The sequence below is a fragment of the Sceloporus occidentalis genome, unplaced genomic scaffold (genome assembly GCF_023333645.1).
Source record: "Sceloporus occidentalis isolate IW3139 unplaced genomic scaffold, rSceOcc1.0.p SCAF_3, whole genome shotgun sequence".
Classification (NCBI taxonomy): Eukaryota; Metazoa; Chordata; class Lepidosauria; order Squamata; family Phrynosomatidae; genus Sceloporus; species Sceloporus occidentalis.
In genome coordinates, this window is record NW_028316983.1 from 46,092,985 (window position 1) to 46,157,780 (window position 64,796).

Consider the following 64,796-nt stretch of genomic DNA (forward strand, 5'->3'; position numbering starts at 1 on the left):
CTGCAAGGAATCCAGGCCCTCATAGATGTTTAAAGCAAACATTGTTGTGACATCATCATTATAATTTCATTTCATTTCAAATATGTGAAAAATCTAGCACATTAATATCTTTAAATAAAAAGATATGATTATTAAGAAGATATTGATTATTAAAATATTAAGAAGTTAACCAATAATGAAAAACAAATATTATTTGAATTTTATACAAGGAGAACAACATGAAAATTTTCTTTCTATTCTTTTCTGCCTCACTATTTATGAAAATATTTTACCTTCCATCTTGCAAGCATTCAAGATTACATATGAAAATCTACCTTACATCTACAATATTTTGTGCACATTTCCTCTAAGCAGAAAACCGTACTGAGTCTTCATTTTGGGGAAAACATGGGAGATAACCCAAGTAAGTAAATGAATATCTAGGATGCACTGAGCACTCAACATGTGCTTTTCCTAACACAGCTTGAATCATCATAACATGATCTGAAACAAGGCCTGGAAACTGGGAAAATGTAAAACACTCTGTCCATGGTACCATCACAGTTTTCAATAGCAGTGGTTTCCTCAGTAAGAAGTGAGATCTTTTGAATCAGCTCTGCTATAGTATAGATATGGATAAATATTTGTCATTTGCTTTAGTTTTTGAAATGAATTATATTTATGGATTTTATGTGGTATGTGACACCATACCACTTTGAACACACCTGATTTATTCAATTTTGGGAGCTAAGCAAGGCCAGGTTTGGTTAGCCTCTGGATGGGGGACTGTCAGTGAATACTTGGGACACACAGGTAAGGTTAGGAAAGAATCTTACCTAAAATCCTGGATAGCAGTATTGACAATTATAGTCTGACTGTACATGGGCCAATGCTCTGGCTCAGTATAAGGCAGGTTCCTAGTTTAGACCTATTGCATTTCATACATCCCCACTATTTGCCAAGGACATTCCTTGTTATTGTTGTCCGTTTGTCTTGAAAAATAATATTCATACAGTTTTCAGCAAGAGATAGGACTTTTTCAGTTATTTTTGTTAATGAGCATAGAAAGTTTGTGACAAATGTGTCTCTGTAGTCTGCTATGAAAATGTTGGAGACAATGTATTTTTGTGGTGGGAGCCTTCTGGATTCTCATGGTAGTAAAAAACAAAAAGTCCAAGGCCTTTCCCATTCCCTTTTGGCGCTTGATCACAAATAGTAGCTAAGAAAAGCAACACACAGCACTAAAGGAGTGACTCCGGCAGTGATATGAGGGCTCCAAGACAGAGCTGCCTGTAAAACAATCAAACCAGTTGTGATGCATGTCCTAGTAGGCGAGATTCAGAGTAACCCTGGGAGATGAGTACTGGAACTATACTTCTGTATGAAACAGAAGAAAGCTAGATCCAAACTGACTTAAAGATTTAATTTTTATTTAATACATTTCAGTAATAGAGAATTCATTTTTTTAAAAAAAAATAAAAGTTAAAATAGTTGATTCCAACTCACATTGCTCTGGCCTCTGATGGAGAAGAAACACACCTCTATCAGTGACTGATGAGATCCCTTCCCTGTCATGCTACACAATTATAGCACTGCAATTCCACTTTAACTGCCATTGCTGCATCCTAAAGAATCCTGGGACTAGAATCAATGGGGCTGCATCCTATGGAGCTCTGAGAGTATAGTAGAATCATAGAATCCTAGAGCTGAAAGAGACCTCAAGGGCCACAATGTCCAGCACCTTGCCATCCAGAATACACAATCAAAGTACTTCTGACGGATGGCCACCCAGCTTCCATTTAAAAACCTCCAAGGAAATGTATTCCATTGTCCATCAGCTCTTACTGTGAGGCAGTTCTTCCTAATATTTAGGTGGAGTCTCTTTTTCTAGTAGTCTAGTGAGACATGAGCTCTCTGAATGAAAACGGGAGGGCAAACGTTATTCCCATCTTCAAAAAGGGGAAAAAAGAGGATCCCAACAATTATTGTCCAGTTAGTCTGACATCTATACCAGGAAAGATTCTAGAGCAGATAAAATTGGTAAAATAAAATTACCAGCTTGGTAGATGAAGGGAATGCTGTGGATATAGTATATCTTGATTTCAGTAAGGCCTTTGACAAGGTTCCCCATGATATTCTTGCAAACAAGCTTGTAAAATGTGGGCTAAACAAGGCAACTGTTACATGGATTTGTAATTGGTTGACTGGCCGAAGCCAAAGGGTGTTCAACAATGGCTCCTTTTCATCCTGGAGAGAAGTGACCAGTGGGGTCCCACAGGGCTCTGTCCTGGGCCCAGTGCTATTCAACATCTTTATTAATGACTTGGAGGACAAAATTGGGGGCATACTTATCAAATTTGCAGATGACACCAAATTAGGAGGAGTAGCTAATACTCCAGAGGACAGGATCAAAATTCAAGATGACCTGAATAGACTAGAAAGCTGGGCCAAAGCTAACAAAATGAAATTCAACATGGAGAAATGTAAGGTATTGCACTTAGGGCGGAAAAACGAAAAGCACAGATCTAGGATGGAGGACACCTGGCTGAATGAAACTACATGTGAAAGGGATCTAGGAGTCCAAGTAGACCATAAGTTGAATATGAGTCAACAGTGCGATGTGGCAGCTAACAAGGCCAATATGATTTTAGGCTGCATCAATAGAAGTATAGTGTCTAGATCAAGGGAAGTAATAGTGCCATTGTATTCTGCTTTGGTCAGACCCCACCTGGAATATTGTGTCCAGTTCTGGGTACCACAATTTAAAAAGGATGTTGAGAAACTGGAGCGTGTCCAAAGGAGGGCGACTAAAATGGTGAAAGGTCTGGAAACCTTGCCCTACGAGGAACGACTCAGGGAGCTGGGGATGTTTAGCCTGGAGAAAAGAAGGTTAAGAGGTGATATGATAGCCCTGTTTAAATATTTGAAGGGATGTCATATTGAGGAGGGAGCAAGCTTGTTTTCTGCTACTCCAGAGACTAGGACCTGGAGCAATGGATGCAACCTCCAGGAAAAGAGATTCCACCTCAACATTAGGAGGAACTTCCTGACAGTGAGGGCTGTTCGACAGTGGAACACACTCCCTTGGAGTGTAGTGGAGTCTCCTTCCTTAGAGGTCTTCAAACAGAGGCTGGGCGGCCATCTGTCGGGGATACTTTGATTGTGATTTCCTGCATGGCAGGGGGTTGGACTGGATGGCCCTTGTGGTCTCTTCCAACTCTACGATTCTGTGATTCTATGATTCTATGAATACGCCTATCTACAAATTCCAGGATTCCAGAGGATGTTACCATAACAGTTAAAGTGGAGCCATAGTGCAATAATTGTGAAAAGGACCCAGATTCCATCTGTCATTGTTCTGAATTATGCCCTTTGGCTATCAGGCAGGGTTACTTTAAATGAAATAATAAATAAATAGTGTATTTATAAAAGTCTGCTATTTAGTTATTCCCATGCTTTTGAATTCATTGGCCAGAACTTCAGAGAATGCTGGTTTACCACTTGGTGAGCAATGGAGCACAACCATTTATGCAGTTCCTCTTAACGCCTTTGTGATTAAAGATGTATCATAAAGACATATGCTTTTCCCTGTTTGCTGTAGTGGTTTGGGCTGCCAAGAAAATCCTAAAATACGGTTGTTTTAGGAGTTTCTCATATGTGGGGCAAATCAGGGATTTAAATGGGCACTATCCAGATATATCCACATGATCGCAGTAAAGATTTTCACACAAGATCAAAGATGACTTATCCCGGGAATATCCAGGGAATAACCAGCAACATGAATGATTTGTTGCTGGTTATTCCCTGGTTATTCCTGGGATAAGTCATCTTTAATCGCAATGCTTGTGAAAATCTTCACTGCGATTGTGCAAATATCACTGGATAATGCCCGTTTAAACCCCTGATTTCCCTCAGTTTTCCCAGTGTGATAAACTCCTAAGTTGGAGATGGCTTGAAGACCACCCGGACCAGTTCTCCAAGTGCAATTCAATGATGCCACAGTCATATTTGTGCAGGATGGAGATGGACCTGTGAGCATTTACAACATTCTGAGCTTTTACAGCCCTAAATCATTCTCCCGCAACCCACTGTCCTCCAGAGGCATACACCCTACCATCCATGGGCAGCATGAGGCGAATGGGTATTGCATTCCAGCTCTTGAAAAATGCCTGTCTGAGGAAGGCTGGGTGTCCTCTGCAATGTTGATTTTTGCTCCAGGTCTACGTTTTTTGCTCCTCAATTTGTCCTGCAAGGAAGTTGCAATTGCTACATCTGGCTTGCTCCTCCCAGACTCCCTTGGCTTGGAACACACAGGCGTCTTGCTTCTGCAGTTTTGTGGGTGCTGCGCAGGGGAGGCTCCCGCCTTGGACAGCACCCTCCCAACTGCACAAGACTGGCACCAGAGCTGGCTTAACCAGAGGAGGTCCTCCTCCTGACTCATGCCTTGGGAACCAGCCATTGCCCTAAATCTCAGACAGGAGCAATGAGGGAGTGTGTGTGTGTGAGTGTGCGCATGCACACTTGTAGACAATTTTCAGAGGTTGCCAGCTGTTGGAGCTAGGGGCATCAGTGGAGGCCCCATTTATCTCTTTCAGCAGGGTGGGTGGTCCTAAAGCAGGGTGACCAGGGGTCCTCCTTTTCCAGGACAGATCCTCCATTTCAACCTTATAGCAAAAAGGAATTCCCCCAAGGTCCTCCATGTTGAGCATGACGAAGAAGCACACATTTAACTTTCTCTATGAGATTTTGCCACATGGGCGTTTCTAGGTTTTTAGTTGTTCATGGCCAGGGTGACCAGGTATGTCCTATTTTCCTAGGACCTGTCCCCCATTTCCACCTTCTGTTCAGGAGGAATTCACCGAATGCTGAGCATGACAAAGAAGCATACATTTGTCTTCATACAAGAGTTTCTAAGCTGTTATTTGGTCATGGTCAGGGTGACCAGATACGTCCTCCTTCTCCAAGGCCTGTCCTCCATTTCTTCCTTCTGTCCAGGAAAGATTCCAGAATGTTCTGCGTTTGAATTAGCCTTTATTGTATTATATATTTATAAATATATTTGTATTTTTCTCTATTTCATTTTTTCCTTCAATGTCCTCCATGTTGCAGGGCTCTTGTCCTCCTTTGGAAGCAAGGCATCTGGTCAAAAAGTAGGGATGGGGGAGTCTTTTCTTCCTCCTCCTCCTTGGTGTCCCTCCTTGCTTCTTAGGCTGGATCCACACTGCAGCATTAATCCGGTTTGAGACCGCTTTGGCTGCCAGGGTTCCATGCGATGGCATTCTGGGAATGGTCGTTTGTTGTGGCACCAGAAAGTCATTGCATGGAACCCTGGCAGCCAGAGCGGTTTCAAACCGGATTAGTGCTGCAGTGTGGCTCCAGCCTAGACTTCCCCTCCTCTCCCTCTCCTCCTGCTTTCTGCCAGTGCAGAGGAGGCGAGGCAGGAAAAACAGGTTTGGGAGCAGGGAGTTGCCCCCGCCAAACCCTGGGCGCCTTGGCTGCTGAGGCTCTGGATTCAAATCCCACCCCCAGCCGGGGCAAGGCAAAGAACAGCGGCCTTTGTGCGGAGGAGGCTGCACCTTTTGCCAAGGGAGGGAGGCCGTTCTGCTCCTGGAGGCCAGCGGAGCTCCCAGCCTGTCAAGGGGAGCAAGGGGCAGGGCAGGCGGAAGGAGGCGGCAGACGAGCGGCCCAGGGCCAGAGCAGGGCCACCTGCAGACCGACAGACAGGAGCCTTTGCCACTCATCCCCCCTCGGTCTTCTCCCCATCTCTCCGTCTCCCACAGATCTCCCCCATCTACCTGTGCCAGGGATCTCCCCTCTCCGCCACGGATCTCTTCTTCTGTCTCTTTGCCACGGATTTCCTCCTCTCCGACTCTGCCACAGATCTCCTCATCTCTCTGTTTTCCACAGATCTTCCCCATCTGCCCTTGCCACGGATCTCCCCCCTCCACCTTGACCAGTGACCACGGATCTCTCCCATCCACCTTTGCCACTCTCTCTGACTTTGCCACGGATCTCACCCTCTCTGACTTTGCCACGGGTCTCTCCCATCTTTGCCACGGATCGTTCACTCTCCACCTTTGCCACTAGCCTCTCCCTCTCTCTCCCTTTGCCCCGGATTTCTCTCTCTTCCCCACGGATCTCCCGCTCTCTCCCTTCATGCCCTCCCAAGTTTGCCCAGGGCCTTGAAGAAGGAGGAGGAGGAGGAGAAGGAGAGGGGAGCTTCAGTGCCAAGCCCCGCTGCCGCTTCCAAAGCCAGGCATAGAGAGAGCGAGAAGTCGCCAGCATCATGGCTCTCGGGAGGAAGAGCTGGTCGGCGCTTTCCAGGTGGGTCCTGTCTCCTGGAGGCCAGTCCTCACAACCCCTCCTCCCTAAGGATAGAGATGTCCCCTTCCCCTGCATCCACACTGGAGAAATAATTCTTTGTCTGACTCTCTGCTATGGAATTCTGGGAGTTGGAGTTTGTTGTGGGCACTTATGGGGAACTTATTAAAAAGTTCAGGTAGGCGAGGGATTTTCTTCTCCTGGCTTGTCAGGAACAGACGTCAAAAAGTATGGAGAGCGCTCTTGTCGCACCTTTGAGGCTAACTGAAAGAAAGAGGTTGGCAGCCAGAGCTTTGGTAGACTCCACTCGACTTCCTCAGATGCATCTGTAGACTTGAGTCTAGGAAAGCTCAGACTGCCAACTCTTTCACTTAGTCTCACAGGTGCTACAAGATCTCTCTGCATACGGATTCTACAGTAACACAGCTATATTTTTGAAGACTTCAAGAAAGTTACTTTTTGGGTTATAACTCCCAGAATCCCCCAGCCAGCATGCTGGGTGGGAGATTCAAGCAAGGGCAGTCCTATAAAATAAGTAAAAAGAGCCAGCGTGGTAGAGTGGTTCAAGCTTTGGACTATGACTCTAGTTCGAAACCATGCTTGGACATGGAAATCCACCCGGAGACTGTGGACAAGTCACACACTCTCAGCCTCGGAGGGTGACAGTGGCAAACCCCCTTTGAAGAAACTTGGCAAGCAAACCCCAGTACATATATACCCACTCTCTTCCAGGTCAGCATTCTCTGAAGATGCCAGCCACAGATGCCGGCGAATCGCCAGGAATAAACTCTTCTAGAACATGGCTACATAGCCCAAAACCCCCCAGGATAGGTTTGCCTTAGAGTCGCCCTAAGACTAAAGGACTTGAAAGCACACAACAAACTTTTCTAAGCCATGAGTAGGGAGTGTGTGATTCTTGGGAAGAGGCCTGCTGAAAAGGGCTACTTTCTTCAACTCTTTTAGAATGATGTCATTCTTCAAATGGATCCAGGTTTCAATGACAATTAAGTGACAGTGCAGTGTACCCCCATTGACTCCAGTGGAGCTGACTCTCAGGATAGCAGCCTGAAGCTCATGGGGTGGATGGTTCAAGATTTCTTTTTTTTAATGGGGCTGCCCTAGTCTGAAGTGATGTGATGATATAAGAAAGTTCTGTGTGCAGTTTTATATCTCTGTCATGGCCCACTTAACCCATAATTCAAAATGTTATTGCAGTTGTTAACTGCCTTCATATAAACCCCAACCCATGGCAGCCCTGTCAATGAGACATCTCCCTGTCCTCTATTTCTCTGCTTAGGTCCTGTAAATTCAGGCTGGTGACTTCTCTGATATCTGGTGTGCAGTCTTCCTCTCTTTCTACTGTCTTCTACCTTTCCTAGCATTAGTGTCTTTTGTAATGTATCATGCCTTCTCATGATGTGGCCAAAATATAACAGCCTCATTTTGATCATCTTGGCTTCCAAGGAGATTTCCAGCTTGATCTGTTCAATGACCTTTCCCCCCTGTCTTTCTGGCTGTCCATGGTATCCTAAGTACTCTTCTCCAGCACCACATCTCAGATTAGCTGATATTCTTCTTATCTGATCTCTTCAGTGTCCAATTCTTGCATCTGTACATGGTAATAGGGAATACAATGACTTGTATGATTTTGACTTTAACGTTCATTTCTATATATTTACTCTTTAGGATTTTGTCAATGTGACAGCCAGCATGGTGTCATGGTTTGAGTGTTGGATTCTGGAGACCAGGGTTCGATTCCCAGCTCAGCCATGAAACCAACTGGGTGACCTTGGGCAAGTCACACCATTTCAGCCTCAGGGGAAGGCAATGGCAAACCTCCTCTGAACAAATCTTGCCAAGAAAACCCCATGATAGAGTTGCCATAAGTCAGAAATTATTGGAAGGCACACAGCAACAACAACAACTACTACACTAGCTCTTTCACAGCTGCCTTTCCCATTCCTAATCTTCTGAGTTCTTGACTGTTCTCTTCTTTCTGATCAGTGTTTGATCCAAGGTATGGGAACTCATCAACTATTACAGTTTCCTCATTGTCTAGGTTGAATTTATGTATTTCTTCCCTGGTCATTATTTTTGTTTCCTTTATGTTCAGCATTAAGCCTGGCTTTGCACTTCCATCTTTGACCTTCCTTTGTAGTTATTCCAAGTATGTGGTGTTTTCTTCTAGTAGTATGATTTACATGGATTCAGTTTACAAGAAAAGAAATTGCACTTCTTCTTCTTCTTCTTCTTCTTACTTACTTACTTACTTACTTAATAGCTGTTTAACTGTGGAATGGGTTGCCTTGGAGAATAGTTTTTTTAAGCAGGTCTTAAAATAGGTTGGATGGGCATTTTTCAGGAGCGTTTTAGTTGTGTATTCCTTCATGTCAGGGAGTTGGATTAGATGGCCCTTGTTGTCCCTTCCAACTCTGAGATTCTATAAAAGCCATCAGCTGATGTTGCAGCTGTGGGGTAGTGATAGTCCTTAATGGCTAAATGAATGTGTGGATGGACTAGATTTAAAACATTGTCTTCTGGGTTGACATGAAAGTGATGTCTGGTGATAATATTTGTGATGGCTCATTTACATGTTCAACACATCACTTGCTGATCCTACAGTCAACAAGTGATAATCATCCCTATCTGACCCATGTCTTACCCAGTGCTGCACAAACCTTCTGAGTGATCATGTTGTTTAAAAGGTAGCCACTCAGCTTTTGTCATAAGGTGACCAGGGATGCAGCAAGCAGCTACAGATGTGCATCTGAGAAACACTTACAAACAAGCAAATGATGCTACTGTGGCATCCTTCATCAATCCTTTCTGATGGCTCTTTTCAGCCCTCCTTGCTCCTTTCCCCATTGTGTTGGTGGATAGCTGAGGCAGAGAAATAACAACTTGCTTATATTCACCTCAAGGCATATCTGCAAAGGAGTGTTTTGTATTTTCCTGTCTTCAGCATTTTCACCAGGCTAGAAGCTTGGGAGAATACCGCCCCACAGCAGTAAAGTGTAATATGATGAGATAAGAAATTGCTAGAATCATAGTGTGAACTATGCAGACAGTAGACCTTATTCTGGTTCAATTTCCCTCCACTACTCTCCTGTGCTGATCAAAGGCACTGAATGAGCAGAACTGATTCCCAAGGAAAGCACCTCACAGCTGACACACCCCTGGTGAGCTCATAGTCAAAGCATGACTTGATACTATAGACTTTTTTGGGCTAAGTCCAGAAGTCTGATGGATTGTCTTTTTCACTGGGTCATGGCAGCTCTCAGAAACTATACTTTGGCACAGAGCTTGGAAAAATTACTTTTTTGGATTATGACCATCAGAATTGCCTAGACAACATGGAGACTGAGGACTTCTGGGAGCTGTAGTCCAACACAATAAATTTTCCAAGTTTTGCTGACCATGAGGGGTTTTTTTTTACATCCACATGGGTTTTCAAAGAGGTAGTAATCTTGGTTTTAATTGGTAGTTTGGCCATAATGAATATGAGAGTGAGTATCTCATTGCATGTGACAACTTCAGATTATGTGAGGAAGATTCATCATTTTTGTGACTGAATACTACAAATTATCATAGTGTACTCTTTAAATGAAATCATTTTGTAATCTCAAGCAAGATATAGCTGGTTCCATCACATTTGGTTTTAAACTGACCTTGAAAACACAGTTAAGTTGAGCTCCTTTCAACTGTGTCTCTAAGTATTTATTTATCTCAATTGCTGTTGCACTTAAATGTTTTTCCCTGTTCATATTAATTAAATATGTATGTGTTGGTGAATTTGCAAAATGTTTTAAATTATTGTCTTAAATTATTTTATTTCACTGACTATCTTCTTGCAATGTGTTCGTTATGAGAGCCAATGTGGTGTAATGGTCTGAGTGTTGGACTAGGACTGTGGAGAGCAGGGTTCAAATCTCCACTTGGCTAGGAACTAACTGGGTGACCTTGGGCAAGTTCCATTCCCTCAGCTTCAGAGGAAGGCAAAGGCAAACTACCTCTGAAAAAATCTTGCCAAGAAAACCCCATGATATTTATGGTGACCCATAGGGTGACCCTTATGGTCACCATAAGTTGGAAATAGCTTAAAGGCATACAGCAGCAGCAGCAGCAACGACAACAATATTTTATATTTGCTTTATATTTATTTTATATTTTTAAATACAAGCAAGCTGGTGGGGTAGGCTTTACCTTAAAGATGGTTTAGAAATATAAGATATTGGCCTGAACAATGGCATAAAATACAAATAAACAAATGGGTATACAAAACAAATAATCCTATAGGCAAATTACAGACAAGCCACTTTTGGCTGTTTTAGTCCCTTCTTTCTGGGAGCAGCCTGGCTGGATCAGGCCAAAATCTTATCTAATCTAGAACCTCCATCACACCCAGCCAGAACTGCCAATGATACTGCAGGTAATACTGCTGGTGTAACACATTACTTTCAAGAGGTGGGAAGGAGTAGCCCATTCCTCTTACAGACAATAGATTTTCAGAACATTCACTAGTTCTATTTTAATTTATTTTGGGCTCCAAGGTAATGTAATTTGCTTATCCGAGATAAATATTGTTCACAACAATGGCCTAATGCAATTGCTAATCCCAACTAGACTGTTGTTTTGTGTCTTGAAATCATTTTTGACTTTTGATGACTCTAAGGCAAACCTATCATGAGTGGGACTGGTTTCCTGGCAAGATTTGTTCAGAGGGGACTTTCCTAAAAGGCAGAGTGTGTGATTTGCTTAAGGTCAGCCATTGGGTTTCCATGGCTGAATGGGGATTCACACCTTGGTTTCTATAGAGCTGATAGTCTGATGCTCAAACCACTAGACTATGCTGGCTGTTACCCAACTAGATTCACTGGAAGAATGGACCGAGTGTAAATTCTCACTTACCAAATTCCCATTAAGTCATTGTGTCTATTCTGAATTTAGGCTGAAGTCAATGGCACTGAACACCCTTTTGAATGAAATAGCTATGATTAAAATCTAATTAAAAACCCATGTTTTAAAACCAGTTCTTAAGGAAATCATTTCATTATCTTGATAATTGCAATGATTAATGCTTTCAGTTCTGCTAAGGATTGTCATGAAAATGGATGACACCATCAACACTGCTTGAATCATAGGTCTTTTCCACCCTGTTTGGACTGTGTCTTATTTTCTCTCTTTGACTGCATTTCCCATTTCAGAAATACTGTACAATTGTAACTTAGGGCAGGATGTGAAGTGATACCCATAAAATATTTGTTATGGGACTCAGGTGTAATACTAGATTATGAACACAGTAGAACCTGCTTTGCTCCATTGTCTTAGGGAATATGAAATTTCTGCAAAGGTGTGTCTTCCAATAGATATGATGTGCTGATGAAGATAAAGTATCAGTGTGTGATACAAATGTTCTTTTCTGAGAAATTGGCATAATAGTTGCAAATTGTTGTTGTTTGTTGTTGTGTGCCTTCAAATCATTTCAAATTTATGGCAACCCTAAGGTGAACCTATCATGGCTTTTCCAAGGTCACCCAGTGGGTTTCCATGGCTGAGCAGGAAATTGAATCCTACACCACACTGGCTCTCAGCCATTGATAATCATCTGAATTCAAATAGTTGAGATTTCCAGAACAAAACTGAATTTTACACCCAGATTTGGTCTCTGTGCTTGCACCACAGGTCTTTCCTATAAAACAAATCTCTCAGTTGCAAGATAAAAGTCAAGTGCTGATATGGATAGTGAATAAATAATTGGCTCTTGTTTTGTGCTTGGAAGTAAAATGGCTGAAGGGACCATGATGGAGAGAAACTGTCAGCATACAACGGCCTCCTCATCCCAGTGTTGTTCATCTCATTTATTTGGTCTTATGCGGTGGTTCTCATCCTTTGGTGTTCCAGAGGTTTTGGACTTCATCTTGCAGAAGTCCCAGGCAGTATGGCCAATGCTCAGGAATTATGGGAGGTGAAGATCAAAGGTTGAGAACTAGTGGATGACAAGTTATTTGATAAAGAGCTGGGGCAAAGGTACAGTGTAATCTGATGTGTTTTTGGCACAAGCCATGTACAAGAATCACATGGGACCATTTATTCTGCAGTTAACACAGTTTCACCATCACTGACTGAGAGAACATTAAGTATGGTGCTCCTCAGTGGCTAGGTGGGTGAGTGGTGATATCCCAATTTGGTTAGTAAATCTCTTGATTGAGAACATGGGTAGAATTGCAAAAAGTGTGCCACTTGTAAACAGGACATCTCCTCTGATTCTATGCATTTCTTTTCTGTGTTTAGTTTTTAAGCATTCACAAATATGTTGGTGTCCTGGTAAAAACTATTCTGCCATTCCAACAACTCTTCTCCTTTAGTTGAGAGAGTGACTTTATAGGAAAGATCAGACCAAAAGGATAGAAAATTAACATGCATGTATAAAATTCAATTGCATGCTGAAAATGTCAACCAGTTATTAGAAAATGTCAATCAGTAATTAACGTGTTTACTTAATAATAATTAGCAAGCTGGTGGCGTGCTTATCTTGCTGACTTTCAATGGACTTGTAGTGTTTGATATTGGCTAAACTGCCCATGTTAAAAACATTTTTTTCACATTTTTTTCTTTGAGATTTTAAATCTACTTCCAGGTTATGTTTTTCCTCTACAACCAGTGTATCTAAGGTGTGATGGTGGAGAAAATGAGCGGGAGCACAATCCAATTACATTTTCTCTTTTGCTGTAGTCTGGAGGAAATGAGAGTATTTAACCTGTCCTTGTTACATGTCACAGCTCTGTTTTATGGCCTACAAGCCATATGAACAATGAGGACTGACGTAACTGCATGAGGTCAATGACATCTGCCTGTCAGGAAGGCAGTGAATCTGTTCCAGGTTATAGACTTTAAAGGAGATATCCAAAGTGCTGAACATTATCACTAAAATATATTGAAGCCCAGAGGAGATTCATTACTCCACTGACCTGGGAGCCACCAGCAGTCATTGTATTAAGGTTGGCATCTGCTAAGCTCAGTGTCCCTGTAGTTCCACACCTTTTTCTTTCTTATTGGTGGTGAAATGCCAGAATTATGTAACATAAAACACTGTGCAATTTAAATTAAGAGATGGCCCAGACCACCCCCACATTCAGTCATTGCACCTGTTATAATTACAAGGTTTGTGTTATCTGCATATACAGCAGGACAATATGATGTGTGGGATGTATGGGATAAGTGAGAATCCCAGGCACAGTGATGTAAAGAGGATAGCAATAGCAATAGCAAGTAAGCTAATTGGTCCCAACAAGCTGGATACTCATTTTAACGACCTCGGAACAATGCAAGCCTGAGTCGAGCTTGAGCCCTTTCACTGGTATTGAACTTGCAACCTTATGCAAAGAGGACTGCTAGACATATATGACAACACCTGCAGCCAGGTGACCAGGTTCATGCACCTATTCAGGCTGAGCTTCTCTAAAAAATTGGTTTTTTTTTTTTTTTTTTTAGAAAATGACATGGTTGTATATCCTTTCTCTTCCAAATCAATGATGGAACTAAAAACACAGTTGTAAGCATATTTTCAGTGTAGAGCTTGGAGAAATTATGCTGGCTGGGGATTCTGGGATGTGGCACCTAAAAATAACATTTCCCAGCCCTGCTTCAATGGAACATGCACATGTAAGTCTATCTTTTGGACTCTTTCTGTTCGAAGAAGCACTGAGATCTTGAGGACATTCTTTAAAGGAGAAAGATACAGGCACTCTTTAAAGCAAACAGAGAGCAGAGAAGCATGCTTTGATGATCTCTCCTTCCCTTCCTGTAATATCTCTAGATGCATCAGAGAGTGTCCCAACAACCTAGGGCACTCTGTGTAATTCATAATCCCTGGTGGTGCTACAGGGATGGCTGCAAGGGCAAGGGGGAATAAGAGATTTGAAAAGTTACGTTCTGAACTGCAAAGCCCAGATCTCCCAGCCAGCATGAGCTGTGGTGATAATGACCAGGAAATTCTGAGAACTTCTTTCTTGAAATTAACTTTTTGAGTCCACTAAGGATTATGAATACCACCCCTTCAGTACTGCAAATACAAGTATTTGACCTAAATAAAACCATTCTGTGATGAAGTCACAGAAAAGAGGCTGTCTGATGATAGCTGTAACATAAAAAGGGCACCCCATTCACTATGTGGACCTCTTAACAGAGACAGTTCAACCTCAGCTTCCTTCCTTTTACATTTATGATAAAGGAAAGGAAGGGCTATGCATTGTCTCTTTTCAAAACAGGAAGAAGTGGAGATATTTTGGAAGACTCAGTTCTGTGCTTGGAGTTGTTCATGTGTGTGCGTGATTTCCTGTTGCATCTTGTTTTCCTGTGGAATCTTGTTTTGACAACAGATCTCAAACACATTTTCAACAGGAAGGCCCTTCTTTAAATCTTCCATTCTTATTAGCTCAGATGAATCACTCCAATTGAAATCGTAAATTGTTGGTTTCCTGCCCATCCAGTTCTGATACTGGTCACATCAGACTGACAATCTTTTTGTTTTTTAATTAACACATTTGCGCAACAGAGAAGTCCTTATCAGAAATTTGAAGATGGGTTCTTATACCTAAGACTTTTCTCTTAAGACACTCTTAAGAAATTTGTGGTTTTGAGATTCTTTAGGAGAATTGTAATTGCCTGCAGAAGATCTCAGGTTCACCTCTATGTAGGCAATTTTTTTTCAACAAAGTACATTTTTTCACGATACAAAAGACATTATGCATTTGTATATAATTTTTAGTATACAAAGTGCTTTCTTACTCAATAATAATAATAATAATAATAATAAATTATTTATGTTTCCCTGCCTCTCCTGGTGGATCGAAGCGGGGTTGCAGACTAAATAACAGCACACAGTGCTTACATAAAAATTCAGTTAAAAGCAGCTAAAAACAATAAAATATCCAACATCAAACAATAGCATCAATAAGCAAGGCAGGGATCATACACAGATGGGGGCATATCATTCATATCATATCAGGGGGGTATTCATATCAGGTGGTGGTATGCTTGGCTAAAAAGCTTGGTTTTAACTGCTTTTCTAAATAATAATAATAATAATAATAATAATAATATAATTTATTTATATTCCGCCTTTTCCCAAAGGAATCAAGGCAGATTACAACAGAATTGATAATAAAACAATTAACAATATTACAACATAGAATAAAAATATAAAATATAAGCAACAGTCACATTATACTGTCCCCTTACAACCCCCACTATTACAGAATAATAAAACACAGTAACAGTTACAATAGTTTTATTTATTTATGTATTTATTTATTTATTTATTTATTTATATATTTATTTATATATTTATAAATATTTATATATTTATATATTTATATATTTATTTATTTATTTATTTTATTGTAATAGTTACAATAGTTACAATAGGCCCCTCCCTCCTCAACTGTCATCTCGGCCTCAGAGGGAGTCATCAGGCAGACCCAGCAACATCAGGGACTGTCTGAAGGAAGAGGCCCCTCCCTCCTCAACTGTCATCTTGGCCTCAGAGGGAGCCATCAGGCAGACCCAGCAACATCAGGGACTGCCTGAAGGACGAGACTTCTCCCTCCTTTGTCACCTTGTATTTTGTATTGCATTAAGATTTTTACTGTACACCGCTATGATCATTGTGGAATAGCGGTCTATAAATAAAACATATTATTATTATTATTAATAGTTAAACCATTAAAACAATTTAAAGAATCAAAATGAAACAGAACAGCTAAGGCGGACATGGCTATCTGTCTTTATCATCCTCCTCTCACCCAATCACTGCCCACATGACATATCTCCCCTCTGAGTCCCACATAAAATAAGGGAGAAAGCAGCCTCCTAACTCCTCTGCCACCACTGTCTCTGGTCCAGTAGGAAGAAAGGCTCAGCATCCTTGGAGCTAACAGCCAGGTGTTAAAGGCTCCTCTGCGCCCCCTCAGCTGTGCTGGAGAGTTGTAGTCTGCCAAGGCAGCTTTTAAAGGCTCCTCTGCACCCCCTCAGCTGTGTTGGAGAGTTGTAGTCTGGCAAGGCAGCTTTTAAAGGCTCCTCTGCACCCCCTCAACTGTGCTTGAGAGTTGTAGTCTGGCAAGGCAGCTTTTAAAGGCTCCTCTGCACCCCCTCAGCTGTGCTGGAGAGTTGTAGACTGGCAAGGCAACTTTTAAAGGCTCCTCTGCGCCCACTCAGCTGTGCTGGAGAGTTGTAGACCGGCAAGGCAGCTTTTAAATGTTTCTAGCGAGGCCGCCGAGCAGATCTCCTCAGGAAGACTATTCTTGGAGCTGTTGATGAGAATCCTCTTTGCGAAGTAGCAACATATTTAAAGCTTGCTATTTCCAATAGGTTCTTACCCGACGTTCTAAGAGTGTGGGGTGGATTATATAGGGAGATGCGGTTCTGTAAGTAACTCGGGCCCAAGCCATGTAGGGCTTTATAGGTAATAACCAACACCTTGTACTGTGCCTGGAAGCAAATAGGGAGCCAGTGAAGATATTTTAAGATAGGTGTAATATGGTCGAACCTTGATGAACCGGTGACCAATCTGGCTGCCATATTTTGCACTAACTGAAGCTTCCAAGCTTGGTACAAGGGTAGTCCCATGTAAGGCGCATTACAGAAATCTAGATGAGAGTTTACCAGAGCGTGTACCACCGTTTCAAGGTCCCTTTGGTCTAGGTAGGGTCTCAGTTGGCGTATCAACCGAAGTTGATAGCAAGCACTTCTGCCCGTCGCATGATCTACCACATCTATCTCATTTTAATGCAGACATTTACAGAGTAAACATGAATTTATGTATCCATCTAATATTTTTATGTAGGTTGGAGCCAGGATGGAGCCAGGATGGTGTAGTGGTATGAGCACTGGTCTATAGAGACCAGAGTTTCTATATCTGCTCAGATATGGAAACCCATTGAGTAACCTTGGTCACATTCTCTCAGAGGAAGACAAAAGCAAGCTACCTTTGAACTAATCTTGTCAAGAAAACTCCGTAATAGGTTCATCTTAGTGTTGTCATAACTTGGACGTCCACACAACGACAAGAAGTTGACTCTCATTGATTTTATTGGGTCTCCTCCCAGTATGTTTAAGTATGTTTGATTTTCCATTTCTGAGTTGAGTTTAGTAGGTTAGAAAGTACACGGTGAAGGAGACAGGAAGAAAATGTCAGTGGGCTGGAGATTCTTACCCATGTCTTCCTTTGTAAGAAACCAACAAGGCTTGGTGTGCTTCAAACGTCTCTGCAATTTTAAGACTGGTGGCGTGGCATCAAAGAGAGCTGTTTCCTTACACCCTCCAAAAATGCCATCACCTGGCCTTCCTCCTAGAGTGGGCCATATTCCTGCTCAGAGATTTGAAAAGTTACTTATTAGTATTAGAGTTTCCAGGATACACTGGCCACACTGCCTGTGGCTTCTAGTAGATGTATTGCACATTTACTGAATCATTCATCTGCCTCTCCATCACTTCTGTCTACCTGTGAATCCACCAACTCTTATTCCTAATCACCACTTACATAGGGCTAAACAATCCCCAGCAGATCAAAGAACTATTTTACAAGTGAAATACATTATTACATATTCTCCATTGTACTTTTCTGCCCCATGAATGCTCTCCTTCAGAATTATAAACTGGGAACTGAGGGTGAGAGATGATAGTTTGCCTGAGGCCACCTATGAGAGTCCAAAGCTTAATTGGTCTTTGATCTTAAGACCACACAGGATTGTGGTTTATGATTCATTATGTAACTGTTTGTTTCTGATAGCATGGATTCCCAATATGTTTCAATTTGTAAATTTGCCTAGGCAATAAGGAGGCCTTGAAATTCTCATGGTTTTATTCCAGTATGTTTTGATGTTTATAAATAATAAAGTTTTGTAACAATTATGAAGAAAGCTATTTATTATGAACTATTTGGTGGGTTACAGACCGCCAAAACGCGGCGGTCTGCTGCCGCCGCCGGTTGCAGCATCCGGGAACTGCAGCAGCCAAACAGTGCGGTTCCCGGACACTGCCAAGAAGGAGCGCGAAAATCGAGCTCCTTCTTGTGGCCCAGAAGAGACGCCGTGAGGCGCTAGTTGTGCACTCGCGGTGTCACTTCTGCTGTGCAACGTGCAGATGCAGAGCGTCCGCTACATCAAAATGGCGGCGGCCGTGTGGAACGGCCGCTGCCATTTTGTGCGCGCTTTGCGCGCGCTAGGATTATGAGTGTACGGAAGCGCCGCCGCTTCCTAGCCCTAGCACGCGCGGAGCACACACTTTTAGGCCCGTCTATAACAGGCCTTTGTGAACAAATATTCCACCCATTAAGGCACTAAGAGTGGGATCTAGTAGAACAGATATGCACAAACACCATTGGCCTACATTTTCAGTTGTTAGTCCTGTCTAGAGTAGACCTAATTAATCAATTGAACATACATACATTTTGACTTACCAGGTTCCAATTGAGTCAGTTGAAATGTGCTGGAGAAGAGTCCTGCATGTACTGTGGACTGCTAAAATGACAAATAGTCCCTAGAGCAAATTAAATTTGAACTCTCATTAGAAGCCAAGGTGATTAAACTGTCATACTTAAGATGTTATGAGAAGTTATAACTCATTAGGAAAGACAATGATGCTTGGTAAGGTAGAAGGCAGTAGGAAAAGAGGAAGACACATTACAGCTGGATAGACTCAGCCAAGGAAACTATAGCCCTGAGTCTGCAAGATGTGATCATAGCTCTTAAGGATTGGGTGACTTGGAGGTCTCTCATTCAAGAGTGAGGAATCTTTCCCTTTCCAGCAAGCTCAGGCAAAAGCAAATTGCTGCAGCCTTTTCTAGCTTGTGTTTTCTTTCTCATTAATAACTTTTGTTATGTTGACCACATTCTGATGTTGCTTGGCTACATGTGTCCTGGTTTCACCTGTGATAAATATTGGAGGGTATGGAACCTGGGACTTTTTGCATGAAAAGCATGCACTCTTCTCCTAAGCAGTAACTCTTCTCCAGTAAAGTACAGTTACTGTCCATTTCCACAGATTCTGTCCATTTCCACAGATTACCCCTCCCTTCCATTAGAAAAATGAATGATGTGTGCTGCTGCGCCGCCGCACCCAAGCCCCATTATAATGGTGGCACTTAGTCTGGAACCCCCCCCCCCCCCTTCCTAAAATCCTGGCTACGTCCTTGGTTCACTGCTGGCTACAAGTAGCTGATTGCTCTAAGATGATTTCAAAGTTAACTGCAAAAGGTTTCCCCCATGCTTTCCCCTTGTTTCCTCCCCTCTAGTCTTTTGTTTTGTTTTTCTCCTTCCCTGCTCACTTGGTTCAAAACAACATAACTTTTTTTTAAGTGAAAGGAAAAATGCAATGAAATCCCTGGCACAATAATGATTAACCAGGACCAACCTACTAGAGTGGCAATGTTCATGAATGCCAAGAGACTGGGCACCTTCAGTGCTTCAGTCTCCAGCTAAAACCCCTTCAGTCAAAAGAGATTCTGTAGTGTTTATGGAGTTACCAGGATAGATTAAAACCTGAGTATTCTTTCACACAGGGTTTTTCATAGGCTTCAGTTATCCTTCTTAAGCCACATGGTGTTCCTGCATGGCCTTCTCTGGTTCCTCTTGCCCCTTTGCAGGTGTCTGGAGAAAAGGGCTGTGCTCAGTGGTGCAGAGCACAGGAGGCACAATGTTGCTTTGAGAAAGTCTGTGTCACATAATGTTGCAGTTTCCCTAGAACTGGCTTTCTACAACTCCACTGGTTTGTGAGCTAATCAACAAACAAGGAGAGCAGGAAATGCTTGTAAAGACACACCTGTATTATGAGGCCCAGGGACATCTCCACATATAGAAAACTGTCATATGGGAGTACACCTAAAGACACATCTGAGACTAGGATCTGGGTTGGCCCCCTTGAATAAATAAATAAGCAGTTGCTATGGTTGGATAGTCTAGCAGGACTCAGGAACCAGGAATTCTGAACAGGGTGTTACTGATGCATCATGTAATGAACAGTGTCAAGATAAATAGACCATTTATATGTTCTTACATAGTTCTTTGTGGCTCTGGTCCTTTTGAATGGTTTTGTCTCATAATCAAAAAAACAAGTCTTAGTGTAGATTTGGCTATTGAACCCTCCCTGTAACTGTAGTACTGAATGCACATAAGGTACTGATAAGCTATTGCAGATAAGGATGTGAACAATTTTCTTACTGTATTTCTTTCACTCGAACCGGTAGTCTCCTCCCATTATTTGTCTACACCAGATTGTGAGACTGTGGATTTTTTTTCTTGCAAGAGAAATTGTGCATTGATATATGCATGTTTTAATGTATATACATTCTGTACACATTTCTACCACTTATTACAGTATAACTGTTTGTGTTATTCAGCTGTGTGCATATTTTAGCTGTTTATATTTGTAAAATATATGCATGGTTTGTGTATATTTAAATTTTCCAAAGAACTCTACAAGCCTAAAAAATGTGCAGATTTCAGAGGCAAGGTTATGCTTTGGCTCGGGGTGTGTGTGTGTGTGTGTGTGACTTTTTAAAATTTTATTTTTAAAATTGGATGATTGAGTACTGCTGCTGAAATGGTATTGCCTTGAACCACCATCCATCTTACATCAGATACTTGTGCAGCCTAAAGAAATGCCTCAGAATATGATGTTCATGCCAGACATGTTTAATGTTGTAGTCGTCACCCACAAAAGGCAAGCAAAATGTTTCCTTTCAGATGTTTTGGAGTACAACCTCAATGACCCTTACCACTGGCCATTCTATTTTGAGAATTTTGGTCTAAAACATCTGGCAGGTAATGGTTTGCCTATATTACAGTATGATGAAAGAATTCTACTCTGACGGCCTTCATTATTCCCAAACCAAAGTTTAAAAACAAATATTTATTTCTCTTTTTTGTGTGCTTTCTGCTCCAGCCTAGCCCAGCAATGGAGTGCTGAAGATGAGGAAGAACAGGAGAGGGAGCGTAGGCGAAGACACAGGCAACTGAGCTCTGTCTCTGAAGTAAAAGAAGAAATGGTCAACACAAATTCAAACACAGTGCAAGCAGTCAAGGACCAGAATTCAATCAGTCAAATGCCAAATAGGTATGTGCATATTTTTTGTGGAATGGATGAATATACAAGATCTTGTGTAGCTGTGCAGGTTGACTCTACAGGTACACCTCAATTAACAAGTAGATGTGTTCCTGGACTTTACTTCTTTAACAGAAAATTTGGTACCAGAGGCAAAAATATCATGAGAAAAAACAGAATTCAGAGATATACAGTAGCTGTATTAGTCTGGAATATCAGCTAGTCTCAAAGTTGCTACAAGGTCCCTTTGCATATGGAAAAATAAGGATAGGTTTCTACACTACAAAAAGAAGAGCAGTTCAACATGTTTTAGCAAACATTCAAAACTAAATAATATGTACATTTGAAATGAAACAACATGCTTAGGGAGACTTGCTTAAGTCTAAGAACCACCTGAAGACTTCTTTCAAAAATGCATTCACAGCTGACCTTTTCTTTCATTAACTTCCACTATCCTTATAATTTCCATTTTATCAACCAGACTTAGAAATCTATGCATTTTTAACATGCTGGGGAAAGGTTTATCTGCTTTCCCCTTTTCTCTCTGTCTTGCTGTTCATGCATACGCAGTAAAAGATTCTGGAGACAGCTGCTGTTTATTTTGCCTGTTGTAGGTAAACTAACTTGGCTACAGCAGGTTTAGTTAGAGTAGAATCCCACTCTTTCCCAATTAAAACTATTTATTGCATTGATTACTGCAGACCTCCTGTCGTAGTCCAGAACTAAAAAGTCTGTGTTCTTTAAGCCTTCGTTTACCATGCTCCCTTTGCTGCTGATGCTAAAAAACTTTCCACCTAGATAGAGAATGAAGAGGAGAAGGGAACTAGGGGCACATACAAAAAAACTTTGTAAAAAGGGAGCTTTTTTTGTCAGAGGCTTTGTTAACTGGGGCATGCTTGCATTTCTGGCAGTCCTGGAACCTGAAGGAAATTCCTTTGATTTTTGAAGGCTAATAGTGTCTCTCTCTCTCTTTTTTTTTACTTGAATGGTCAGGTTTTAGGAAAGTGAATATGGACTGGATGGAACAAGGTGTGGGCCTCATTTTTCCTTCTGTGAAAAAAAAAAAAATTCATGTACATATAAAAAGGCTTTTCTTCCTCACTGGTCCATCTAGAAATCCTTGGATGCCCCCTCAAAAATTGCTCCATGGGATAGAAGAACCAGAGCTCCATAGCAGAGTTTCCCCCCCTCTAAATAAGTTTTTTTTTCTCTAAGAAAAAGTCCTGCACTTTTTGAAAGAACAGGATATTCCCATTCTTTGCAAAGTATGGGGAAAGTCCATATCGGGTATGGGATGCCATGATTGGGTACAGGATGCCTCCTGGCAGGGCACAGACGCATGCAACAAAATCTGTGTTTAAAAGTTTTTATTTATTTATTTGGGTATTTATATCCCGCCCTTCAGCCCTAATGGCTCTCAGGGTGGCTTACATTTATTATTATTTTTAACCAGACAGTTCCCTGCCCGCAGGCTTACAATCTAAAAGACACGACACAAAAGGAGAAGGGAATGGTGAGGGGGGGAGGGGATCAGGTCCAGCATTCTTCTCTCCCTCTAAGGCCTGGACCAAGGCAGATGGACTGGAGGGAGGGCTCTTCTTCTTCCAGGCAGGCCTGTTGTTGAACTGATGTTTGCTTTCTGATTAAAAATATGTATAATATGGATATGCAGAGTTGCTGATCAAAATGGACAGAATATAAAGACCTCATTGTAACTGTAAAAGCAAGAGCTACAGTTGATATTCCCAAACCAAATCAGGACTTTTGGACACGGTCTTCTCCCATGATAACATTCTAGAAGGATACACCATCATATTTTGCCAACCATAAATTCCTCTACTATATAATACCTAACCTGTTGTGCCCCTCATGTTATTTATAAGATGTTTACAGCTTCCTTTCCCTTTTACTAAAACAACACAGAGACCTACAGATAGAAGAATATTACAGGATGTATTGATAGTGACGGTTACCTTATTAATGCTAGTTATTCACAAAATTTTTGTTGATAACACAAATATCATGTCACTAGGATGCTATTTCACATGTGTAGCATTATTTTAAAAAATATTGTATATTATTCCAGTGAATCTATCACTGCTAGTGATAGATTCAAACATTCTCATAAACTGTAACTCACCACTCTCCCACTCTCAATTCCCTTTATGTTTTTTTCACATTGATTCCCTTAAGGTGAACAACAGCCTGATGTGTTCTCCCACTGGCTTTTGAATACTGACATTTCTGATGTCAGGTTTTGGTCCATTTAGTCTTTGGCATAGGGTGGGACTGTTTCCCGTGTGTAGCGTATTTGCCTTACTTAGTCTGCAGAAGGCTACATGGCATATACTGTATTACACTGGAAGATCACCATGTTCTTTTTTTACTCTAGATTCCGTAATTCATCGGAGACAAAGCCATTAAAGCTGTGGAGCTCAAAGCTGGAAAATGACAGCACGCTGGTAGATGTGATAAATAAACAGGAAGACAATAGGGTAAGGAGGAGAGTAGAAATGTTCAATAATGCAAATCAGGACAAGAAGGAGACAGTGAGTGTCAAGAAGTTAGAAAAGAAAACTACTGAACTGAAAGCAAAGACTTCTTCAGAGCCAGCTCAAGAGCAGAAATGTCCAATAGTGGAGAAGTGTGAAGGCCGCATTGAGCAAAAAGACATTTTAGAAGAAAAGCAGCAAAACATGGCTCAGGGGAAAAAAGGGACAACTTTGGAAGTGCATAAAAACCTGGATCAGGAAGAAGACACACTTTTGGAGAAACATGGAAACTTGGACCAGGAAGAGAAGGAATGCCATATAGACCAGAATGAAGTATTTAGAGAGGAGCAGAAAACTTTGAATTCACATGTGTCTCCAAGACTAGCTTCAGTCCAGAATGAGGTGGCTACAAAGGAGCCTCAGCGAGCTTCCTGGGAGCGTAAGAGCATCAGCCGACTTGAGGTGAAAATTCAACCAAGAGTGAGGAATTTCATTGAAGCTTCTGTAACTACCTCTGCCTCTGGGCCACAGGTACTTAGTTTTGGTATTTTAGAGGGGAGAAGGGTGCTGAGAGAGAGAAAAAACATGTTCAGGCAAACATGGGGTGGGGCAAGCTTGGGGTAAGGTAAAGAGAAGAGATGGAGTTATGATCTGTTTCAATCTTCAAAGATGGCAGCAATTTTCAGCTATGAAAGCAGAGTTTATTTAGTAGGAAAGGACTGAGAAGCTCAGGGGGAAACCAGATTTTTTAGGTGGGGCAGTTGTTACTGTGTTACCCATAGTTTACAGTTCAGAACACAGAATGCCAGTTATAGGGAGCATATAGCTTATGAAGATGTAAAGGCATCCTTGGGAGAAAGAGTGGGGAAACTACAACTCAACAGAGGGACAGGAGAGAACAAACATGGAGAGCCAATTATGTAAAAAGTGCCATTATGTAAAAAAAACCAGTACTTTCACAATCACCCACAGTTGTGCTTCTTTTGTTGTTTTGGTGTTTCCAGAGTTTCTCTGACCAGTTATTAAAACATCCTGCATTGTATGTGTCTTTCTTATTATGATTTCCTGTCCTGCCACTAACACACAGCGTTGAACTTTAATATTTCAGGACTGCCATAGTGCTGTTCTGCACTTCAAGCATATTGAAACAATCCCATTTCAGTATTTGATTCACAATATCCAAAACTTGTCTTTGGCTTCTGCTTTTTAATGTATGCCCTGCTTTCTGTGAATCATGTCTGTACTTATGATAGGGTCACAGCTGCAGTAAGATGTGAGTTATGGAGGACTGCCATGCCACTATGCCAGCATCCCATCATATCATCACTCTACTAAGAGTAAATCAGAGTAGATTGTTCCTGTGATAGCACTGGAAAATGCAGTGCTGAATGGCCCAACAAAGTTCCTCACATTTTTCTTTTGTGCCTCTGGTCACCCTAGTTGTGATGTGTACAAATGCTCATAAATTAGACAGTTTAACGAGATAAGACATGCCAGTTATACAGTGCAACTCAAGTCATTTCTACTCAGAAGTAAATCTCATTGAATTAATGAAATTTACCTGTGATTTACCCGTGATTCAATTGCACTGAATTGCAGTCTAGGAGTTCTTGACACTATTAATGTATATATTACGTTATCAGTTTAGGTGTATTTCATACTGCAGAATTATAGCACTTCAATACCATGCCAACTGCCATGGATGCATCTTATGTAATTTTGACATTTGTAGTTTGGTAACGCACAAGAGCTCTCTGAGAGAGAATTCTATCCAAACATTGCAAAATCCAGGATTCCATGGTATGAACCCATGACAGTGAAAGAGGTATCAAAGTGCTATAAATGTATTGTGTGAAACAAATGTAACTGTATATAATGTGTATAAATGTTTATAATGTATACATTATATACATTTTATATATATGTGGTGGCTCAGTGGTTAAGACGCTGACTCTGATTGCAAAGTTGGCAGGTCAGCAGTTCAAGACTCAAATGGCACAGGATGGAATGAGCCCCTGTCACTTGTCCCAGCTTCTAGCAGTTCAAAAGCATGTAAAAATGCAAGTAGATAAATAGATATCGCTTCAGTGGGAAGGTAACAGCATTCTGTGTACCTCAGCATTTAGTCATGCTGGCCAGATGACCCTGGAGTCATCTTTGACAATGTTGGCTCCCTCGGCTTAATAATGGAGCACTGCCCCCTACAGTTGGACATGACTTGACAATCATGTCAAAGGGGAAATCTTTACCTTTAATGTATATAAATGTATGGCAATGTATTGTGTGCAAGAAATCCTGGCCTATTGTTCCTTAATTCATATTTGTCTTCTAGGCCACAGAGAGAAATATTCCAAAATTGGATAATGAGGCTGAAAGCTCTGTCTCTGGCCAAGCTGCATCTGAGGTTCCCCTACTAGGCTCTCGGCCACTGATTACCTACAGTAGCTCATTCAAACGGATCACTCCAAGAACAATCTCATTCCGGGTAAGCATTAACTGTCCAAGTAGGAAGAGAATCCTAATTTGAAAAGGACAAAATTCCTGAAGTATTCATGTGTAGGGGCTCTGTGCATAGCGGGGGCCACAGGTATTAAACATGGAAATTTGCATAAGTGAAGCCTGCTTGTGTGTCCACTTCCATATTATTTGGAACTTTGGACAATCATGGTTTCCACTGCATGGAAATCTACACAGACAGAAGCTGAGATAGAAGCACAGGCTTCTAAAATGCAGGTGTGGATGTTGGGGGACCAGTGCTAGGAAGAAACAGTGAGAACAGTGAATAATGAAGGGCTTGGATATTTTCAAGTTAGAGAAATGGTGTTCTTCTGTGTAAGTGCATTAAAGCTGCCTATTGACTTATGGCAACCCCATGCATTTCATAGGCTAGGAATACTCAGAGGTAGCTTTTCCAGTTCCTTCCTTAGCCTACAACAACTGGGATTTGTTGGTAGTCTCCCATCCAAGTATTAACCAGGGCTGACCCTGCTTAGCTTCCAAGGACGGGGTGCCTTCATAGTATTTAGACATGACAGGAGGCCTCCTCAGCCCATTGTGACTGGGTTGTACTCATTTTAGATAACTTTCAAATCTACTTGCAAAGAGTCAGTTTCAGATGGGTGCAGAATTCCAGTCCACCCTCCTTCTAATTTTTCTTTTGTGACTGGGCTTTGTCACCCTGCTTTGGGATCCTTTCCTTGCCCTGCCATTAACAAATGGCAATGAACTGAGATTATGTCAATTCTTTTTATGGTGAAGTTATCTGAAATAAAACAGTTCAGCCTCATCATTCAAGTAGGATATACAACTTTTTAGCAATGGATATTACTGTAGTTGTTCTATCTGTTATTCAAGAAGGCAAGTAGTTGATGATAGAATTATCTATCGGGATATACTGTATATAGATTTAATATGTTATTGTTCAAATTTCCAGAATCCAAAAATGATTCTACAGATCATTTGTAGAATTTCATCTGAGAAATATTCTTGTTTCAGTTGGAGCCATTTATTTTCATATGTGTCATGTATCATCATTGAACAGATAGTCTTCTTCTCTTCTACAATTCCTATAAAAAGTATCATGTTCAACAAGTCTTTTGGGTACTTTATTACATTTTTTCATGATTTTTCATCCTGCTTGTATATTCCTCTAAATGTATGCAAGCAATGAGCATGATAGTATTGAGACTCAACTTGTAAATATTTTGACAAGAAAAGATGTGATTTGTACCCTTTGATCTGCCTTAAAACAAACAGTATACATAAAATGCAGTATACATAAAAGGTATATGAGGTTTATCAAAACGTGATGCTCAGGATGAATAGGTTAGTCAGAGGTAGAAGATGATAAGGCTCCTGTGTCTTTAAGAGGGAAGCAAAAGAAAGTAATTCAGCACAGATGCAGCTAACATGACAAGTGTTCAGGGAAGTGGGAGGGTACCTGGCTGAGGACCACTTGAAACTAGTGATGCTTCCAACTAGAATCCCTCTTAACATTGGCCAGTGGGAGCAAGACCTCCACTGGGATGGTCAAACAAGAATGCCTGCTGTTGCAATCAAGGCAATTTGATAAAGCAGGAAGGGGACAGCCTGCATTGTCTTCCTTGCTGTGCTTTGGAGCAGAACCTTTGATATGGAGGGAACAGCTGAGCTGAGAACTAATAGGTGGAGTGAGAAAGAGAAGGAGACAAAGTTGAGGGTAAGAGGAAAGAGCCCAAGTCCTGAACAATGAGCTCTGGGTTTTCTTTCTATCCTCCCATAATATTCATGAATGATACCCTTTAAGTACAGATTGGTAAACCTTTTAGAATATTTTTTTTAATTTAATATAGCACCACTTTGTCATCCCCTCTCTAAACAGCTTGTCAAAACTCTTGAGGGCAGATCAGTGTTTATCAGGTGCTTGGGGTCATTTTACCTGGTTGATGGTACCCATACTTAACTTTCTATACCAGAAAAGTGTCTTCTGGCAACCCTAATAAGTAACCTTCTGATAGAGAGCTCAAGTTTCTCATCTCAGTTTCCTGTGCTTCTAGGTGGTCTCCAGGAAGGACAAGCAGGATGATGCATTAAGCAGAAGGTAGTATATTATTCATAGGGTCATGCCATTTTTATTGGTGTTTGAATAGTATTTTAATATGTATAATTTATCATTTAGTGGAACCTTTGGAATGATATTGAAAGCCACCATGCATCCCAACCCTGTAAGAAAAGTGGGAGAAAATAAAGAAAATCAAATCAAATTAATCAATAATAAATTGACAATAACACACCTTTATGTCTGTCAAGGTGATCATGGCTCATTGCTTGTTTATTATTTTTATTGTGGACATTTCAGATATTTTATGAAGATTGTTGGAGTTCTGTGTAGAAAATGCTAGATGAGATAGAAGGAATGCTTCAGGGGGGGGGGGGACCCTTTTTCTGGGACTCCTGATCCTCTGATGGCCTGAGACAAGCCAATTCACCTTTTCTGTGTCCTTGCTTGCTTTACACTGTGTAAGGGGAAGATGATGTTCTGAACTGTGAATTGCATTGGCAATAAGTAATGGAAGGTTTGTGGGAGTAGGTAAAACTATATTGCTTTTCTTCACCATTAAGATTTGTGTAATTATCAGAATTATTTCTGTCTCTTACATGCATTTTAACAGAAGTGTCTGTGTGCATGTGGGGAGTATTTTTTAAAGGCACAATTCTCACACTGGTCACAGGAGGCAGCATCTACTGCAAAAAGTATGGCAAACTTTATCTCTGCTGTTATGCCACAGAAGAAACTCAAAACAAATAGTGGCGGTGATTTGAATCACTGCAGATGTAAATAAAGGTTGTAAATATTTAACTCACATAAAACCCTCTCACTCTCACTGGAAAACAGTGACAGAAGCAGAGAAGGGTAACAAATGGCTGTTGTGTTTTTACTTTCAGTATAAAGGAAGCTTTGGTTGCTTATTTTTTAATTGTCACAAACAGACAGTAGTTTATCTGCTGGTAATATGAAGACAGTGATTTTGAATCAATTCATATTTGATAATGAAGGCTCTTGTTATGGAATGGAGTATTCAGAATCCAGCCAGGGGTTCAAAATGACTATGGCTCAGCCAAAGTTGAATAATGTTGGTTTCAATCTGAAGATTAAGCATGCACTGATCTCCTCTATTTAAAACCAAGAGGATTGATGAGCTTAACTAAGGGAGGGTGCCCATTTATTTCTCTATTTCAGTTCTACATCTGTCCTACATGATAATTCTGTGGACAAACAGACAAAACATTAAACATATGTTTCTTCCCCCCCCCCTTTTTTTTTCCCCTTAAAGAAAGATTTATTCAGTAATATTGATACACAGAGCAATAGTTCTCACCCAGGGAAGCTCTGGGTGTTGATGGAATTCAGCATCCAGAGTCCCTGATCGTTGTGCAAAGGTGCTACAAGATCCCTTTACATACTGACTTTCCAGACTAATATGATTATACCTTTGATTTCCCTGATCATTGGTTATGCTGGCTGGAGCTTCAGGCAGCTGAAGTTCATCAGCAGTTTGCTTGTTCCATGGTGAGCACCACTGACTCAGATACAGAGAGAGGTTGGGGAGAAGAGAGAAAGGGAGATCTGAATGTTAAAAGATTAGGCACTGAACATTGCTAGGTTGCTTATCAAAGTGCTAAGCAACTAATAGTGTTGTGCCTTTCCAGATGGGGAAATGAAGGCAGAAAAAAATGGAAACTTACCAAATACAAACATAGAATGAGCAATGAGCAAAACATAGGTTCTCATTAGTCGCGAACACACATTTCCGTCATTGAAAAGTCCCGTTAGCTGCTTGTCTGTTTTTGGGCACAATTCAAAGTGATTGTTGTGACCTATAAAGCCTTATATGGCTCAGATCCAGGTTATCTGAAGGACCATATTCTTCTGCCTGTGTTTTGAGATCTTCTGAGGAGGTCCATCTCTTTGTCCCACCATCTTTGAAGGTAAATCTGGTAAGAACATGGGATAGGGCCCTCTTGATGGCTGCACCCAGGCTCTGGAACGTCATTGCTGGAGAAGTTAGACTAGTGTCCTCCTCCTAATCCTTCCTTGGCAACCAAAAACCCTGTTTATTTCAACAGGATTTTGAGGGCTGATTGCACAGGGGAAAGAACCTTTTGGAATTGTGTATTTGTTATTGGTTTTTAATGGTCATGCTTTTAACATGAGTATTTAGTTCTATTGTTTAGCTATATTTCTAACATTTGTACAGCATGATTTTTTTTTTAAAAAAACTATCTGTTTTATCCTTTGTAAACCATTTAAGGCTTGGATTGGGAAAAAAGCAGGATATCAGGGACGTAGCCAGGATTTTAGGAAGGGGGGGGGGGTTCCAGACTAAGTGCCACCATTATAATGGGGCTTGGGTGTGGCAGCACAGCAGCACACACCATTCATTTTTCTAATGGAAGGGGGGGGTCTGGACCCCAAGAACCCCCTCCCCTTCGCTACGTCCCTGAGGATATAAATAAATATCCTCATACTCAATGATGTAGTGGTAAATGCTGAAATGCAGGCACTCGATGGAGCAGTTTCTTTCATTGTGCATGCTGTAAAGATCATTGTTACTCAAAGAATCCTGGGACTTCTTTTCTCCTTTAATGTGTTCACATTCTTTTCTTTTCTGCTTCTGCTTCACTAGTGCCAGCATGAGACTTCCAGCAAATACAGCTAAACTTGAGGAGAAGCTAGAGAAATATACATCTGCTGTTCAGGTAAACATGGGACAGGAAAAGATGGCCATGGTGTCTTTGCAGCACAATGACTAGAGAGAAAGGGTTGGAAAACTGGGGTCCTAAGGTTGCTTGTGCCCTCCTTCCAGTTGTCCCCCCCCCCCCAAGCTCTGGACACCTTTTTTTTGTCTCTGACAAAAAGACAATTCACCTTTCTCATACATGCCAACATTGCAGGGGTAAAAATCAGGGCATGTGTGCACAGTTCCAAGCATGCTATAATTCAGAGGGAATCCCTTTAAGGAAAAACCCTTTACTGTCAAGGCTGTCCTCATCCTCTGCTTTTTACAAGGTGTATTTTATGCTTGCATCAAGAAATAATTTGGAACCACACAGTACAGGATATTCTATTCTAAAGTTATGAGGGGCCACAGCAGTTTTCTTTTGCCTGAGCCTGTTGGGAAATGCAAGGCTCCATCTCCTCCTCTCCTTCTTGCTGACTTGACTACAAGCTACTTTTGTACTTTTGAATGTTTTCAACAATTGAAATAAGTCTAGGATGAAGGAGGTGAGTGGAAAGAGGTGAAAGAAACTGAGGATTTAAAAAGCAAATGAGAAAGTGGGACAGAACATGGTTATCCTGGGTTGTACCTGCCAAACTAGGACAGTTGGAGGATATACTTTCCTGGAAGCCACTAGGAGGGACATTTCACCTTTTAAATTGCTTTCAGGTCTTCCCCCTTACACTGTTGTGTTTGAAAGTTTGATATATGTTGTTTTGGGGAAGTGAGGAAGGCATCCTGGTATAATGGAAGGGAGACATTTGTGTGTGTGTGTGTGTGTGTGTGTGTGTGTTTATATGAAAAATCAGAGTTTTTTGAGGAGAGGTATGTCAGTTTCAATCAGCCTGACCTCCCATACAGAGGACAAATTGAGAAAGAAGATAATGGGATATCAATGCAATTAATAAATTAATTAATCAAAGAAACAAACAAGAGGGGGCAGGGACGTAGCCAAGGGGGGGGTTCTTGGGGTCTGGACCCCCCCCTTCCATTAGAAAAATGAATGGTGTGTGCTGCTGAGCCGCCGCGCCCAAGCCCCATTATAATGGTGGCACTTAGTCTGGACCCCCCTCCCCTTTCCTAAAACCCTGGCTACGTCCCTGGAGGGGGAAAATAGTTTCTGAAATAAGAATCTAAACAATATATGCAAATTTTCTCAATCTGAGCGAGAAAAGGTATCTCAAAATGTCAAGTCAACCTGTAAGAAAAACTGCCAACTCCTACAATAGGATGTTTTTGGATTTGGATGCTTTTTAATGAAAAGTTTGTGAAGCATTTTCTTTTTTGAGCAAATGTACATTTTTTGTGCACAAAAACCCTTGGGACATGTTTGCAAAAATATATATATCTCAAAATATATTAAAAATCATTTTAAAAATATACATAAACTCTCAGAATCTTCCCTAGTTAGGAAAAAACATTTGGCATTTTTCATTCTTGCGTGTGGGAATAGAATAAGTGAAGAGTGACATCCCTCTTCTCCACTAGGCATTCATTAAGATGTTAAAGATCCTTTGCTTGTAGTTATAAAATCTGAACTGTTCCTACTGCCTGCTTGCTTCTTTCCCCTAGAGAGCAGGTTCAATTAAGTTGCCTCCTTCAGCTCGGAGAAATTTCCAGCCACTTTCAGAGGGTGTGGCCAGCAAGCGAAGCATCTTTGAAGCCAGTGTTCCTAGCCAGGCTGAGCCTGTCACCCTTGCCCGGAAGGTAAGGTCTCAAAGTAGACAGAGCCACAGAGCTTAAAGGGGTTTAGATGCTCCCCAGTTGAAACCCATAAAAGTTAGTAGAAAGTGTGTGTGTGTGTGTGTGTGTGTAGGCACATGCTACCATGAAGCTGCAGGCCACAAACCTATTACAGTTGCTTGAGCCTGTCTTGCAACTTAAAATGTTGATGGAAGATATCATATGGGAATCCATAAAGTTTCCAAGCTGTCACAGTACCATATCATGACACACAGTACTATACATTCATTCATACATACATACATATGTGTATGTGTATATATTATACATAGAGAGTATCATGATAGCATACAGTGCAAGCAATAACTCTGGGGAGATTTTAGTTGGGGAAGGCTTTGATAAATGTGGAAAAGCTTGGAATGCTTAACATTGTGTAAGGCAACCAGTTGACTCCAGGTGGTATTGGACCCCAACTCCCATGAACCCTGGCCAGCATAGCCCAGGCTGGGGACCTTGATAGTTGTGAGGGAACATTTTCCTCTATATATGCCTGCCCAATGATTAAGATCTGCAGGGAGGCAGTGTGGGAGAGGGCTTTTTCAGCTGTGGAATGACCTCTTTGGGAGGCTGGAATTGCACCAATACTAGCTTCATTTAGGCACCAAGTAAACACACATGGCTGTTTATTAGAGACTTTGGGGCCAAAGTGATTCACTCTAAAATGTTTATGTATGTGGTTTTAAAATGGTTTAACTTTTTAAACATGCTTTAACTTAACATGTTTAGTTTTTAGTATATTTATTTATTTTGCTGTTTTAATCTGTTTAAAAGTTTATTTTACTTATATGCCTCCCTGAGTTCTCATGATATAGGGCACAACATAAATATTCAAAGAAAGAAACAATCCAGCAACATCTGAAGACCCAAAGTCTGCCACATCCATTCTGAACTGTCCGATTAAAGTAGTCTGTCCCAGTTAAAATATTCCCAGAAATATTGTCCCATTTGTGTGATAGCTCTGGGCACTTTTTCCTTGTTTAAAGGAATGGGAATCCTAACAATCACCAGTGGCAAGGCTTCAGCCCTGTTCAGCTGAATAAGCCTAAACAAACCTTATGCCATTGGTTACATCACCAACAATACATGGTGGGGTATCTTCTGAGAAAAAGTGGGTCCTCTCTGTGGAGATTCTCCACATGTTCCAGTTTTCTGGATTATGTGGAGAGCCTCTATGCCAGTAGTGGGTTTACAATATCTTGTAAGTCACAAGATACTGTTGGGTTGCAACTCCTATCAGCCCTAGCAAGCACAGTCAATGGTGAGGAATGCTAGGAGCTACAGTAAAAAAACATCTAGAGAGCCACATTTTGTTCCTCCCTGTTCTCTGCCATAGATCCCAGAGATAAAGGATGGTGTTCTTTTTAGAAGGTGTGGAAGGTGATGGAAATGATGATTGGTCTACTTGTGTGTTTTAACGCTATCTGAAACACTTGACGACAGCTTTTGTATTCTTTAAAGGTGCTGGAAGCTGGATTCTAGAGTATTGGTCCCCAAATTGTGCCCTTTAAGGGATTTTGGACTTCATCTCTCAGAATCCCAAACTATTAGCCAACATGACTGAGGCTTCTGTGAGCTGAAGTCCAAAATCTCTTAAAGGGCACAGTTTGGGGACCACTGCTCTAGAGCAAGATGGAGAAAGTGCCATCTATGGGCTGCATTTGGCCTTCAGTTCCTATTTTGTGGCTCCTGGAACCCTCAGGAGAATCCAAAGTTATCCCTTCCAATTTTTAAAACATGTTTCATGTTTTTTTTTTTTTTAGTTTCCATTGAGGCTTGTGGGTTATTTTCCCCCTCTTCCTACACCTTCTAATTACCAGTTTCTACAGGCAGGCCTGGTAATGAATTTCCTCCTTGTTATTTTAAAGAGGCTTGCTCCCACAGACCCCTCACCTCACTTCAGGCTTTTCTTTTAACTTGTTAGTAGTGAGAGCATTACATTTCCTAGCCAACTCCTACTCCACCACCAGCATGCTAGTTCACATTCCCCCCCCCCCCCCCTGCCTCACCTTGGAACCCTATAGGTTTGCTTCAAGCTGGCACTACACTGATATTATACATTAAACATAAAACACTCAATTAATACCAAGCTTATTTCTGGAATTCTGGCAGCTGTGACTTAATTTCTAAGACTTTATAGCAGATCAGCCAAAGGCTGGGGAAGTCATGCAGGCTGACAGGTAAAATCTAGACTGTTTTGCTGTCAGTTTTAAACTTTTTGCTGAGTATCAAACTACGTAGTTATATGGCATAGAAGATTCCTCTTTTAATAAAAGTGTTCAGGGTCACCTCAGCCTCCCTCCTTGGCCCTGCCACCCACACCTTCTCAACATCTGATAACTGAAAACCTGGTCTGTGCCATCCATTTTTATTCTTTGGTCACACACTCTAGAAAAGCGGTGGAAAAAGTATAGCCTCTGGGATGCATGCAGTCAGAGACCCCTTTTAATGCCTCCCCCAGAACCCCTCCATTTTATTTTTGCAAAAAATGTTTATGAGCATTTTTGTTACAAAATACTTCCTAGAAGATGTGGGGAACAATTTTGTCCCCCCCTGTCACTTCCTGTTGAAAAAGACCTTTGCTTGGCCTAACACAGCCCACAAATGTAATACCCGCCCAATGTAACACTGAGGGCAAAAAACTTCAAAAACCTTTTCAGTGGCACTGGGGATGGAAAGGGAGCAAGCCCTCTAAGGTACCCTAGGGGCAATTGACCCCTAACCTACAACAGTTGTCCATCCCTATTCTAGAAGGAAAATAATTTTTCAGAATATTTGGAGTGGGTGGGTGGATAAGATAGCTTAAAGGACGCAAAAATTCCTTAAAACCATGTGGTTATTTTTCAAGTGCTACAGATATCTCTGTTTCACTTGTGTGGACATTCTGCAGGATTGGTAATGGTGAACTGCAGGAATTTTGCATTCATTTTTGGTTGCCATCTCTGAAAAGTTTTTTTAAATGCCCTGTCACATTGGAGCTAGCATGTTCCAGCATAAAAAAGACATCATTTGTTTCAACTCTGCAGTTTTTAGCATGATTTGCTTCCACTCTGCAGTTTTATGCTGTCTATTTTCTTATGACTTAGGAGAGCCTAAAAATCCCAGGTGGAGTCACATCTCGGATCAATCTCTGGATCAGTCGAACTCAGGAGCCTGGCAAGGATGAAGGAACCAAGGTATGAGATGTAGCGATCCATCACTCTAAAGCACTTGTTTGTTTGTTTTTGCTTTATTGTTGCTGTTAACTGCCCTCATGTTGGTCCCAACTCATGCTGACCCTGTGGATGCGACATCTCCAAGATCCTTTGTCCTCAACTGATTTGTTTAGATTCTGCAGACTCATGCCTCCTTGATTGAGTCTAATCATCTGGTATGTGGATTTCTCTTTCTTCTGCCTTTCTTAGCATCATTGTCTTTTCTAATGATTCACTCCTTCTCATGATGTTGCAAAGTACGGCAGCTTCAATTTAGTCATCTTAGCTTCCAGCAAGGGTTCTAGCTTGATCTGCTCTAGGACCCATTTGTTTGTCTTCTTGGCCATCCATGGCATTTTCAACACTATTCCCCAGCACCATTTCTTAATTTATTTTTTTTCCTATTGGCTGTCTTCACTGTCCAGCTCTAGCATTCATACATGGTGATGGGGAAAACAATGGTTTGAACAATTCTTGCTTCAGCATTCAGAGTTATATCTTTACACTTTAGGATCTTGTCCTGTTCTTTTATAGCTGCCCTTTCTCCTTCTGATTTCTTGACTGCAACCACTGTTCTGGTCAATATTTGATCCAAGGTATAGGAACTCCTTGATTATTTTAATTTTATCGTTATCTAGAATGAATTCTTGTAGACCTTTCATGGTCATTTTTTTTTTTAACGTTCAGCATTAAGTCTATGTTGGCACTTTTGTGCTTAACCTTCTTTAGTAATTGCTCCAGGACTTCGTTTACTTCTGCTAGTAGTATTATGTCATCTGAATATTTTAGGTTGTTAATATTCCTTCCTCTGATCTTCACTCCTCCTGCTTCTGAATTTAAGCCTGCTTTACACATAGTGTTTTCTGCATACAGATAGACCAAATAGGATGATAGAATGCATCCTTGACTGATCCTTTTTCCTTTTGGGTACCATTCTTTTTGTCCATATTCTGTTCTGACAGCAGACTCTTTTCTTGAGTACAGCTTTCATATCAGGACAATCAGATACTGTGGCACTCCCATTCCTCTAAGTGCAAGTCATACCTTTTCATGATCTAAGTTGTCAAAGGCTTTTTGGTACCATAGATCAAATTGTTTTCACATAGCTGGTCTTATTGCTTCTTTTAAAATGTAATTTTAAATCTAAAGAAGTTTAAGATATTAATGTTAGGGCAGTTTTCAATTATGGTGGGCCTTTGGTATCCACTGAGGTTTGGTTCCAGGACCTTCCATGGATACTAAAATCAATAGATATGCAAGTCTCATTAAATACAATAATATAGTCCCTTATATAAAATGGCAAAAGCAATGTTTGCTTTTGGAATTTACCTTATTTTTCAAACTGTGGATGCTTGAATCTGTGGATAAAAAAAATCCATGGATACAGAGGGCCTACTGTACTTGATTTGTACAATACAGTCATATTTCATTCAATTCTAATTTTATTGATGTAAAATTTAGTAGAACTGAGAGACATATTTGTCCTAGTCTGGAATGTTTTTTGGGTCTTGTGACACCTTTGAGATTAGCTGAGTGAAAGAAGCTGTAGCATAAGGGTTTGTGGACTTAGTCTGTATCTGAAGAAGTAGACTAAGGGACAAAGCAGGACCATTAGCCATGGGACTGAAACAGGGCCATGGTACCCAGACACTGCAGTCTTGAGGATGGCTGCCATCACAGTCCTAAATAGGTCATGAAAAGGAGTGGTAAGAAACATCTACTTTTGCGGTCAGGTTTGGGCCTTATTAGGTGGTCCTGGTGTGGCCTCCGCATGGCCTCTGTGTGATCAGAGGGCATGCATCATGTGGACGACCCATCCCCGGATTGGCTCAATGGTGGCCCTTTTGGCCTGTCTATTTCAGGCCTAAGTTTATGATAGTTAATACTACTTTTTCTCAGTTAATCTCAAAGGTGCTACAAGATCCCTTTGCATAATCAAATTTAGTAGTTTTCAAAACACATTTATAAACTATACTTGATGGTTTCATTACTTCTGATGATATAATTAATGCTTCCAGCATGAATAGATGAAACACTTGAAGGTGATGGTCTGTATATAGACACCAAAAGTTTTTTCAGTATTGCCATAGTGCACATAGGGGTAAGTGTTAAGTACACTACGATCTTAAAAATGGAAAGAATCCTTGATCTGCCTACAAATTGATTCAAAGTATAAATCTTACATTTCTTCCATGAGAAAGACTGTTTCATAATTTGCAGTTTAGGATTATTGCATAGAGTTAGTTTAGCATGTAGGTTAATTGTAATTGACAAGAAATCATATGCCAAGCCTACCAGGGAGCAGAATCATAGGAATCACCATCACTTTCTTCCTTTAATGTATAGAACCATCCAAGGAGATGTTTGAAATAAGTTAATTCCAAGATCGCCCAAGGAAAAGTATTTAAATTGGGCCATACTTTATGAACCAGGAGGTGTGCTTCATAAAACATAATTCAAATTATACATAAGGCATACATAAAACTTAAAACTTAAATCTTGAAAATTAAAGCTGCATTTCAAAAGTGACAGTTGGAGCCTTTTGGGGGCAAAATGAGGTTGTGAAGATCCCTCACCCCATATAAATGTCCTAAGTACAGTGTTAATATTCTGAAAATAGACCGGAGGAATGTACAATGAGGTGTCTCAAAGAACATACAATATCTGTGATCAAACATTCATCCTTGGTATATTAACCTTATCCCAAATTCTTAATTTAAGTGAATATACTCATCACATCTCTGTGAACTATGCAGGCAGATTTAATTCAGTGATTTGAGTAATATCCTGAGGAATCAATATACCTAAGTGTATCTGGACATTGATGAAATTGCCAATTGGCAAACAGCTGAGAAAGAATGTGGGAGAGAGGTCATGGGGCCGTATGGATGAGTCCCACCCTCCCTGCTGATGAGACCGCTTACTGAAGCCCATGAAATGTTTCCATGCAATCCACATAGCCAGGGTGAAGAAAAGCTTTTTATAATTATTGATGTGTGTAAATGGAGAGATCTGCATACATACATGTATACATGCTGAGCCCTTTCCACATCAGCTGGATGTGTAATCAGTAGAAAAGCATATGCTAGGACAGTTATTTTTCGCAACTGGTGGGAGTATTTCTTCTGAAAATGCTCAAAGTTGGTAAACATATAATAGATTTTTACTCCGTGCCCTTTTGAAGTCTGATAATTTGTCATCCTGCAGGATATCCGGAGAACTGTGAACACCACACAGCGGAGTCAGTGGGGAAAACAATCTGATGATTCCTGAAGGAAAACCAGGGTAAGGGCAAAAGGAAGTCAGTCAGAACATGAAGTTGCTTTCTCAGTATGGAATGAGTGCCTTACTGCTTTGGACAGAAAGCAAATTCAGTTATTTTTCCTACTGGACTAATTATTAAGGAAGCCTACATGTTAATATGGCATTATGTGAGGTGATGTTTATTTAGGCTCCAAGCTCAGGCAGATTTTGAGAGTTGAACATTCAAATAGTCCAGTCTAGTCCAATATTCTTTTCTACTTGTGGAAAACTGTGCACTAGCCTAATGCTTACCTTCTGTCTTTCAGATGCAACTGTACAAGCTGCTCTGGGGACAACTTATCTCCATTTAAATCAGTGGCCTGGACCATTTGAAATTCTTCTGCATCTCTTGGTTTCAGACTTTTCCCTTTTGCAGGGCCATTTGCCTGGGAGAGAATATCTATCCATCAACCTGCCTATGGTGCCTTTACAGCATGGGATTTTTGAATTACTTTTTTTATAATAAAAAAAATTGCTTCTGATTGGTGGATGGGAAAATGGACACATATAAAATAGAAAGTATATTTCCATAATATTCTTATGTCTTTTGCTAATTCTGCATCTCCTAGCCCCAAAATATTAAAAAACTTATGTTCTTCCAGTAGCCATGAAAGTATGAAATATATATGGTCCCTCCACTGGGTTGTGCTTCAGCTGTGACTCTGTCATAATGGATGCAATAATAAAATCCATCATGGAGTTCTTGCACCTCCCAGTAGCAGTTACTTACTGTACAATGCAGATATTTGTCTGCCAGGTGATATCATAATGTAGTCAGGTGTTATTTGCTACACAAAGATATCACTAGGATGAAGGAGGCCAGTTTGAAGAGAGAACATATAACAGATGAGGGCTGTGAAGAGGTTCACAAGAAGCTGCTGTGTAAATAATGGGAGTGGGATGGTGGGCTATTGAAGGTGAGAAGAGGAGTGCAGGTTGCATTTACAGTTTTCTCTCCTCATCAACCCCACATGGAAAAATAACGCTTAACAGGCCATCTGAAAAATTGTCAAGGGGTGGGGTGTGTGTGTGTGTGTGTGTGTGAGTGTGAAAGTAGTAAGAATTATCCTCCCCCCCAAAATGCACTTTCCTGTTTCAGCTCAGCTAAATTGTGGCTTAAACCCACTGAAACCAATGGGAGTAGTTCTGCTGGGTCTCAGATCCCATAAAAATAGCACATACAACACAAGTCTATGCATCTCTACTTAGAAGCAAGTTCTATATTGAATTCAATAGGGCTTACTTCCAGGTAGGTGGATAACGGATTGCCACCTAATTTTAGCTGGATTGAGGTCAAGTGTTCTTTGTTGAATTCTGCCTACAACAGCATAATTCAGTGGTTAAAGAATCAACCCAGTATGAACAGACAATATGTTATTTAGTGTATATGTCTAAAAAGCAACTAACTGTAGGTTCAGGGGTGAATTTGGTTCTTACTGTATTTCATAATAAATATCACTTCTGTTCAAGTATTTCTTGTCTCTGACTGTCCTTTACTGAGATTGCTGAGATCATAACCACAACTTCACTGGATTAGGTCCATCTAACCCAGTTCTGTTTCCAGCATTGACTTGCCTAGCAATAGGAAACAAGTGGACTTTCAGGTGTTATTGGGCATTCTTCAACATTGGTTATGCTAGTTAGAGATGATGAAAGTTGTTGTTCAACAATATCTGGAAGGCCATCTTTTCATACCTGTAGGCTAGCCAAATGCCTCCAGGGAGACATGAATGAAGTGAAATGTTACTTGGTCTCAGCATCTGGTATTCAGATTTATATTATTTCCCAAAATGGCTGTTCAGTTTTTTGGTATACTGAATGTAACTTTAAAGGTAAAGGTATTCCCCGTTGACAAGGTTGTCAAGTTGTGTTCAACCATAGGAGGCGGTGCTCATCTCCGATACTAAGCTGAATAGCCAGCGTTGTCAGAGATTACTCTGTGATCATGTGGCCAGCATGATTGCACAAAACGTTGTTTACCTTCCCACTGGAGTGGTACCTATTTATCTACTTGCGTTTGCATGCTTTCAAACTGCTATGTTGACAGAAGCTGGGACTACTGATGGGAGCTCACCCCATCATGCAGCATCCGGGCCCCAAACTGCCAACCTGCTGATCTTGCAATCAACAGAGTCAGCTTCTTAACCACTTGAGCCACTTTTAAGGAGCTTCTAATGGAACAGCCCAGTTTTCCCTCTTATACTTGGCTTAGTGTCATGCTGTCAAGATAGTTGTAGTTCACAAAAGTAATAAAGTTAACTCCAAAGGCAGCTGCATGAAAAAGTTAGCATGGGATCCAGTTTACTGCAAATTGACTGTCATTTTCCTTCTGTATCTACCATATGCTTGACCCTGACTGGCTTTCATTTGTACTTGTTGGGTCTTGATTTTGGTGTTTTTCAGGACTAGTAGGCAAACTTTGGCATGGTACAGACCGCCAAAAAATGGGGGCTTGCTGGCAACTGTTTTTCTTCCGGAGGGAAGCTGTAGCCACCAAACCGTGAAAGGTGGGTTCTTTTTATGCCACAAGGGCAGTGTAACAAGTGTGGCACTGGCGCATTCGTTATGTAAGCACCACACAGCACTGTGAACTCTGCCCCAAAGGCAACCCTAGCACATGATGAGGGCCCGTTTGTATACATGGTGCCTAGCACACACTTCTAGTATACATGGTGCCTAGCACACACTAATATACATGGTGCCTAGCACACACTTCTGTCAGTGGACAGGTGAAGGACCTTGTTCACGTGCCCGTTCACTGTGGTTATTTCAGTTGGGGCCAGATAGGGTGGAATGGGTGTCAAACTTGGATTCTGCCAACCACTGCAATTGCATTGAATCATAGAATCATAGAGCAGGAAGAGACCTGTCCAACCCCCTGATTTGCAGGAATACACAATTAAAATACCCCTGACAAATAGTCATCCAGCCTCTTCTTAAAAACCTCCAAAGAAGGAGACTTCATCACTCTCCGATGCAGCATAATCCACTGCCAAACAGCACTTATTGCCAAGAAGGTGGAATCTCTTTTCCTGTAGTTTGAATCCATTCCTCCAGGTTCTGTTCTATGGAACTGCAGAAAACAAACTTGCTGTATCTTCAGTATATATAGTATAATATCATTGAAATACTTAAACAGGGCTAAATTGCCTCAGTGGCTCTCATAATAGAATCAACTCTGATAAGTGGGTAAGGAAACTATGAAGGAGTTTTCAAATGGTATAACCTTAACATATATAACAATAACAATGGACTAGATTTAATAAGAGTCTGTATCTGTGATCGACTCTATTGGGGAAAGACTGCACATGGCCACAAAGGAAGCTTGCTGCCAGCAGTACACTACATGTTGGAAGATTTTCCAGAACTGTGAGAACATCAGTAAATGATGGCAAACAAACTTCCTTAAAGGTGGCTTGCCCACAATCTCCAGACCTTGCCTATCTCCAACAAGTAGCTCCAGGAAGATATTGGATGTATTTATATTGGGCAGCCAAGAGATCTGGCTTGTGCTTGGTCTGAACTGACTACAGGACATGTTCCCCCAACCCTGTACCCTCTGGATATATTGGACAGCAACACCCATCACCTCAGGTCAAGAAGGCTGTTTATTAGTCATGCTGGCCTGAGATCATGCAAGCTGACATCCAGTATATCTGGTAGGTTGTGAAAGGCTACCTTAGAATATGCTTCAGAAGATGCAACTTTACAATACTGAGGGGATGCTTAGCAGAGAACTCTGTGTGAAATTTGTTTTGAATGTAGGAAATCTGAGAAACACTAGTAAGCATCCAACAATCCATCAGAGATGGGGGTGAGAGGAAAGTGAGTAAGAATACTTCAGTTGAACAGCTGTCCTCTCAGCAAGCATGCTTGTCTACATTTTAAAGATAAGTGAAATCAAGAAGACCAATGTGGAAATTTAGACATGAGTTTAAGCTTGTGTAGTTATGTCCTTGACAGAAATGAACTTTAAAAGATAGGAGTTTACTTGACAGAAGTAAACTTTAATAGATGGGAGTATGCTAGTTAATGAGGGCTAGCCCTACCATTAAGCAGACTGAGGGAGATGGTGGGTATCAACAAAATGTTCAAAGACAGAGGTAGAGATGTTGTCAGCTAGCTCACTTTGCACCTCTTAAGGTAACCTGTCACTTCCAGGTGCGATGGAGGATTCAGTTTCTTCCATCATGAATACTAAAAGAAACATTCAGCTCCCATTCCAGTCAGCTTTTCTGACTGAAATGCCAGAGGCAGCAGAATCTCTCAGGATAACCAGGACTTGTCCAAGACTGAACCAACCCATATAGATTGGTTCAAAAGTTTTAGGGGGTTTTCTCCTATTTTGTTTTGCTTTGTTTTGTTTTTAAAATGTCATTTCCCACTTAGCTTTGCACTGTTGTCTTGACCCTTTTCCCAGAGCAGCTGGTTAGGCAGCAGGGGGTCAGTAGAAATCCCGATTAAGGGATTGGGGTGGGTGTGGGGGCAATCAGGGGGAGAACAAAGCCATGTGTTAGGCATCATTTGCTGGCCTTCTAGATTACAACCCAGAGCCATCTCAGAGCAAAAGCATTCCAGATCAGAGTTTCAGGCCACTTGAGAATGACAGGTGGCTGGCTTGTGTCAGACTCTTGGGTATCTTGGGTTTAAAATAGCAATTCTCTGAAGCCATACAATAGCAAGGGCTTATATGGGGCTCTGAGGCAGGGAAGAAGCAGAATTGCACAAGAGGTTTCAGCTGACACTGCCAAAATAGCAGCAAAGCTTAGCATTCCAAGCTGTTCCCATCTGGCATTTTCCCAATCAGGCATCTAGTCTGGGCAGGGGTGGGGGGTAGGGGTGGGTTGGGTAGAGGGCTCTTGTTAAAGCCTCACTCTTTCAAGTTGCCTTTCTCAGACCCTCCACTGGTTTCCACTGAAAAGACTTTCACCTGTTCTCTGCACACAAGGTAAGCTTCCAACCTTAAACTGTGTTCTTTGTTCTCAGGCTTTGTTGGGAATATGCTATAGCTGGAAATAATCTATAGTAATCATGGTTTAACAGGGAAGCGAGGCCATTGTTTGATATTATCCATCCTCCCCAATCCAGTCCTTAGTGGATAGCCTCTTCTAAGAAGCAAAAATCTCTGCTTCTTCTTACTGAGTTTAAATCATTGGAAATAAATAAATACATAACTGATGACAGATTATATTTCTCTCTCTGTGATACTGATGGGAATTCCTCACTCCCCCCCAAGAAAATACCACTAAGACTTGTAGGAAACATGTACCATTGTATATGTGATGTTATAGAATGTGAGATTATAAATCCATCATGCACAAAATATACAGTGGAGTACAGACTTTAGCATTGGATCTGCAAACTGTTTGCCTAATGGTATATTTATACCCCAAAAATGAGGGTGTGGAGAATCCTGATGAGTATTTATATGACATCAGGACAGTCACTAGATAGGATTTGTTTTGTCTTGCTTGAAGACCAGGCTTTGAAAAAATGACTACAATGGAATTTTGTAAACAATTCAGCACTTAATTTGAGCAAGGAACATTAGCTACAGAAATGTATATCCAGTATCAAGCACCTACAGCATTAGATGAAGTCCTTTCTTTAGGACAAAACCACGCTAGGAATGCTTGCTGTAATAGCACAAAATTAGGTGTTTTTATTAAGAAGTGTGCCATTCATAATCTGAGCTCAACTGATGTCTTCCAAGCCAACAAAACATTGCTGTTCTTCTGAAAAATTCTTAACTGAAGTTTGCAGTTGTTTGTTTCTGTGTGTGTGTGTGTGGGGGGGAGATATGTGCAGATTCGATGTTTTGTTTGCCTAATGTTTCATGGTTTCAGCACTTAGGTTTAATTATTTGTGGGGGGAAACCTTACAGTACTTTTGAAGATTTGTGGGCTTCTAGTATAGTTTGTTACAAAGTTGGGTCCATAATAAAATCTGAAGTTTTATAGGAAACTATCTAAGTAAACAAACATGCATAGGATTATATTGCCTAATCCATTTTGGAATCCTTTGTTAGTACTTAGTGACAACTATGACAGAATACAACAGGGATGGGCAACCTGGGGCCCTCTAGTTCCCATCAGCCCCAGGTAACATATCCTATGGTGATGGGAGTCATAATCAAACAAAACTTGAGTGCTACAAACTCCTTAACCCTGGCACAAAGTATGGGTATAGGGTAAAAATATCTGTGTGTATGTGCCTTAAAGTTGATTTATGGTGACCCCATGAATTTCATAGGGTTTTCTTAGGCAAGCAGTACTGAGAGCCCCACTGGGTGACCTTGGGCAAGTTGCAGACTCTCAGCGTTGGAAGATAGCCATGGCAAACCCCCTCTGAAGAAACGTGCCAAGAAAGTCTTGTGATATGTTCATCTTAGAGTTGCCATAAGTCAGAAATGACTTGAAGGCAAACACCACCACATTCAGGGGTAGTTTTACCCCGTTCTGGGTATTAGATATGATCTAGTCAGGTTATTGGAATAGCTTACTTAAACAATACAGATGGCCATCTGCTAACCAAAGCTCAAACAGGATAGCCCTTAAACAATGGAAACTCTTTGGCTTTTAACTAAATTGATCTCTGGAATGAGATAATGTGGTTGCAGGCAACTTGAGTCCTGGTTTTTCATATGCAAAATCTGAGACATGTCTGTGGGTGCATGCAGAGGAGCTGAAATAGGTGGCTGCTTAGGAAATACTATTTCCAGTGATAATATCCTGGCTTGTTTATTTTCATCCAAAAGGCATGCCTGATACTTGAGTTCTGGTTTTTTTGGTGGCAGGTGAAGAATTTTTTTGATAATATATTTTCTAGGTTTTTTAGTTATAGAAATAAATTTTAGTGCTTTCAAAGAACTTGGGCTCTACTGTTTTCTCTCGTTTTATTCTGATACTGTTTTAATTTTTGATTTCATATTATATCTTTATAATACTACAACATTTTTGATACATTTTCATTTTCAGGAAACTAAAACATTTTCAGAGAGGTTATTGTTGATGCTAATCCTACCATCACCACCACCTTTACTACTATTAATATTCATTCTCCAGTGGTGGAAGTACAAAAGGGTGAGTTTAGGACATTATACTAATATCCCCTACTCCACCCTTTCTCTTTCTCCTAATAATTTTATGAATTGAATCTACAGCATTCTTTTGGTCAAGAGTATCACAAAGTATTTGTTATTCCAGTCATGTCTACCAGCTGTATGACAACAGAGTCAATTATTATTATTATTCATAAATAAAGGTTAATAATAATAATAATAATAATAATAATAATAGACTCTGTTGTCATACAGCTGGTAGAAATGACTGGAATAACAAATATTTTGTGATAATCTGTCCAAAAGCAAAAAAAGAAACTGGGAGCTATGGTTGAAAGCAGATGGTGTGACAAATGGGAGTTATTTGTAGTTGAGCAGACTCTCCCTACCAAATCCCTACAATTTCACTTACTTTGGGGATTTGCTTCCAACCTGAAATGGGCTGGCTGGATTTGCTGAACACTTTTGCTGAAACTCAGGAATGTTTCAAGCGGCCACAGGTGAGAGGCATGGGCTGGGCAAGGTTCATGCTGATGCATCATGCTAGGTGGAAAGGCATACCCTGTGAAAAAACTGTCTTTAAACATGAATTCCAAGGGAAAATGGTTCAGGAAGCTCCTGAGGATTATACAGGCCTCTTGTTCCTATTTATGACAGCTGGGGACAAAGCTTGGAATCCAGGCTTAGTGAACTGTTCTTAGATGGGAAGAGAAGCAAGAGACTTCTTAAGGGTGGGCTTCCACACACATGACTCCCCATTTTCTGAGATTTTTGGTCACATAACAGTCTCTGGAAATGACAGAAGTATGGATTACAGTCTGGCCTCCACATTCACTGGGTTTAGGACTCTGGTGAAAGTGGAAAAATGACAAATAAAAATAAACATTCCTACCCCCCATGAGAAAACACTTCTCTAAGAATCCCTAGGTCCTCCACCATGAGCTTATGGTCACCTTTTGGTACAGTCATGCTGGAGGACCTAGAGATTCCTAGAGACAACATGTTACTCAAAGCCATGAATAATCAAATTTGCAAAAGTGAAAGCCAGAAATGTGGAGGGCTGACTGTACAATCAGTGGCATTGCTGCCCAGGGTGTCACCCAATGTAGGGGGTGGGACTTCCCAGGGCAGGCCAAAAGGGCAACACCTACTTTACTGCCACATGTTGCTCTACACATGAGTAGAACTGGCAGGGCAGTGAGGCAGGCTGGGCTGTGTGCTGTGCCAAGGCAATGGCACCAAGTTTGGGTCGGGCGCTTGGCTCCCTCAGTGCTGCTGCCTTATTCTCCTCATGATGCTGTTCTCATGAAGAGAATGAGGCAACAGCACTGAGGCAGAGGGGAGCAACCAGGTCTCACCCCGCTTTTGGGGTGTCACGTGGCACGGTCTGCACTCCCCACACACCCCTAGTGATGCCACTGTGTACAATGGCAGCATACCTCCCACATGGCTTTTGCACCAGCAGCCTTTTGATTGCTTCTACCACCATCTATGTGGTGTATCTGCAATCAGTGTAAGGCACTGGCAGGATTCTGGCTTCAGAGCTAGTAATTACATATTTGGACTATATATTTGCACTCAGAGATGCTGGACTGTAAGGCCAACTCCAAAGAAAAGAAAACTGAGCACGTAGAAAACGTCTGGCAGAGTTATTATTTCCAGACTTCTTTGTGCAATGAGTACCATGAATATGAATACATGAGTTCCAGAAACATGTTTTTAAACAGATACTCTCAGACTTTTAACAAATGAATATAGCACATTCCATGCCCTAGTTATGAATTTGTTTTTCATTGCTTTAGCTGCTAATGACTGAATCATGAGAAAATCCTAAGGATATGTTTTGGCTAATGTTCTGCCATTAGCAGAATGGTCTTCTTTACAATGTCAGAGTTAAGCATCAACAGAGGACTCTGCCCTCCACAACTGCCATCTGCCGGCCTGAGAGGGAGTTCGCCAGGCAAGTCCAGCTCCATCAGGACTAAGCCTGAAGGAAGGAGACTCCGCCCTCCACAACTGCCACCTGCCGGCCTGAGAGGGAGTTGGCCAGGCAAGTCCAGCTCCATCAGGACTAAGCCTGAAGGAAGGAGACTCCGCCCTCCACAACTGCCACCTGCCGGCCTGAGAGGTAGTTGGCCAGGCAAGTCCAGCTCCATCAGGACTAGCCTGGAAGAAGGAAGAGCCCCCCCCCCCCCCTCCAATCCATCTGCCTTGGTCCAGGCCTTAGAGGGAGAGAAGAACCACTGGACCTCATCCTCTTTCCCTCCATCATTCCCTTCTCCTTTTGTTTCGTGCCTTTTAGATTGTAAGCCTGAGGCAGGGAACTGTCTGATTAAAAATAATATTGTAACCCGCCCTGAGACCCATTAGGGCTGAAGGGCGGGATATAAATACCTAAATAAATAAAATAAAACTTAAATCTCTCTCACAGAAAAAGCATTATAACAGAAAAGTGGACTCTTAACTTTGGTTGGACTCTGACTAATACAATTTTTATTGGTTAGATCCTTCTTCCCCTGGTACTTAGTATCCCTGAAGAAAATCCCTAACTCCATTACTGCTTTTGACACATGGATTTTTTGTTTTTCCATTAAAAACCATTAATTTGTAACTTGCCTAGGTCCACAGTATGGAAAACAGCAGGATAAAAAAAAAAAAGGGGGGGGGGAATAAACAAACAAGCAAGTAGGCAAGCAACTAAACAGATAGATACTTGTTTATTACTAGGCTAGGATGGGCAAAATGCACCTGTGGATCACAGGTAGCCACCAAAGCCTCATACCTTTCTACCATTTACCCCAAATAGCACCCTAGAAGATTCTAGGGCATGCAATGGTCATCAAAGGCCATTTGGGGCCATCCAGGTCTGTTTTTCCCCTCAAAATTGGAAGTAAAAGCTCCATGATGTTTCCTCCCAGAGGCTTGCCTAAATGTGTACCCTTCAAATGTAGAATCATAGAATCGTAGAATCATAGAGTTGGAAAAGACCTCATGGGCCATCCAGTCCAACCCCCTGCGATGCAGGAAATCTAAATCAAAACATCCCCAACAGATGACCATCCATCCTCTGTTTATAGACTTCTAAGGAAGGAGACTCCACTACACTCCGAAGGAGTTTGTTCCACTGTGGAATAGCCCTTACTGTCACGAAGTTCCTCCTAATGTTGAGGTGGAATCTCTTTTCCTGTAGCTTGCATCCATTCTTCCAGGTCCTGTTCTCTGCAGCAGCAGAAAACAAGTTAGCTCCCTCCTCAATATGACATCCCTTTAAATATTTAAACAGGGCTTTCATATTACTTCTTAACCTTCTCTTCTCCAGGTTAAACATCCCCAGCTCTCTAAGTCGTTCCTCATAGGGCATGGTTTCCAAGCCCTTCACCATTTTAGTCACCCTCCTTTGGACGCGCTCCATTTTCTCAACATCCTTTTTAAATTATGGTGCCCAGAACGGGACACAATGTTCCAGGTGCGGCCTGACCAGAGCAGAATAGAGTGGCATTATTACTTCCCTTGATCTAGACACTATACTTCTATTGATGCAGACAAAAATCGCATTGGCCTTGTTAGCTGCCGCATCGTACTGTTGACTCATGTTCAATGTGTGGTCTACTTGGACTCCCAGATCCCTTTCACATGTAGTCTCGTTCAGCCAGTTGTCACCCATCCTATATCTTTTCATTTCATTTTTCTGCCCTAAGTGCAGTACCTTGCATTTCCCCTTGTTGAAATTCATTTTGTTAGCTTTGGCCCAGCTTTCTAGTCTGTTCAGGTCATTTTGAATTTGGATCCTGTCCTCTGGGGTATTTGCTACTCCCCCTAGTTTGGTGTCATCTGCAAATCTGACAAGTATGCCCCCAATTCTGTCATCCAAGTCATTGATAAAGATGTTGAATAGAACTGGCCCAAGGACAGAGCCTTGTGGGACCCCACTGGTCACTTCTCTCCAGGATGAAAAAGCGCCATTGTTGAGCACCCTTTGGGTTTGGCCAATCAACCAATTACAAATCCATGGAGTTTCTCAGACAAGGGAAATTGGAAGTATAATCCAATGGCAATCCGAATGCAATCATGGGGTTTAACATTATTGCATGATAGACTACCACACACAATTTTGGGCAATGGGAAGTCAGTCTGAACGCAATCATGGGGTTTCACGTTATTGTGTGATAGAGTACCACATGTAATTTTGGGCAATGGCAAGCTATTTTTGGGCAATGGGAAGTCAGTTCAAACACAATTTGAATTCACGTAAATTCACTGAACTAGCAAATTCACGTGAATGCATTCTGGCCCCACTTTCTTTTCATTTGAAATTAAGAGAAATTTCTCCCTTGTGATAAACTCCCATGTAACAGTTACGTTGACTATCCCACATTTCACTAGCTTGTTTGCAAGAATGTCATGGGGGACCCTGTCAAAAGCCTTACTGAAATCAAGATATACTATAAATGTGATAAATGTTAATCAGACATCCTAATTAGTGCAATTTAATGAAACATGGCTAGATTTTTCCACTTTCCGCATTCCAAAAAGGGCTTAAGTACTGTTGGCAAGCAACCTCCTAAATCTTTCTTACAGAAGCATGAATGGCAGAACTTTAAATTTTGTTCATATGGCCATCCTGGTTGAGATAGTGGAACTTATCCAATACATCGGGATGACACCATTGAAATTATTTTTATGGTCAAAGACTGGGCTATATTTGTGAGATCATAACCAATGTCTTCCATTTAAAACATTTGGAAGGAAGAGAGCAGCAAAGGTATTCACTCTTCATAGATGAAACAATAGAAAAACAAAGAGAGAAATAAAAGCTATTCTCCAGAGCATTTTTTAAAAAATTCTTTATAGTTGCAGTGCTTCCAGCATACCCCTTATCTTCTTTTAAACTGCCAAATGTGTTATGTACCATGCCCTATCCACATCAGACATCACTGCTTGTTTTTAGTTATCAGTGCCTGCTGATGCTATTGCTAATCATCTGCCACCTATTTTAGGAGAACTATGCTGCTGAACAACAGAGACATGGGAGAAAAAACAGGCTTCATGATATCAGCGAGCTAGTGTGTTCAGACTCCAAGCCAAGGTCAACAGCTCCCAGCTAGAAGTAGTGTCAGACAGGCAATATGGGGCTGCTGTTATCCTAAAAGTAGAACCCTCTCATTCCTCATCAGCACCTTTTATCTTGCCTCTAAAGACAACATAAGCCTCTCACTGACTGCATATATATAGAATGTTCCAGAATGAATCCACTATCCGAGATCCAAGAAACATCTCCAGCTTATAGCAAAATTCTCCCTCTCTCTGTCCCCTCTCTCTCATCATGGTAGTCTATAAAGCACTTTTTTAATGACAGTCTAAGCCAAAATTAAGATACTTTATCTCTATTGCAGATTCCTTAAATCACCATCAAACCAGTATCTAGGCAAAAGGTATTAGATCAAGGATGCAGATTTATGCTTTTAGTGCACTGTTTAGCCTACAACGTCTTTCTATCTGGTCATCTGTTCTTTTCTGCTCCTGTAATTGGTACTGCTTCTTATTTTTTTGTGCATTTAGGTTTATTTACATCTTTGCAGGTGTAGCTTGATTGCTTACTAAGTTCCACCCTTTTACCGAGTATCTTTTAATTGAAATAAAATATATTGTTACTAAGAATATCTTTAATAAATCTTACATAATTGTGCATTCAGCTGTATCAAATATAACTTGGCCCTTTTTCATTCTCATTGTCTGAAATGGTATTGACAATGAAGAAATTGTATATAGAGAAGTACACGAAGAGTTCCCTTCCTCCCACAAGCCTCACCTTTTCAACAAGCAAAACAAGAAAAACAGCTTGAAGTCAAGAAGTGTGGTGACACTCCTGATATCATCAAGTTTCTGGCAAAGGCATAAAGTGGAGCTTTTCTACCAGATAACCTGCATCCTGAGCCATGCTTTGTTTCTTCCGTCCCCTTCATTTGAAAAAAAGGGAAGCATTTTCAGTCAATGACTACAGCTATTTCCTAAGGCTTGATGTGGGGCTCAACCTGTATTTGCACCACCACCTAAGTGACCAAGTTTGTTTTTCCCCCTGCTTTCCCAGGCAGAACATATAGACCACACACTTCCATGGCCCCATCAAGCTGTCAAATCCTGGATTATGCTGCTACTGTTGCTGTTACTGCTAACTATCAGGGAAGACAGGGAGGGCAAGGTAATTCGGATGATGAGGAAACAGCTGATCGCATAGTTGTGGAGGAGGAAATCAGTGGTGTTACTAGGGAGGCAGTGGTGCAGCGGTGCGGCCCACACTGGGTGACACCTGGGAAGGGGAGTGTCACCCAGTTGGGCCCTCCCCCCATGCTACCCCAGCATGCACTGCCCCCATGCTCCAGCCCTGTGTGTGCTCCCCCCTGCACTCCATCCTTTTCCTCATCAGGAAATACTGTGGGTATACTCACAGACAGGCTATACCCTCTTTTTCCTTTTCCTGGGAGCCCTGAGCAGTCACATCTTCAGCATCTGAATTTGTATTCTCCCCTTTCCCTATTGGTAAATAGCATCATCTTCTCCTCAGGCTCGACAGCTTCTGAAAAAGGTAAAGGTTTGGGATGGAGTGGAAAAAGTTAGAGAATAGATCCTTAGAACTCCTCCAAAAAGAGACCTACACATGTGTATGTCATACCTGCCTAACAGAATGACACCCATAGTTATATATAAAATCAGCTCAGTTAAGAATTTTTGTTGTTGTATACCTTTACGTCATTTCCAACTTATGGCAACTGTAAGGCGAACCTAACACAGGAGTTCATGGAGTTGAGAGTGTATCACTCCACCAAGGTCACCCAGTGAGTTTCCATGGCTGTGTGGGGAATCTAACCCTGATCTCCAATGCTCAAACCACTACACCATGCTGAATCTCTCAATTAAGGATCTCAGTTGTGACATTCCATGATTATCGTATATACTTGACTATAATTCGACCTTATGTATAAGTCGAGGGCAAATTTGGGGGCCAAAATTATGGATTTTGCTATGACCCATGGATAAGTCAAGGGTAAGACTTAGTGGCATATAACAAAAAATGTAAAGGATGAAGCAAATAAAAAAAATGCCAAAGTAAAAAATTTCCAGCAGGCATAACTGTTCATGCCTACCCTAAAGGCTGGATGGATAAGAGAGTAGAGGGGAGGTCAGTGCTTCCAGCACAGATTACACTTTTGTCTTTTGAACCAGGAACGGTTCATTTTTATGACTTAAAGTACAGTACTTACATTGATCCATGATGGCTAAGTCGACTCAGTTTTTTTGGATCCATTTTTTGACCAACATTTCTAGACTTATACGTGAGTATATACAGTAACCCTTCTTTCATTGGTTTAAAAATCATATTTTGAATTTTTGCTTCTTTAACATTAGAGCTGTACCAGTTTTTCCCCCATAGAAATGTTTGGGGTGAAAAGGGAGAGGAGCATCTGTTTCCTGAAGCAAACTGAACACCCTGAGCTGAAATCTTATATGGTCTTAATTGAACAACTTATCCCATGGAGTTTTCCCTGTAGCAGGGGAGAGGATCATTTGGACTGTGGGTTTGTTTCCCTTGTGGACCTTAGGCTCCTTGCCCCCAAATCCCTAAATTGTACAGGAAAAAAATGGTCAGAAAAACTTGCTTTTTGGCTGAAAATAAATTCTAAGGGCCTTGGTAAATTTAATTAACAGGATTGAGAAAATTTGATGCATTTCAGCCAGGCAACAGATAGCATCTATCTGGTCATGATCTCCAGCTATAATTGGGCAAGTGAAAATGGCCTCACTAAATTGTTCTATTTGCAAAAGCAAAATGGTGACAAAAAGTATTTTGCCAAATATTCTCCTCATGTTGGGTGGAAAATTCTACAATGCATTGTGGAAAATATGGCTGGAAAACCTCTCAGGAAATTATTTTCTGTGATATTTCAGCTCAGTCAGTATTGAAGAAAGCTATATTTTTGGTTCATGCAATTACTGAAGAAGCCGATAGAACAAAATATGAGCATTGGAGGGAACAAGTTCATTGGTTCCTTTGATGTATTACAATAATTGGCTTAGCTCCACAGTCACACCTGAAATTCTCCTTTCTTTATGGAAGGTGAAAGGTTAGGGGGACTTTATTCCACCAAATATTTTCTGCAGTCCTCCAAATTCCTCAACAGGTTTCATAGCAATTTTTCCAAATAGTCTTTACTAAGAATTTTCAGTTTATCTCTATTTGTGGCCCAAAACACAATGCAGAAACAAACCAGTTTGAGACCACTTTACCTGCCCTGGCTCAATGCTAGGGAATCCTGGGAACTGTAGTTTATTGTGGGACCAGAGCTCTCTGACAGAGAAGGCTTAATCTCTCACAAAACTACAGTTATCAGAATTCCCTAGCATTGAGCCAGGCAGTTAAAGCAGTTTCCAACAGGTTTATTTTTGGAATGCGTTTTGGACCTTTGTTCATTATGCCCTTTGCCCTTTGTCCATTAGCAACTGCTTTTGATTTTAAACTAGCCTAGATTCCCTGAAAATGCTGATTTGTATTGATTAATAGAACATCAGCTTTCCTTATTTGTCTCATAACTTTTCAAATCTGAACTAAATACGGAAGCTCTGCAAATGTATAGTTTTGATGAGCCAGCCCACTATAAATGTCAAAATCATCATTATGAGATTACAGGGAAATCTTTCCTCAGGACACAATTAAATGAAGGATTACCATGCAACCCATCTCATTCCTGGCTATAGCCTCTCTACTAGTATTCTTGCAGCAATGATGGCACCCTTCCAGGGTGTTGATACTGCTAGAATCCCTGCCAGACCACTTTGGCTGTTCTGTATGGATGGCTTGGCACTGCATGCTCTGTATCAGGTATGGATATGATGATACATGGAGATATTTTAATTTTTATCACATGGAGCATCCTACTGGACCTGCATTATGTTTGTTTGGACAGAAGCCATGTCTGAGTATTAGTACATTTCATGTACATTTAAATGTACACATTTGTGACATCAGCATATTAACTGAGCCTTCTACAGCAGATCCCCAGCCCAGGAAAGAACTACGGACGTAAGTGGGGAAAGAGGGCATTTCCCCTTCCAATAAGAATGATATCGTCCTAAAATGAAAATTTCCTTCAGTTCTCAAATTTATAGCATTGCAGTAACTCTTTAAATTGTACTGAAGGGGTGATATGATTGCACTCTTTAAAGGGCTATCATAGAGAAAAGGGTACAGGTTTATTCACTGCTGCCTGAGAGGGTAGGACCAGGTTTTAAATTAGAGGACGGTAGATTTCAAGTGAATATTAGAAGGAATCCTTTGATGGTACAAGCAGTTTGGCAATGGAATCAATTAGCTAAAGAGGTGGTGGGGGTCTCTTTCTCAGGACATTTTCAAAAAAGGCTGGACAGCTACATACTGGGGATGCTCTAGCTGGAGTTCCTGCATTGAGTGTAGAGTTGAAATTGATGGCCTATGGCAGTGATTCCCAAACTATGGCAGTGATTCCCAAACTTTGGTCCTCTAGATGTTTGGGACTTCACCTCCCAGAATTCCTGATCATTGGCCCAACTGGTTAAGGCTTCTGGGAGTTGAGGTCCAAAACACCTGGAGAACCAAAGTTTGGAAAACCACTGGCCCAACTCTTTGATTCTATGATCCTATAAAGTGTAGGTAGTGGCTGAATTGCCTTAATAGGCATGTCTGTAAATAAATCCCATAGTAGCAACAGCTTGCATATATAGCTGTAGCTTCCTACTAGAGCTATTTTCTTATTTAATGTAAAGCATGTGTAGCTATTTTTACCTCACAAATGTTTACATGTGTCACCATAGCCAGATATTTGTTTCAGTTCATTTTAGATAAGAATTTACCATGTTTACCATGTTTGCAAATAACAAAAGCAATTTAAAAATGTTAAGGGATTCAAAATAAAAAAACAAGAGAAAAAACATATACAAAAACCCTGCAACGTTTCATGTGAGAGAAACCTAAACAGAAAGATCTGTCGATCTCTGGGCCTTAAAGTGTAAAACTATATGTATTCAAACTTTTAGTGCTGAATTGCGGTAGCCACCTCTTATTTCTGAGAAGCTACTCTTCTTGGACACTTCTATGGCTGGAAGGAACAATACACAGTTGTCTAGAGCTGGCTATGGCTGTACCTATTGAATTTTTGGTCCCATATCAGGAAAAAGATGGAATAAAAATACATTTTAAAAATAAATAAATTTAAATAAATAAATAAATAAACAAATCTGTTGCAGCTTCTAACAGACCCTCTTTTGTTGTTTTTGATGGCAGGTAACTGAAAATGTCAGACACTGAAGAGATCATTGAAGAATATGAAGAGTAAGTGTTCAATTTTCTTTTCATTCTGTTCCTGATCCAAACACCTGACAGATTATCTCTGCTGTTTGTCTGTCACTTCAACTGATGGGTGTGGTCCAAGATCACTCAGATATGCCATTCATATCTTTAAACAACATGGTCCAGGGATGAAAGGAATCCTACCATGAAATCATCCTGAATGATGTAGGTGTTTATTAATAGAAAATTCCTTGTGGTAGGAGGGCAGATGTCTCTGTGGAAGACATTATTCATAGTCTGCTGTCTCTGTGAGCCTTGCTATCTCAAACCCACACTTGAAAAGATGTCTCTGTGGCCAGCAGTTTTGGTTCCAGCTTGGGGAGGGGCTTCAAGAAAGATTACAGTATGTAAAAGCTATTTTTTGGCTGATGACTCTCAGAATTCCCAACCAAAAAAGCTACTGCCCATTTTGGCCGAGGAGGTATGGAAGATATAGTTTCCCCCCAAAGTCTGATTGAGTTGCTCCTAGTGAGCTTTCACACACTCAGGGGTGTCACTAGGGAGATGTGGAGATTGTGGACCACACCAGGTGACACTCTAAGGAGGGATGTCACAACAGCTCCCCAAAACTCTGCCTTTTGGCAGAAATGAGCTGTGACATTTGCCTGCATGCCTTTAAAATGCTGAAGAGATAGTGTGAGTGGGGTGAGGCTCAGTGGGAGGGGAAAGGAGTGGGCCCAGGTTTTGTAAAAATTAAATTTTAATTTTTTAAATATTTTAAAGTTTTATTTAAAAGCATCACATCTTACAAAATTTTTACTTTAGCCCCATGCAACTATGTACATGTAAATACATAGTTTTTTATTGTGCGTGTGCATATGATATTGTAATTTAAAGGTATAATTTTAATTTTGCCAGTTTATGTCACAATTATTACTATTACGTTCAGTGATATATGGGAAATATGATTTATGAGTAACATTAGTACAAAAAACATAACTAAGGATTCTATATGGTGTGGTATGGAAGGAGATCAATGCGGAGGTGACACCATGAATTATATCAGATAACACCAAACATAGAGATACACTAAATGCACTAAATATACCACATTTCCTCCTGTTTATTGTTGTTGGCCACTTGCCTCTTGCACTAAACCCAACCCACATTACTTCATAGAGAGAGAGAACAGGGAAGGTCATGTAGGTCACAGTTTTTTTCTATGCCCTTCAACATTTCACAGATGAAAACTGGGACAACAGAATGCAGTCAAAACAGAGAAAGTTATTAATCAGGAAGAACACACAAGATAGGAGAGGCTGCAGCAGTTTGCTTTTGCCTGATCCTACTGAGAAGGGAAAGGTTCCACCCACTATTGTCCTCTCCCTCCACTGTGTTAATTGAGTGCAAACTACTCTGAACTTAGAATTCAGTTTGTGACAAATGAAGTCAGCTGAGGATGAAGGGGGAACATGTTTGGAGAAGAAAGAAACTAGGTCTTTTTAAAAGCAGCTGAAAAAGTGGGATAAAAGAGGACTAATTGGTACTAATTGTCCCTGCCAAATTGGGACAGGATTATACAGTATGTTCTTCTCCCCATCATTGACCTGGTACAGATGGACATTTTGCAGTGTCCTCCTGGAGAACTAGGGCTAGATGAGACTGAGCATTTAGATGCCCAGCAGCCCTAGTCCATAAGGATGCTGCCATCATTGCTTGCCGCCCTCCACACGAGCAGCACCATGATGGCATGAGCGTCACACAGTGCTCAAATGGCACTGGCAGGAAGTGACATGATTGGGGAACTCATGCACACCAATTGCACCCCTTCCAGAAGCTGCTTTAGGCAGCTTCTTTTTGCTCCTGGGAAGGAGCACATAGTTGCCACACCATTTGGTGGCTGCGGCAATGATGTGGGGCAAACAGGGGCAGTGCGGAGCTGCCCATCTGTCGAGCCCCATAGCTCACTTGCTCAGAGAGAGCAGGTGTGCAAACTGGGAATAAGAAGAAGCAGCAGGCTCCAAGTTGCTGGCTGTGGGACCTCTTATTGGTACAAGGATTGAAGCAATTGTATGGTGATGCCAACCACTGGTTAGTATGACTACCCATGTCCTCTGAAAAAGCACTTTGTTTGAAGTACTGTATTGTAGAGTGAAATATGTTCTTATTTTCTTTTTGCCTAGATTTTTTTTTTAAAAAAATAGCCCAAACTGTCAGACACACACTTTTGTGGTTGCACTACTAGCATATTGGCCAATTTGGGCTATAAATCTACACTCCGCTAACTGAGAGTAAGGATTTTATCGCACCACCTCTGGTGCCCAACTTACCTCTTCCGAACTGGGCTCAAATTTTAATAATAATAATAATAATAAATTTTATTTGTATGCCGCCCTTCCTTCGATCAGGGCGGCTCACAACAGTAAAAACAGACAATTTTAAAATACAGATCGATAAAAAATTACCATAAAAATACAATAAAAACATCCAATACACCATAAACAGCTTAAATCCAACAAATAGAAAAAAAAAGTCAAAAGAAAACCCCATGACCCAACCTCATGGCCACGAAAAGAGGAGGGAGGCCCGCAGGATAACTATTCGGGGAATGCCTGTTGAAACAGGAAGGTTTTTAAGTCCTTCCTGAATTGGGCCAGGGTGGTAGACGAGCGGAGCTCTATGGGCAGCTCATTCCAAAGGGCTGGGGCAGCTGTGGAAAACGTCCTCCGCGAAGTGGAGGCTAACCTAGCCCCAGGCACCTTCAGTAGCTGCTGCCCAGTCGATCTGAGGGTGCGAGGCGGAATATACGGGGAGAGGCGGTCCTTTAGGTATCCTGGGCCCAAGCCATTTACGGCTTTATAGGTAATTACCAACGCCTTATATTGAGCTCGGAAACGGATGGGCAGCCAATGGAGGTCCTTTAAGACCGGTGTTATATGGCTGGTCCTGGAAGCGCCAGTGACCAGCCGAGCAGCCATGTTCTGCACCATCTGCAGTTTCCGAGTTTGGTATAAGGGTTGCCCCATGTAGAGTACGTTGCAGAAATCCAATCTCGAAGTTACCAGAGCGTGTACAACAGTTTCTAGGTCCCTCTGGGCCAGGTATGGGCGCAGCTGGCGAATCAGCCGAAGCTGATAACAGGTGCTCCTGACCGTCGCATTCACCTGAGCAGTCAGGTGAAGCGACGAATCAAGGAGCACCCCCAGACTGCGCACGGAGTCCTTCACAGGGAGCGTGACCCCGTTCAGGACAGGTGGAACCACCGCCATTCCCGGACCAGAAGAACCTACCACAAGTACCTCCGTTTTCTCTGGATTCAGCTTGAGTCGGTTTTCCCTCATCCAGCCCATTACTGACTCCAGACAGGCCACAAGAGGAGAGACGCCATCCCCAGTCACTGCATCAGTCGGAGACATAGAGAAGATTATTTGGGTGTCATCAGCGTACTGATAACCCCGCACCCCATGTCTCCGGATGATCTCTCCCAGCGGTTTCATGTAAATGTTAAATAGCATGGGAGACAGAATGGCTCCTTGAGGGACCCCAGTTTTAAGGGGCCTCTCGTCGGAGCACATGTCTCCCAGCTGCACCATCTGGGACCTCCCAGAGAGGTAGGAGCGGAACCACTTGAGCGCAGTGCCCCCAATTCCCACCTCTGCCAGGCGTCCCAGAAGGATACCATGGTCTATGATATCGAAAGCCGCTGAGATGTCCAAGAGCACCAACAGGGACACGCTTCCCCTGTCGATGCCCAGACGGAGATCATCGACCAAGGCGACCATGGCCGTCTCAACCCCGTAACCCGCCCGGAAGCCAGTTTGAAATGGGTCCAGATAATCCGTTTCATCCAAGACCGCCTGAAGCTGGATAGCAACCGCCCTCTCGATCACCTTTCCCAGAAATGGTAGCAGCGAAACTGGCCGATAATTATTATGTACCAGGGGGTCGAGGGAGGGCTTTTTTAGGATCGGTTTTACGATGGCCAATTTAAGATCCGATGGAAATTGCCCATCCCTCAAAGATGAATTAATTATCCGGCGTAACAATAATGTTACCGCCGGTCCCCCCTGGGCTGCTAACCACGAGGGACAGGGATCAAGAGAACAGGTCGTTTTCCGAACACTTCCGAGGATCTTGTCCACATCCTCGGTACTCACCAACTCAAACTGATCCAGTTTAACATAGTCCACGGAGGCTCTGGACACTTCTACTCTAGGTTCTGCTATAACGTCGGCGTTCAGACTTTCGCTTATACGAGAAGTTTTATCCGCAAAAAAGTCGTTAAACAAGTCACAGCAGGCCTTAGAAGGTTCAAGGATCTGGTTCGGGGTGGGAGGGAGCTGAGTTAGCTCCCTGACCACCCTGAACAACTCTGCCGGACGCGACTCAGCGGACACAATACGAGCACCATAGAACGAGTTCTTTGTTGCTCGTATTGCCTCTCCATAGTCCTTTAATAATTGGTCTAGGAGAGTCTTGTCGTGTAAGCGAAGGTGTTTGCGCCAACGGTACTCTAGCCGTCGCAGAGCTCGCTTCCTTGCCCGGAGATCTTCCGTATACCAGGGCTTACGCTTGGAAGCGGGCCTGAGAGGGCGCTTGGGAGCGATCCTGTATATAGCCCTAGAAAGACCGGTATTCCAGATACCGGTGAGGGCATCAACAGAGTCGCCGTCATTTCCAACCGTGAGTCCCTCTAAGGCTTCCTGGAACCTCTCAGGTTCCATCAGCCTTCGAGGGTGGACCATCCTAACAGGTCCGCTACCCCCGGGGGGGATCTGGGTAGAGGCCTTGAGTTTCACCTCTACCAGGAAGTGATCCGTCCATGACAGGGGGGAAACATTATCTATTTCCGCCCACGGATTCTCCGCCTCCGAACAGAAGACCAAATCGAGGGTATTACCCGCACAATGCGTAGGACCCTGTATCAGCTGGGACAGGCCCATGGCCGCCATGGTCTCCATGAATTCCCGAGCCGCACCAGATGGAACATGGCTGGTCGTGAGGGAGATGTTGAAGTCGCCCAGGACAAGAAGCCTGGGCGTCTCCAGCATCAGCTCAGCGACCAGCTGTGTCAGCTCGTTAAGGGAGTCCGCTAATGCACGGGGTGGCCGATACACTAACAGAATCCCTAGACTGTCCCTAGCCTTTAGGGTCAGGTAAATACACTCGATATAGGAAGTCTGTCGGATGTGGTTCCTGGAGAGGGGCACGGTGTTCCTATGTACCAAGGCCACTCCCCCCCCCCGCCCACCTAACCTGCGCTGGTCCTTCAACGAGTACCCAGCAGGCAGGGCCTGAGCCCACACAGCGTCTCCTTCAGGCCCCAGCCAGGTCTCGGTAATGCAAGCCAGGTCACACTTCGAGTCCTCCAACAGATCTTGGAGGATGTGGGACTTGTTGTTAAGGGACCTGGCATTGCACAGGAGCAGCGACAGGGTTTGTGGCACGGTTGGAGAGACCCTCAGGTCCTTCAGGTTGGGAGGGGGACAGGAAGGTGAGATAGATATGACGCATCTATCACGCCTTCCCCTGGAACGCAAGTCCCTTCTCCCACCGCCATACCTCCCCCTGCCCCACACAACCTCTATAGGAGCTCCGCCCACCAAGGTGTTATCCCTGGCTCAGGCATCCCCCGCATCCCTATCCTCCCCCCACCCCTCTATGGCTACTAGAGGAGCAGAGGTTGGCCACTACAGGCATCCTCTGCTCCCAGGGCCAGTCAAAGCCTCCCACACTAGTGCTGCGCAACTGCGCAGGTGCGCAGTTGCGGTGCTCCTCAGTCCGTGGGCGGTCCTCCCGAGGCGGTGCGCAGATGCGCACCTCCGACACCCCGGGAGGAACCGCCCGGCAGAAGAGCAGTCCCAGCGGCGACGGCGGCAGCGGTGGTCCGGCGTGGAGGGCAGGAGGGGGCGTGTCAGAGAGGGCCCGGTCGCCCGGCTTTATCTCCGCCGCTCTCACCTGGCGGAGTTCCTCCCTGGCTTCCCCCCAGGTGGTCCTTAAAGAGCCCCCGCGCCTAAAACTGGCCGCGAAGCGCCAAAGCCAGCGGCAGCAGAGTCCTAAAAGGAGCCCCTTCGGGGTGCTCCTCAGTCCGTGGGCGGTCCTCCCGAGGCGGTGCGTAGATGCGCACCTCCGACACCCCGGGAGGAACCGCCTGGCAGAAGAGCAGTCCCAGCGGCGACGGCGGCAGCGGTGGTCCGGCGTGGAGGGCAGGAGGGGGCGTGTCAGAGAGGGCCCGGTCACCCGGCTTTATCTCCGCCGCTCTCACCTGGCGGAGTTCCTCCCTGGCTTCCCCCCAGGTGGTCCTTAAAGAGCCCCCGCGCCTAAAACTGGCCGCGAAGCGCCAAAGCCAGCGGCTGCAGAGTCCTAAAAGGAGCCCCTTCGGGGTGCTCCTCAGTCCGTGGGCGGTCCTCCCGAGGCGGTGCGTAGATGCGCACCTCCGACACCCCGGGAGGAACCGCCCGGCAGAAGAGCAGTCCCAGCGGCGACGGCGGCAGCGGTGGTCCGGCGTGGAGGGCAGGAGGGGGCGTGTCAGAGAGGGCCCGGTCGCCCAGCTTTATCTCCGCCGCTCTCACCTGGCGGAGTTCCTCCCTGGCTTCCCCCCAGGTGGTCCTTAAAGAGTCCCCGCGCCTAAAACTGGCCGCGAAGCGCCAAAGCCAGCGGCTGCAGAGTCCTAAAAGGAGCCCCTTCGGGGTGCTCCTCAGTCCGTGGGCGGTCCTCCCGAGGCGGTGCGTAGATGCGCACCTCCGACACCCCGGGAGGAACCGCCCGGCAGAAGAGCAGTCCCAGCGGCGACGGCGGCAGCGGTGGTCTGGCGTGGAGGGCAGGAGGGGGCGCTAACTGAGAGTAAGGATTTTATCGCACCACCTCTGGTGCCCAACTTACCTCTTCCGAACTGGGCTCAAATTTTGAAGTTACACTGATTTTATTGCATTGGTATTTTCCTCAAAATGGCTTCACATTCCCCCCAGTGTTGAATTTGGGCCTTGTAAGTTGCTTCAGTGTCAATTTTTTCCAGTTCGGAAGTTTTTGAATTGGAAAAAATGGTCACCGAAGTGACTTATGGGGCCTGAATTCAACACTAGAAGGAACGGGAAACTGTTTTGAAGAAAATGTCTATATAATAAAATCAGCGTAACTTCCGAATTTGAGCCCTATTCGGAAGAGGCAAGTCGGGCACCAGAGGTGATGCAATAAAGTCCTCAGTTTTATTGAATTGAATGGCGCTCACATCTGGATAGTTCAAATATAGTTCTACTGGTAGACAAAATAGCTAGAGAAAAGGGCGCTATCAAAAAAGTGTTTTTGAAGTGCCTTCTGGGGTTTAATACCGATATTTACCTTACAAAATAGCAACTCAGTGTGTAAAGCCCATGAGTTAGTCCAGAATAATGGAATAACTGAATACCACTATAGCACTTCACAGAGATGGTCTCTCTTGTACATTATCTAAACAATGTCACTTTTCTCAGTCTCTCAGTATTTAATTTCAATTTTTGTTTAATTAATACATATGTGATAAATACATACATAAAGCTAACATGTATGATTTTGTGCAATTATTTAAAAGGAAAAAAAGGAACCTATTTATGCTAATGGTCATTCCTTTAGCACAGAAAAAAGAAAAGTTGACTGTACTAGCCACAAGAAGAATTCAAAAATCCATATCAATATAATATTTTATTAAGCTAACTTGCTGGTTCACTAAAACATGTGAGCTTTCAAGAGTGCCTGATCTCTCCATCAGGCATTGCATTCCAAAAAATAGGTAACTTTTCCAAGCTGTTGTCTGAATATGAAGATGATGTATGAAAAGTAAGTAGTACAGACATACTGTACATACTATTTTTTTTCAAGTGATGAAATAGTTTCAGGTTGCACCTGTAACTTCTCTTGCAGAAGGGAGGATTTTACAGAGGTGATAAGAGAGACAGGATGTACGGTAGTTCCTCCTGACTGGAAATATCTCTTAATGCAGGATTGTGATCTGTGTGTGTGTGTGTGTGTATGTGTGTACAGTATGATTATGAGAAA

At 42.1% G+C, this 64,796-nt stretch overlaps 1 protein-coding gene across 2 annotated transcripts; it reads left to right on the forward strand.

Annotated features, from left to right (window-relative positions):
- Window positions 1-5,685: 5,685 nt before the first annotated feature.
- On the forward strand, window positions 5,686-40,845 carry LAD1 (ladinin 1). Of its 2 annotated transcripts, none has more exons than XM_089514325.1 (10): window positions 5,686-6,303; window positions 21,241-21,411; window positions 23,792-24,422; window positions 26,224-26,376; window positions 28,427-28,470; window positions 31,058-31,130; window positions 32,723-32,857; window positions 35,977-36,066; window positions 39,292-39,369; window positions 39,654-40,845. In XM_089514325.1, exons 1-9 carry the CDS (start codon window positions 6,266-6,268, stop codon window positions 39,355-39,357), a joined length of 1,401 nt encoding a protein of 466 aa, XP_089370451.1. In that variant the 5' UTR covers window positions 5,686-6,265; the 3' UTR covers window positions 39,358-39,369; window positions 39,654-40,845. The 2 variants fall into 2 exon arrangements, with proteins under 2 accessions (XP_089370451.1, XP_089370452.1); XM_089514326.1 differs by lacking the exon at window positions 5,686-6,303 and adding an exon at window positions 9,423-9,479.
- Window positions 40,846-64,796: the final 23,951 nt, after the last annotated feature.

Bases quoted from the DNA above. Each gene is read 5' to 3' on its own strand.
- LAD1 (XM_089514325.1), top strand. From the start codon at position 6,266: ATGGCTCTCGGGAGGAAGAGCTGGTCGGCGCTTTCCAG. The intron at 6,304-21,240 runs GTGGGTCCTGTC...TTTCTGCTCCAG, and splicing joins AGCTGGTCGGCGCTTTCCAG to CCTAGCCCAGCAATGGAGTG. The intron at 31,131-32,722 runs GTAAACATGGGA...TCTTTCCCCTAG, and splicing joins AATATACATCTGCTGTTCAG to AGAGCAGGTTCAATTAAGTT.